Source organism: Coptis chinensis, chromosome 3 (assembly GCF_015680905.1).
Source record: "Coptis chinensis isolate HL-2020 chromosome 3, ASM1568090v1, whole genome shotgun sequence".
NCBI lineage: Eukaryota > Viridiplantae > Streptophyta > Magnoliopsida > Ranunculales > Ranunculaceae > Coptis > Coptis chinensis.
Window position 1 is genome coordinate 94,415,001 of NC_141458.1, and position 60,624 is coordinate 94,475,624.

Consider the following 60,624-nt stretch of genomic DNA (forward strand, 5'->3'; position numbering starts at 1 on the left):
CGACTAGAGCGAAGTTCCCAAAAGAACGTAACCCGGTCGCGTAATCCGGGCCCACATATAAAGAAGCGCGAAACTTCCGATGCTCAATCGGATAAATCTAGGTGCCGACGTTGGCTAGTGAAGCCGCCAAATACAAGAATACGGGAATATTGGAATTCCCTTCAATCCCCGTAAAGCCCAACAAAGCTGACTAGAGCGAAGTTTCCAAAAGAACGTAACCGAACACAAGGCGGGCCCACATACAAAGAGGCGGGAAACTTCCGAGCTCAAATCGGATAAATCTAGGTGCCGGCGTTGGCTAGTGAAAGCCGCCATAATTCGAGGCGGCGAACTCTGCTTAAAGGACAAAAGTAGTAAAACGCCAATTTAAATTGCGCCCAGCTGGACACACTAAGTGGACACACTCTGCGGGCCCAGAAGGCATGATGAGTCAGCATAGGCAGGTGGCAAATGATGGTTTCAAATTGATACCACCTGGCAAGAAAGAAGACACGTACCAATTCAAACCAGGTGGTTTGAATTGAAATTAGCTAACAGACGAAACTTTAAACAGCTAAAAGACGAAAAGATAAACATATCAAAACAAAACTTTGATTCTCAAAGTTTTGAACAAATAAACCAGCTACCGGCCAAAAGCAAATTAAAATCATTCACGGATGGTCATCCTATGATGCCTATAAATATGAAGGGGTCGCCTTCATTATGAGGTCTTCAGCATATTAATGCTTTAGCTACGTTTAGTTTTTCTTCAGTACTTACCTTCCGCCATTTTTATTTCAGCAGCTTAATACAGTAAGTTATTTTACCCTTAATAACAGTCATTTCTTTTCTTGTTAATTTCTGTCTTGCATTTATTTACTTAATGTATACAGCAAGTTTTATTATTCCTTCTATGATGATGAGCTAATCCCCACGTGGGAGGGTTATCTTTTTTCGTGTGAAAATCGGATTGACTTCGTTAATATTCTAGACTCACTACTTAGGAATTAGGCATAGAATTAACATCCGGTCCCAAAATGGCCGGCTGTACAAAGTTAGAGTCGCGATGCTCGGGGGCGTCTCCAGCGACCCAAAATGTCGCCGTAGCGACTCTGCAGTGTCGAACAATGACTCTCAATTCATCGGTGATGTGAACTTGTGCGGGAGCTGAAATAATATACCGAGATGAGGTATTATCGAAACTCCTTATGCTAGTGAAATCGACCTAGAGATGTGGGCATGCACTAGGGATCAATATCGGCGTCGTCTCGAAGCGAGGCGAATTAGAGATGTAGTGATTTGGTAATAAAAACTGTTGAAAAATGATTCTTGCATGAGCATGATTAACTCTCTCCCTGTTTCTCTACTTTTGTTTACCTATATATAATCACCGTAGTAATTTATTTTATTTGCATTACCGTTATTTTAATTAAAAGCCAACTAAAAAGAAACCTAAAAATCCTACTCACTTAAAGTTGTAATTCCAGTTGTGAACCTATCCGAGCCCTAAGGTTTGGACGATCCCTTACTCGACCTATCCTACCAATCCACGTGAGTAAGGTAACTTGACTAAAGCGTCACGACTATACGGACGTTGGACTTTGGACTTTGGACTTGGGATGTGGACCTCCGGACTTTGGACTATGGACCTCCGGACTTAAGAAATAAATGGCGAAAGCCGATAAAGCGTGTGTAAAATATGTGTTTTTATCAAATGGCGGCACAAGACGAAGGACTCTGGACTTAACGTAATAACTGGAATACATCCATAAAAACCCCTCCCTTACCTCATCATCTTTTTAATTTTCATTTCTGTTACAATACTAACTCTTTACCGTAATTTTTTTCTACTAACAAATAACTGTGAGCCAAGTTTTGTTTATTTTCATTAGCACAGTCTAAGTACTCCGTAGGAATTTGAAGTACTAAACAGACAAAAGAGTCTCGGGCGGAGACCAATTAGTAAGCACTTGCGAAACTAACACCGGAGTATCAACACTCGATTGTTCGTGTCTGAGCCACTTTCCTTTTCAGTACTCTTTTGGGCTCTTTGGTCCTGTTTTTTCTAGTAAGCATAAGCTTGGGAGTAGTCGATCGCTATACGAGGAATCGCGGGACGCCAGGTTTCAAACTCTTAAACTCCTCAAACTTTGTCGAGGATATTATTTGCTATAACCTGTTTTACCTCGTATATTTGTATGTTGGAATGAGAACTCTGTGCATGTAAAGGTGGTTAAAAAGTCATCACATATTCACGTAACACAATTAATATGATTCGTGATATATTTTGATATATCGCGTAGCACCAAACCACTTGCTTAGAATATTTTTGTATGTGTATGTTACATCAATTCACATCTGGCGGTATTCAATTGCATGAGTTAGATTCTTGACATTCCCCTAACTCATTATAACTTACACATAGTTGCACGTTATAGGTAATATAGATTTGCATGGGTAGACTTTTCTGCGTAAACTAGTATATGTTAGTTAGTTTCTATTTTGGCATCTATCGTTTTTAATTGCATATTTAAGTAATCAAGTCTCCATAATACACTAATCCGTAAATTAAAAAAAAAAAAAAAAAAAAAATTATAAAAATTAAAAAATTAAAATTAAAAAAAAAAATCATAGTAATTAAAAAAATTTCATCTAAATCATCTTAATAACACCCCCGCATAATACACCATCATAAATCATCATCCTATTCCATCGATTGCCTAGGAAACTTGAAAAAAATTGAGGTTGCCCTAATTAAAGGAACGTGCTAGCACGAACAACCTCCCTCAATTCTCTCCGGGTAACTTTGCTCTTTGGAATATTCACCGCGCTATCCTAGCTTCCTGCTTTCGAGGTTAGCAGCATTTCGAGGAAGGCGTGCTTCAACTTCCTCCTTCCTAACTTCTAAAAACTCCGGTCATTATTAGTTCCTTATGAGCACTAAATTAAAATTCATATTTGTATGAGACTACGGTTACGGTAAACATAAGGAATTAGAACTTACATATCATCGTCGAAAATACAAAAAACAAGCGTTTATGTTATCTCCTAGGCATAGTTCCTCCTCTGTAAAATCAACCTCGTCAAACATCTCCGTTTCCATTATCCCTTTAATTATGGGTGAAGAAAATCTCACGGTCGAGAAACCCTTTCGGTTTCTATCTTTGCCTTTACGGGGAGGACACCTTCTGCATTAAACTCGATCGCGATTGAAGGAGATTTTAAGTATTCCGCCAAACATTTTGGGTTTGTTACCTGTTTACCATGGTTTAGACCATGAAAAACCATACAATCATCTTAAAATCGGATGCAACAAGTAGTCACCACTTTTAGCCATCCGGCCGTTACCAACGAACAAGTCTTGCTTAGGTTGTTTCCCTTCACCTTAGCTGATAAAGCTTCCGGTTTGGCTCGCCGGACAAAGCGCCCGAATCCATTGACACATGGGCCAAACTTGTTCAAGCATTCATGATAAAGTTTTATACTCCGGAAAAACTACAGAAATGCTTCAAAAGATTCAATTCTTTTCGCCCGGTACCCGGGGAATCCTTTTGGCGTGGAGCGATTCTTGATCTACTTCTCGATGTCCCCATCATCAACTTCGACACGCTGTATTAGTCCGTTCATTCTTTAATGGTCTCTCGACCATCAAAAGGAAAACATTAGATATCATGAGCGGCGGTTGTTTCATGGACGAAGGGCCATCTTGAAGCATACACTTTTCTTGAGAAACAGGCCTCCGCGAAGCACCCATTGGGGAAACATCGATTCTTCTAGATCTTCTAAAGACACTCCTACCAAAGTTACGTCTATGTTCGAGTCAAACCCGATCCGAATTAAAAAACTTTAATCGAGTCCTTAAACAAAAAAGGTCGATGCTCTTTTTCGGTACAAGTAAATGAACAAAACCCAAACAAAGTCATGGCATAACGCTTCCCCATGCCCTCTTTGCTTAAGTCCCCGAAACGCGCCCGATTCTTATTGTCCTTTGGTATCTGAGTGTCCTCCCACTCTTTGAAGAAGGTTTGTGCTTTCAACATCCCTAATGCACCTTGGCGACAACATCCGAATTTAGCTTGGGCACCTGTCAACAACAAGCTCCTTCGTGGCAACAACGTTCCTGTACGACCACCCGCGAACTATAATTCCTATCGTCAAGGAAATCCTCCACAATTTCAGCAAGGGCAAAGTAATTTTCCCAACAACGCAAATATGAGATACCAAAACAACCGCAACCTTGTTCCCACTAACCAAGGATATGGCTACCAAAATCAACCCGTGAATAATAACCGAGAACTAGTTCCTGCTGCTCCCTTAGTACAATCCACAGCCGATAAAACGGCTGAAACTTTCCTTACATACATGAATCAACAGAATCAAATCCTAGCTTCTATCCAACAGTCTCTTCAGCTGTTAGCTCAGGATAAAAGTCAAAGAGTTCCCCTCGCCAAAGCGTTCAAACCACAAGCCTACAAACCGCCTTTAACTCAACAATGCACGGGACCTAGTAATCCAAAGCGGGGTGAGGTAAATGCCATTACCACTCTTCGTTCGGCGAACCATCGACAATAATATCATTATGCGGGGCGAGGAATCAATCGGAAGCCGAATTAACGTCCTTCCAACTCATACCTCGCAACCTATAACGGACGGTTGTACCATCAAAATCTACACCCTCGTCCCTAGGAAAGATACCATTGATCCTTGTATGCACGCGATTCCGTCCAAAAGCTCCGTTCCACAGCCCGTTTGGTAAAAGAACAAACATGACCGAACATTTTGATGAGATCCGCGGAAACCTTCAAAAATTTGACCATAAACTTACCTTTCCTAGATCGCTAAAGCATTTGCCCAAACATGCCAAGTTTTGAAGGACATGTGCACCGCCAAACGGCGATACGAATGTACCTCGACAAAGTTCCTCATTTGCGCAGTTTCCCCGATTACCACTACCAATGGTGTGGTAAAATTACAAGACCCGTGTCGACCAACCGTTTGTACCATGCCGCGTTGAGGCGACAAAATTATCGCTATCGCGGCTTTTTAGACCTAGGTGCCAGTGTTAACCTACTTCCCTACTACTTATTTAAGCGGTTAGGTCTTCATGAATTGAAACCTACCAATATGACTCTGCAACTTCGCGGATCGGCTCCATCAAGTACCAAAAGGCATAGTAGAGAGCGTTATAGTAAAGGTCAAAGATTTTTACTATCCAACATTTTGTCATTCTAGATACTGAAGTAGCTGTGACTCCATCCCTACATCATCTTGGGGCGCCCTTTCCTTGCAAATCGCCAACGCTCTTATAAATTGTCGGGACGGTTCAATGACGATTGTCTTTTGGAAACTTTAACGTTAACTCGGCGTGTTCAAATTAATGAAACGGTTTCCGATCCTATAATGGAGGCCGAGATTAGCTTGGTTGATAGTCCGGAGCATGATTATTTCGCGAACTCTTTTCCCCGCATTTCCAGATACACGATTTCTTTCTTTTGATAATCCGGAGTTTGATGGCTTCATTACATAAGGGATGTCCATGCATTATTAGAGTCGATTACCACTATTGACCCTAATGCTTCATTGCAAACTAATTCAGAAGGACCGGATTAAGCTCTTTTCCATTGAAGAGATGATCCTCACACGAATCCCCTGATCCCCAATCCTCCACTCCGGTTTAAAACCTCTACCCCCCGATTTGGAAATGCGTACATCTCGATTCCGATGGTAGTCACCCTATAATAATTTCTGCTCACTTGACCCGCATCGAAGAACCGCGTTTGATTCATGTCATTATTGAACACCGCTCCGATGGTCCTTAGATGATATCAAGGGAATAGACCCTAGCATATGCACGATCGTATACATCTTGATGGCGGACGCAAAGACATCCACGGAAACCGCCGCCTTAATCCCCCGCATTATGAAGGAAGTAGTGAGAGGAAGTTCTCGTTTACTTGATACGGGTATCATATACCCTATCTCGGATAGTGGCCGGTTAGTCCTGTCCACGCGTTGTTCCCGAAAGTCCTAGGCATTCAAGTTGTGCAAAAATGAAAGTGGTGAGTGCATCTCCACTCGTTCCTTTGAAATGGAGAATTTGCATTGACTATCGCAAACTTAATGCGAGAACCCGTGAAAGATCACTTCCCTCTCCCATTCATTGACCCGGATGCTAGAGCGTTTAGCAGGTCATTGCCTACTACTTGTTTTCTTGATGGCTATTCGGATACTTCCAAATTGTCATCGATCCGCCCGATCAAGAAAGACAACTTTTCACGTGTCCCTTTGGAACCTTTGCATCTGGGGAGAATGCCTTTTGGTCTTTTGTAATGCCCGGACACTTTCCAACGCATGCTTCACATTTTTAGTGATATGGTGGAGCGTTATATGGAAGTCTTCATGGGGCGGCTTTTCCATTCACTGGAAATTCCTTTGACGCATTTGTTTATCCAACCTTTCTAAAGTATTAGCAGCGTTCGCGAAGAAAAATCTGGTGCCTTTCGATTGGGAGAAGTGTCATAAGATAACCGCCGCTAAAGACGCGGAAGGGAGAGGGAAGAGATATAAGAGAGAGAGAGAGAGAGAGAGAGAGAGAGAGAGAGAGAGAGAGAGAGAGAGAGAGAGAGGAAAAAAAGAAAAAAGAGGAGAGCAAGAACTTGGGACTAGTAATATTATAGGTTGTAATCACGGTTTATACAAGATTTCTCCTCACTTTTGAAACATGGAAAACTGTTAATGTATTCTCTTTCTCATATATTGTTTTATTTCGTTTGGTTGTATTGATGTTGTTCTCGTGGTTTAAGTCTATTAAGATGATGTCATGGTTTTGGCATTTTGAATTACCATTGACACACTTTGTGCTACTACAAAGGCCGGATTCAAAGGAATACCGTTTGTCTCGCAGACTTTCAGCCTTTTCTCGACAAGATCCAAAACATTGTAAAGTGAAAAATAGTGGAAAGGTCCATTCCGCATTTCCTACTTATAATGATTTCTGTGTATGGTGGTTATACTTAGTGCCGAAGGCGTTGAGTTTATCTATGTAGGAAGGCACGCCCACACCCTAGTATCCCGATATTGAGTGAGTTGTTTTTATTACCGCGGAGTTCAACTGCCCATTAAAGCAGAGAAAGCCAAGTCACCTGATCATTTAATTAATTAATGTCTAGCATATTTACATTGATCAATATTCTTTTTTGACTCATCAGTTTGGTAAGTTGCAACCGCTTGCTTACACGCATTGATGTTCCCAAGTAGGGGGAATCGGTCGTAGACCCGACCGACCCGACCCGACACAATACATCGGCTTTGGGTCGCCATATCGGCTTTATGTATTGGTTGGATTCGATTCGGTATGTCGGGTTGGATATAATTTTTAGATTTTTTGAATTTTTAGTGTTATCCGATCGCGTTAGTCGGGTTCGGTTGGGTTTGAGTCTGGTTCAGATATTAAATTTCGGATATAATCGGGTTTGGATTCGAATACTGTGAAATTATTCATATTCGGATTTGGATATAGTGATATCCGACCGGAACCCGACCCGATCCCTGCCCTATTCCCAAGTCCGTAGGGGAAAGGGAATCAATAAAACATTGGAAGGTTAATTAAAGCAGAGTCTCTGTCATCACTAACCAACAAGGCCAATGTTCACCACCACTACCATCAGAATCACCATCAGAATCTCTTTATACTTATTTGGTTTTAAATTGTTTTGTTAGTTACTTTCCAAGTTGGGTTTGGGTTTGAGCTTGGTCTTGGGCTTTGTTTTGAAGACTCTGGATTGTACATGTTCTCATTTGCACATCAAATATTCTTTTCCGACCCACTTCCAAGTTTGGTCTTTCTGAATAAATCCAATTCAGATAACCAAACGAAATCCAAGTCCAACTTGGACATCAACTGATAACCCAAATTGGAAACGACATGGTTGCTATTATATATACACAATTGCACACATTACCACCTACATATTACACCATTTTCAACACCTTGCTTAGTACTGATATTCAAATTTCCAAGTAGTCAAGTAGAGCTACTAGTCTGCTAGTTCAACTTCATGTTTTCTACAAAGAAGATGGATGAATACCTTTCACCACCAAGCGTCAAAATCACTATCGTTCCTCCCCCTCATGGAACAGAACGTGATAGTGCAATAATTCATACATTCTGTAAAGGAGCTTTTTGGTTTTCCTTAGTGTTTGCGAAGGGAGAGGGAAGAGAGTTGAGCTTTTCTGGAGGGACCGAGTTCGCTTATGAGCGAAGCTGCTTTCACGATCCTTTTTAGTTTTTCTTTTTCCCGTGGGAGAGAGGAATCAGTCCGACGAAGTTCAAATAAGTGGTATTTATAGGCTCGAGGAAATGTCAATCCGGTAGACACGCGTGTGTCTCTTTGCAACGCGTGTAAAGGTGGAGATCGTGGAATGAGTGTTGGGCTGGTTATATTATAAGTCATGCGGCCGATTGGAAGTTGGCGCTGTCGCCCCTATTTTCGGTGGTGGTGGGAAGTACAAGTAAGATTTTGGTAATGATTACCCCGGTGGTGACTTTATCCGAGGTGTTCTCTCTCCGCCATGCATTCGCATCGCGAGACATCTTTGTTCGTACCACCTACCTAAAAGGAGCTGCTCCACGATCGTCTTGGAGGTTGGTGTCCCGAAGTTCGCTTATGTTGCGCATGTGTGTGTTCACAAGGAGCCGCTTCACAGTCGGTCTTGATGTCGATGTCCCGAAGTTCGCGCTTTATGCTCCACTCGTGCATGATAACTTTATGAGGATATCACTCCCCCCTGACCCCTCTCAATAGAGTGTTTATGTCACGGGAAACGCTCGCTAAGAGAAAATGGAAGAACGTGTGGAACATGAGCGAACTGTGGTGGACAATCCGATTGGGATGGCGCAACTTTTGAATCATGTGGCCCGACAATTTGGCGGAAAGTGGAAGTTGTGGCGGATTTGCTCGCGTGATGTAATCGTAGCTAGCCGAGAGGAAGAAACGCGGTCGGCGCTATAATGAATCGCTAAAAAGACAAAGATCTTGGAACACGCAGAGGCTAGAGCATAGGCTGTAATCATAACTTCTTGGTAACTGAACGGGCGGTTTATACAAAATCAAATTGGAGACAATCAAAAAAGGTATTTTGTGTTTGCTTCTTCCGCAAAAATGCAAGCTAGGGTTCCTCAGGTGAGTGCTTCTGCTGCTGTTATCTTTCCATTTTCACTTTGCATTCCTCTCTTTCAAGTGCGATTTGTTAAATACGTAGGTCATTGTAAGGTTGTAGGGTTTAAGCTTGAGTAATTGATAAAAAAGACTCGGTAGAATGTCTGATTCTGATGATACTCGATCAGAGAAAGTTCGAGAGATATCATTAAGTTGCGGAGAGTATGAGGACGAAGAAGCAGTAAGTGTTGGCGTTGAGGCTGAGTTGGATGAGGAAGCTAGGGTAGATGAGGGTAATACCCGATCTAGGTCAGAAGGTGGGCGGCCAAGACGCCGTCGAGGGGAGATGTCGCCATCAAGTGATGTGCCCTTAGAAGTGTAAACCGTCAGGCCGCAAACTTCGTCCAACCCGAGGGAAGCGTATGGGATTAATGTCCCCGACACCGAGATATCTAAAACCATGGTTGAGTGAAAATGTTCGTAGTGAGGAGTACAACCCGCCGAATGGTGGAATAATAATCTGTGAGGGCCAGCTGAGAGTGCATATGCAAATACCGTTCTCGAAACTGGTATGTGACTTCTTGGCCCATTGTTGGAAGTCTCCTTGTCAGTTCGTTGGTAACACCTGGCGATTGTTTAAGGTGTTTGACCTGTTGAATGCGAGTGGGGAATACGACATAAGAGTATCCGACATAGTTGAGCACTATGTTGTAAGGCGATCTGGGAATTTGAACTTTAGCTTGCAAACAATGACGACGCCAGCTTTTGCCGCGGATCGATGGTGTAAGCAATGAGGCATGGACAAAGAGGCCGTTGTTGCTAGTTGGCAACCACCGCGGCTTAACGGGTGTAGATTGCAAACTAGGATTTGTAACATATCCGTGGGTAGGAATATTTTTCTGTTGTTGCTTTACTTAACGAATCGATAGTTGTTCTAACAGCCTTTGTTTTGCTTTGGCTGCGAGTTTTTCGTGAAGAAGTTTAACCGATCGTGGGGAGATAGAGAGGTTCGCGCAACTGACTCGTGAAGAAAAACAAGCGAAGTTGCCTGAAGTTGCACATTTCTTTGTGGAGAAGGGTGGACCTGCGATCCGGGAAAAAAGGAAGGCGCAAAAAGATCGAGCTCGAGGTCAGACAAGGGAAGAGGTGATGGAGACGTGAACGAGTGACTTAGTAACGCGAGAAGAGAGGCAACGGGCGCATGGCGGCGCGAGGCGACCTGCTAGGGGTGGTGCCTCAGGAGCTAGAGGATCGAGCTTCCGCCCTGAAGGGGGTTCAATCGATGCTCCTGTGGAGTTGGAAACGGTGGTTTTCAACCCTCGTACAAGGAGCAGGTCGGAGAAGAGGCCGCGCGATGACTCTGAGCAAGACGCTGTCCGAGTTACGAAAGTAGCGCCGACACGCTCTTAGGGAAAGCTCCAGGGCAGGGGGGTTTTGATGGTGGCCCGGCTGGGGCTATGGTTTCGCGCCGGAGTGGGGCGTGACCTGAGCAAGTCATGGACTTGACCACTTTTGGGGCGGGGTCTAGTGCGCCTCAACGGGGGCGTGAACCCAGTCCGCTGACGAAAGCGAAAGCTCCGCGTAAGGCGAGTGGAAAGGCTGTTGTGGTTGCTGACGACCTAGAGGGACAATTTGTGTATCTGGACGAGCATGAGGCGCAACGAACTGTGAAGCGAAGTGATTGTAGCTTCAGATTGAGTAAGATATCGGGTTGCCTGTTAGAACAGATAGCTCTGGATGGCAACCGCAAGGAGCTGGATGAGAAAGGGCTGGCTGATAACCTGAGACGAATGGAAATTGCGCAATGCTTGGTACGCGTGTTTATCTTTGTTTGATGTAACTATTTACGTATACACGCTGTCATTTTGTGGCTATTGACCATGCGTGTGTTTTTGCAGCTGGTAAGTGGGTTTTAGAAATTGAAGGAGATTGCCCAGTTCGCGGAGGCAGATAGAAAAGCGGTGGTGAAGTTGTCTGATGAGCTGAAAAATGTCTAGGAGGTCTCGAAGATGGAACGCGAGGAACTGGAAGATCTGAAGAAAGCTCATCAAACCGAAGTCCGCCAAGATGCCGAAAGACGAAGCGTAAGAGTCGAGGCAAAACTACAGTGGAGTCAAGAGAACGCCCCGCAAGCGGAAAGTGAAAATTGGTAGTGAACGAAAGTATGTCTTCTTACAATCGCAAGACGCTACCAAAGCCTATGACGTTCGGATCTGGACTTCATTGAACTCGAGGCGGACTACAACGCTTTGAAGACAGATCATGCACATAATCGCATCTCACATCGGGGTAGAATAGGTGCCAGGAGGAATTAGTGGCGTTCCTGCTGCTTCAGAGGTCATGCCGGAGATTGCGATACCGCTGAACCGATCTTCGCCGCGTCGATGTGCTTATGAGTTTAGACTTGGATGGAGTATCCGTTATGGTGGACCGGGAGGGATCTTTGAGATTGATGAATCACTCATGCCCGGAGAACTAATTGTTGAGCCGAGAGATGGCGAAGTTGTAAGTTTGTGTTATGTTATGTCGACTTATGAGTTGTGAGTCAGGATAATAACAGTTGGTTTCCCGGGTAACCGGCGGTTCGTCTTTTTTATTTGTATGTGCTAGTATGCTTTGCGAGTGATCCGGTACCCGTTCGTTTTGGGCACGATGTGAGGATGAATATTGCTTAGTCGGGTTGGATTTCACGAGTAGTCTCAAAGAACCCGCTAACTTATTATGTTTCAAGCTTGGTAGGACAGGTCGTTGTTTGTTGGTATGCCACGCTTGTTGTTTGTTCCCTTATTATGTGTGAGTCGATTGCTTGATCCTAGCTATGTGTGATTATACTGCGTATAACCAAGCATGGCGAGTGCATTGCAGTGACAACTTCCCTGCACATGACTGGTAAGCTTGTATGAGCGTCTTGTGGTTAAATTGCTGTCAGCTGCGAGGTGTTGCTCATAACGAGGCCACCAGATCGCTGGACTCTGGTTCGTGAAGTAGGTCGAATCGCGTTGTGTTCAGTGCCGCTAACGGCAGTAGTCCCTCGCGTGTGTGACACGTGTAGGGAGACGAGCGGTTCAAGGAACATAATGATGGTGGGCAGATGGCGTTTGGCATCTCAAGGTAATTATGAGGCGCTTAGGAAAAGACGTTTCCTATTGAATAAAAACTGCTCATCAAATACCAAAAAGGTAGTTGCTCATCTTCTTGCCTAAGCTTAACTCTGTCTTCTCGCTCGCCTTTTGTCGCGGCACCACCGCTTGCTACTCTCCGCACGCCATTCCCATTCGCGAATGTTATTCTGTTGAGAAGAGCTTGGGATAAAACGTTAACTCATGTAACAGTACGTTTGTTTCCTAGGATTTATCATGGCAAGATGTCGTCCATACACGAGGGAGAAGAAAGCATGAGGGAAATGTCCCTCCGATAATGGAGAGGATGGAGTTTGAACCCCACGCATGGCGATCGTGGTAAAGAGGAAAGCCGCTGTGTAGAGTCGGCGGTCATAAGCGACGAGGAGGGCTAGACGCCACCGGGCGCATCATTGTGTTTAGGTCGCCCTTGTGGTGGTATTAACCGATAATCGCCACGCATTGCGGAGGGTAGCGACTGGAGGCAAAGGTCGCCCGGTCGGCTGGTGAGAGTTCGCCCCCGCAGGTGGGGATGTGGGGAGTGAATTCTACTACATGGGGAAGACGGGAAGAAGCGCGATGGTGAAACGCCGATCAGAAGCTTCCATTCGGGCGCCATAAATGGCGAAAGATTCCGAAGGGATCGTCTTTGGATGGTGACAAGGCGAGGTGAAAGATGAGGACATGGAGACAATCGCCGGGGACGATGGACATGGCCGCTTGTTTGGTGAGTTCATGACACACTAGGTGGTTATGTCGGTTTCAAGGCAATCGATTCTTTAACTTCGCTGCGGTTTCTTCTTGCGGGGATATGATAAGTTGAAAGATGTCAGACAAAACACGAGATCGATGACAACCCGCACGCCAAGCTAAAGGTGTATGCGAGCCGCGGTGGGGGTCGGATGTGAGAAAGCCGGAAGTAATGACTACCAAGTACTTAACGTTACGGTGAGAATGCTTTGGTTAGTGACCGACGGTAATGAGCTAGAAAGGGAATTAGTCAGTAGTGACCGCTTATGCTAAGAAATGTCGGCGTGGCGCCAAAGTGAAGAAGGCGATACCGGTAAGTGGTCGCCGCGCCCGACGAAGTATGACGCTTTGAAGAGATCAACTGTAAGCGATGACCAAGGGCAGGGGATGCATGTTATGCTGAGATCTGCCCGACATACTGCTTCGACCAGCGTGGCACCAGAAGATAAGCATGTCGTAACTGAGAGTTGATGATGTAACCTACCTTTGTCTCTGTCAGCCATAAATTGTAAGTGCTGTTTACATTTTCCTCTCTTATATGAGAGTTAACAATAGAGCTGTGTCTAGGGGTGTAAAATGGGCCGGGCTGGCCCAGCCCCCTATGATTTTTTATGCTATGAGGGTCGGGCCTGTGAGGGCCAACACTTGAATTATACAGCCCTTGCCCTCACCTCAGCCCCTTTTAGAAAATTGTGGGCCGGGCCTGAGGGCCGGGTCTATGGGTCGAGTTGTACAACTTGTCAATTATTCAAAACTCTTGAATACAACTTGTTTAGACTTCATTAACATATTTGGTTTTTATCAGATTTCATTAACTGATTAACATATTCATTACAAAAATTCTTGAAAACCTATCAAACTTCATTAACATATACAATAGAATATATGAATATATTCTATAGGATAGAGATATATCCATATAATACAGTTGTATCCTATAGAATATATTCACATATTTTAACAATATATTCATTACAAGAGAGAGAACCTTCATTACAAGACTTCATTATATCAACTACTATGCTTGAAATTTACATTTCTACCCTATGTAATAATAAGTAAAACTTAAAACCCTAAGGGTATTATACGTAATTTTGTTTAGAAAATCTAAATATCAATGAGGGCCTTAATAATGGGCTTTTGTGAGGGCTTTTTAGAGGGTCGGGCCGAGGGCCACCCTCATGTTTCCATATCTAGGCCCTTACCCTCCCCTCAAAACATGAGGGTCGGGCAAGCCCGGCCCTGCCCTCAAATTGCATGCGGGCTTAAATTTGAGGGCTTTTTTTGTCTATAGGCCTGGTCGGGTTGGGCGGGCCGAGGGCTTGAGGGCCGTTTTTACGCCCCTAGCTATGTCTTCAGGCTTGCCTGAGCAATTCGCCTTTGTTATTCAGAGAACTGGTTTCCACGAAAGTGGCAGTTCGATACTTTGTTAATTTTGTAATGAACACCGATCTGGATTTTTTGGGTAATCCCAGCAGATCGGTGGATGTAGTTGATGTGACGAGTGGTCATATAGTGTTATTGGTTATGCTCCGCATGCATGTTGCCGTGTACTTGTGTGTAACTAGCGTCCTGCTTATGATTCTATAAATATACGTCCTGCCGTTTAGTCGACCCTAGAAATATAGGTCCTCGACATGACAGGAATTGGAAAGGCTATGTAGCTTGTAAGCTCCAGAGAGCTGTCTGCTCGCGGAGAGCGTTCTCGTTTAGTCGATCCTAGAAATATAGGTCCTCGACGTGACAAGAATTGAAGAGGCTATGTAGCCTGTAAGCTCCAGAGAGCTGTCTGTTCGCGGAGAGCGTTCTCGTTTAGTCGATCATAGAAATATAGGTCCTCGACATGACAAGAATTGGAGAGGCTATGTAGCCTGTGAAGCTCCGAGAGAGTCGCCTCACAAGCAGAGCGTTCTCGTTTAGTCGATCCTAGAAATATAGGTCCTCGACGTGACAAAATTGGAGAGGCTATGTAGCATGTAAGCTCCAGAGTCGTCTACTCATGAGAGCGTTCTCGTTTAGTCGATCCTAGAAATATAGGTCCTCGACGTGACAAGAATTGGAGAGGCTATGTAGCTGTAAGCTCCAGGAGAGAGCGCTTTCGCCGAGGAGAGCGTTCTCGTTTAGTCGATCCTAAAAAATATAGGTCCTCGACGTGACAAGAATTGGAGAGGCTATGTAGCCTGTAAGCTCCGAGAGAGTTATCCGCTTTGAGAGCCGCGTTCTCGTTTAGTCGATCCTAGAAAATATAGGTCCTCGACGTGACAAGAATTGGAGAGGCTATGTAGCCTGTAAGCTCCAGAGAGCTGTCTGCTCGCGGAGAGCATTCTCGTTTAGTCGATCCTAGAAATATAAGTCCTCGACCTGACAAGAATTGGAGAGGCTATGTAGCCCGTAAGTTCAGAGAGAGTCGTCTTTCTCCGGCGAGAGCGTTCTCGTTTATGAGAGCGTATGGCGCGTTAAGCATGTGAGAGCGGGGAAGTAGACTGGTCGTGCATCGGATGCGAGCTGTAGGACGTTTGGATGCTAGTAAATGGAATAGCTTATACTAGGTAACATAAAAAATTAACCTTAAACGTATAGTGCTTAAAAAACAGAACATACAACAACAAAGGTTTTATTGATAAAATCTTTTCAGCAGATAAGTATTCCATGGGCGAGGTAACAATTTCCCTTCTTGAGTTTTTATCCAGTACGCTCCGTTGCCCACAACACGTTCTACGATGTACGGACCTTCCCAATTAGGGGCTAGCTTGGAGTCGTCTTGCATCTTTTTGAGCACTAGATCGCCAGACTGGAATGATCGAGGATGCACTCGTTTATTGTAGGAGTTTTTCAGGGTTTGTTGATAAGATGCGACTCTGATGGTGGCTAAGTCACGCCATTCTTCGAGCAAATCGACCTCTCGTGCTAAGACGTAATCATTGTGTCCTCGTCTCAACGAAGCTCGGACCGAAGTCGTAGGATCATTACCGTGGAAATGATGATACCGTGCCATAACACAAGGAGAATGGAGATTCACCGGCATCGGACCGGCCGCGGGTGCGATAAGCCCACAAGATGTTCTCCAACTGGTTCGGCCATTGGCTCTTGTTCTTTTCAATCTTTTTCTTCAAATTTTCTAAGATGGCCTTGTTGCTGGCTTCTGCTTGACCATTACTCTGAGCGTACTGTGGAGTAGAAAATGCATGAACTATCTTCCACTTTGCTAGGAATTCTTTAACTGTTCTGCCTTTGAATTGGGGTCCATTGTCCATTACAAGTGTATGTGGCAAACCAAATCTAGTGATGATATGAGTCTAGATGAAATTGCGAACATGCGATTCTTTGACATGTGCTAAAGGAATGGCCTCGACCCACTTAGTGAAATAGTCGGTTGCCGCTAAGACGAACCGAAAACCAGTGCTTTTCTGGGGGACGAATGGTCCCATGATATCCATGCCCCACATGTGAAATTGCCATGGGCTTGTTATATTGATCATTTCGGCGTATGGTGAATGATGTTGTTGGGTCGAATGTTTGACATTTTAAGCACTGAGGGGACGTACACCTTGGCATCCGTCTGCATACGGGGCCAAAAGTAGCCTTGGGAAATTGCCATGTGGGCTAAAGAGCGACCTCCGGCATGGTTTCCACATTCTCCCTCATGAATTTCGCAAATATCAATTGTCCCTACTCGAGTAATACATCGCAAGCGGTCCACCAAAGATTTTCTAAACAACTGACGATTGTGCAATACTGTAAATAACGATGCGGTTTGATATGGATTTGTCTAGCTTTGGCACGCTCTATAAGGAGCGTGCCCTGATGAATGTAGTCCATGATGGGCTGCATCCAGGTCTGGCTCAACTGATCTTCGGAGAGAGGGATCAGATCGGCTATAACGAGGGCATGCTCGACCTGGTATGCAGGTCGGTCGACTATCTCAATGAGGAGTTGTCGTGGAACGCAACTCGGTGTTTGAGTGGCTAGGTAAGCTAGGCTGTCTGCGTGACGGTTCTCATCACACAAAAAATGGTGTATAGTAGATCGCTTAAAAGAAGGCAACAAATGATGAACGTCCTGAAGATACTTCGAAAGGTTACCTTCCTGAGTAGTATACTCTTTAGCAATCTGGTGAACCACCAGCCATGAAGTCACTAAAGACTTGAAGTTCTTCAGACACCGAAGTCAGAAGCCATACACGAAGGCCCATGATCGACTCTTTGTATTACGCCTCGTTATGGAAGACGCGAGAAGTCAAGTCGAACTGATTTTTCAACCATAAGTCGCCGGGGAGACACTAAGACGACTCCGATGCCACTCCCTCCGGGGTTGCTAGATCCATCCACAAAGAGAGACCAGATTGATTTGACACGCTCTTTGTTAACAGCAAGCTCCATCTCTGGTTCCCAGTGTGGGTCCTTAACAGGGAAATCGGCAATGACTTGACCTTTCTGAGAGGTGCGAGGTACATACTCCATGTGGTGTTCACCGAACTCCTCGGCCCATACGGCCATACGAGTAGTCTTGTTTTCTTTGTGGAGAAGTTTCTTCAATGGGAGGTCGGTCAGTACATTGATCGAATGTGCTTGAAAGTACGGCCTGAATTTTCTTGCCGAATACACCAAAGCAAGTACGGCTCGTTCAAGGAAAGAATAATTCTTCTCACCGGGCGCGGAGCGCCTTTACCGTAAAGTAGATCGGCTTTTTCCGAGTTGTTCTCCTCTTTGAAGAGAACCGAAATGACAGAAACTGATATCGCCGTGTATAGCCCCAAGTTGTCTCTCCATCTACTTTGGGGTGGCTAAGACGGAGGCGTGGTGAGGTATTCTTTGAGAGTGGCTTAATGCTTGGTGGCATTGATCGCCCATGAGAACCGCCTTTTTGAGGAGTTGTAGGAACGGACGACATTTGTCCGACGCCTCGATATGAATCGATTAAGTGCAAATGACCATGCCTGACAACTTCGGTATATGCTTCTTTGTCTGTGGATCGCATGTCTAAAGAACGCCGGATTTGATATGGATTTGCTTCGATCCCGCGCTGTGACACCTGATATCCGAGAAATTTACCAGAGGACGCTCCAAAGAGGCATTTCTCCGGGTTCAACTTCATTCGAAAGGCCGCTAACTGAGAACGCTTTGCTCAAGGTGAGTAATATGGTCGATCGCTTTGCTTTTGACGACCATGTCGCCGATGTAAACCTCCATGGTCTCTCCTAACATGTCCCGAACATGTCGGGTTACCTACCGGCCGATATGTTGCTCCCGCATTCTTAAGGCGAATCCGGGAGGACGTTATAACAATAAATACCTTGTTCGGTAATGAACCAGGTCTTCTCTTGATCTTCCTCGCAAAGTGGGATTTGATTGTATCCGCCAGACGATCCATAAAGGAAAGAAGTTCATGTCCGCGAAGTCCGGGTCGACAAGTCGGTCAATGCGTGGGGGAAAACTATCTTCGGTGTTTCTTGATTGACATTCGTGAAGTCGACGATAGCTTAACTGTTCCATTCTTTTGGGGACCGCCACAATGTTAGCGACGTAATCTAATCGGGTATTCCACCTTCCCCGATGAAACCGACTTGCTTGAGTTTGTCGACTTCGCCATTAATGGCTTTCAAAACGCAGAGATAACCGCGCGAACGGCTTAACCGGGTTTAGCATTAGGATTTACATTTAATCGATGACATGCTACACTAGGGTCTATACCGGGCACATCGATATACGACCAGGCGAAAACATCTTTATTCATAGCCAGAAAGTTTAAAAGTTGGGCCTTGAGTGTAGGGTTAAGGTTAGCCCCTACATATACAAACTTGGGGTCATTATCAGTTCCTAAGTTCACCCGCTCTCTGGTCGACCATTGCGGGGCTCCGGGTGGCTTACACTTCTTCGTGTGGTGGCATTGTAGCAACTTGAGGGAGAATGTATTGATGCACCCGAACTGGATCGGTATTTGTGGTGACGAGGACAGGAGCAAGGGATGGAGTGATTGGCGGCATGGAAACTTGTTGTGCAACACATGGCTGGGAATCTATTGGGATGCCAACTGGTGGGATAACAATAGTAGAGAGGTCTTCTGAGGGCATGACTGCGGTATTAACACCAACTGACGCGTCTTTGGGAATCCGTTCTGATGGGGCTGCAACGGCTGAATTGACTTCTAGAGTGTAAGTGGACGACTTCCTCTTCTTATTGGAGCCCCCAGCGTGCTGCTTTGATGTGTTGGCTCGGACCTCTGCAACCAGGTCTTTGGCCATGGTATAACTGGTGGGTTCGCTACTTGTGTGGAGTGGTTCATCGTCGATCTTTTCCGGCCGACAAGATTTGGTTACAATGATATGCTTCCAGGTTGATTGCTTTCACTCCATGGATCCTCGGGGCTCTCGGAAACGGAGAACTTGATGCAATGTCGAAGGTATATTTTGCATTTGGTGGATCCATCGTCGCCCTAATATGGCATTATAGACGATCGATGTCCAGACGCCGCGCGTATTGCAGCTGACTTTGTCCTCTTTAGATCCCACTAATACTGGAAGGATGATATCACCGACAGGGTCGGCTCTGAAACCATTGAAACCATAAAGGGGGGCAATCGGATCTATCAGAACTGACTTGGGTAAACTCATTTCTTGGAGAGTGTGGTAAAATAAAATGTCGCAGGAACTCCCCGGGTCGATCAAGACACGCTTCACTGTCCAGTCGCTGATCTTGATGTGGACGACTAGTGCATCATTGTGAGGAAGGCAGACCTTGTTGAGGTCGGCCCCTATGAAAATGATATATCCTGAATGGCGGCCTGAGCGACGCGGAGCATGTTCTGCTTGGGAAGTAAAGTGATACACTTCTTGAAGAGCGCCAAGACGACGTCTTTTCTCTCTAGATGAGGTAACTGAATCATCGGGGAAAGTAATCATGTGAATTGTTCGAGCATTGTCACGATCTGAGGAGTGGTGTCTTCACTCGCGGACGAACGCTCTTGGGACGCCCCTCGGTGGGGCGAAGCTTGAAAGTCTTGATGGTGACGGGCGAGGTGGAGATCGATCACAAGACTCGGCGAGGTGGAGATCGGCTATGACTCGGGCGAGCCATGAGCTTATGACGCAAATCACCGCCGGGGAATGTTGGTGTAATCGTTTAATGTGACAAGCCCGACGACAAGGTCTTGAAGATAGTGCTTAAGCCCCCATCACGCATTCGTTTCATGACATTTGGCTTTGTGGAATGCGCAATATGGCTTGTCAGGTCGATCTACTGGTTGCTTCACATCTGGGCGGAAGTACGAGGCTCGCCGGATCTTGTTTAGGATGTAACTAGGAGAGCGTGTCAAGACAGCGAATTCTCTGTTGTTATCCTGTCGGGTTCCTGTCTTTGGGGCCAGCGACCTGGATCGCTTTTTGGCACGCGGGGTATGATCAAAGATCGCTGCAACCTCTTGGTTCTCGGCTAAACCACTGGACTGCAAACTTTCTTGCAACTTGATATACTTGTCAACCCGGGCGTACAGTTCGGATAATGTTTCTAGGCGTTCCTTCATCAGTGATCTGGAGAGGTCGGTATTACGCACTTGACAGGCGTTAGAAAATGCCAGTGTGGCAAAAGATTCTTTCAGTCCGCTTTCCATACACAACGCTTCAAAATTGAAACCGCCTAAGAATCGCAAATGGTCTCATCTTCTCTGAATGATAACCTGGAACAAATAATCAAGATCGCCTTCTTTCAAATTGCATTTGTCGCACGATTGCCAGCAAACAGTCGGTAAAAGCCGCTCAAAAGTTTTGATAGAATCGGGTTCGAGAGAAGAACCAATCAAGTCGCCATCCTCGGAGATCGGGCCGGAAATAGTCGACAGTGAAGATGATCAAACTCGGAAGAACTGTAAAGGGCCAAACTTTGAATGTATTGAGCCACATGCTAACCGGGGCAGGTGCTACCATCATACATGGGGAAGCGTGGCTGGATAAAATCTTGAGGAGAGGGTTTACTGAGAACGTCAACACTGAACGGGGACGCGCGATATGTCTTGAGCATCTTTTGAACAATTTGGGTTGCATCCTTTCTGACTGCACTTTGGCCTATTCTATGTGACAATTCGTTAATCTGCTGATTAACCTCATTGATGCCGTTTTCCGCAACATTACCGACTGGTTGCTGTTGATAAGCGTCAACTTGGGCTTGTAAAGTAGCATTTTCTTGCCTGAGCAAGGAAATGCTTTCATTTGTTACACCTAGTTGTTCTGCAAGGTTTTGAACCTGAGCTTCGAGGCTGACCATGCTTCGTGGGCTTGAGAATTGCAGATTTTTGAGTTAGGATAACGTGATTTCTCAAGTAATCGAAACCCACATCTTGGCCAATGTAAAGGAGCTTTTGGTTTTCCTTAGTGTTTCATGGGCGGAGAGGGAAGAGAGTTGAGATTTTCTCGAGGGACCGAAGTTCGCTTATATGGCGAAGCCGCCACACGATCCTCTTTTGGTTTTTTTCTTTTTCCGGGGAGAGGAATCAGTCCGACGAAGTTCAAATAGGTGGTATTTATAGGTTTGAGGAAATGTCAATCCGGTAGACACGCGGTGTCTCTTGCACACGCGATGTAAAGGTGGAGATCGTGAATGAGTGTTGGGGGTTATATTATAAGTCATGTGTCGATTGGAAGTTGGCGCGGTCGCCCCTATTTCCTGGTGGGAAGTACAAGTAAGATTTTGGTAATGATTTACCCGGTGGTGACCTTATCCGGGCGCTCGTCTTTGGCCATGCGTTCGCGAGAGACATCTTTGTTCGCACCACCCACCCCGAAAAGGAGCTGCGCCACGATCGGTCTTGGAGGTCGGTGTCCTGAGTTCGCTTATGCTGTGCACATGTGTGTTCACAAGGGAGCTGCTCACAGGTCGGTCTTGGAGGTCGATGTCCTGAGTTCACTTATGCTCCACGCGTGCATGATAACTTTATGAGGATATCACTCCCCTACACATTCTATCCTGTTTTTACAAAGAAAATACACGTTCTATATTCTCACAGCAAAGAGAAGTCCAAAGACATAATATTCCTTGTGGAGGTTCACATTATTGAGGATATAAGATGGATGACGGCGACCAAAGATCATTCTTGGGTGACACTTGGTTCACAAAAAAGTGAAAAAACCGATGAGTTTGTAATTAGACACGACATCCGTGAGAAGGATTGGGATGATTCTCGTGATTATATAACAGGGCGCTCTCACAGGATTGCAGTAAAGGCATTGGAAGACAAGTTTAAGCCTGACAAGATCAAATTGATTTTAGAGTTGAAAGCTCTAAAGAGAGTGGCAGTACGATATGATGGTAAACGGGAAGCATCAAGACCGCTGCATAAATCTATGGGGATAAAATTCGAAAAAGAAGAGTTGGTGGAAGTCAAGTGTCCATTATGCTATAATGGACTGTTGAAGGAGAAACGCATTGAACGCATGCCTTGCAAACATCTTTTCCACAGAAGATGTTTAGGAAAGAGTAAGACCTGTCCGTTATGTCCCGACGTACAGCTAGATGCAGTCATGCAGCAAGTTGAATAAATAAAGTTATGAATCTGTATGTGTGTTATTCTGCTTATCAATAAGATCTCTGTTTTTTTTCCCAAGAGTGTATGCCCCCTTGGCCCCTTTTCAACAATATCCATGTATCTACTTTATTAATCTTATATATTTGCTTTCTATTTTTTCCAGCATAAGTCTTATTTTGTTATCTGTGACTGTGTGTGTGTGTGTTTTCTGTCCACAAATTAACTTTCAATACAAGAAGCGCTAGAATAGATATTTCTTTGAATCAATATTATTCAAGCTGACCGAAATTAAGAAAGCATGAAATATTATTTCGATGTTGCTGGTCCATTGAGCCACCTGCTAATAATGCCATGGCCAAACAGTAGATTATTGAAGGTAAGCTGAGTCCAATCTTAGATTACTGTAAATTGAATCGGTATATAGCATGCCGCCAACACTGGACACTCAAATTACCAGAAAAACAGCACCCTCTTATGCAAATTACCAATATTACCCTCCACCCCCCATCAACCATTACATCCTCATCATGTAATCTATCAAACATCAAATTCCTCTTCAACTCTCCTTGCTCCACCTGGTATTAATTCTTCATATACAACACCTTTAAATTCATATTACACTCATGCCCATGTTGGTTTTGAAGCCCAAGCTACTTTTTCTTATGACACTAATCAGTCTTCTCAAGTTGGTGCATTGCCCACTTCAAATTATTATCAGGACCCCAGCATATCGTCAAGCTGGGTGGCCAAAGAGGCAGTTCAACATTCCTGAGCCTGGTTATTCAACTGTAAGATTTTTTTTTTGTTAATTGGTAGTTTAATTTTGTGCCCATGTTTTAAACAGTTGTACATTGTTCGTTTTTAGAGTTACATTATTGGTTTTGGGTCTTTTCAGTTGAGTGTGTTGGTTATTTTGTTTGATTGTATGTTACTTAATGTCGACACGTGTAAGCGGAATGATCTTCGGGTTATACTCATTGCTGCATTAGTTATCTTTACCGAGTTGAAATACTCATTGCTGCATTAGAATGTGATTTTGTGGTATAGGGAAAGGAGATAATTATTGATTTTAGCATGTTGTAAAAGTGTGATGCACATACACTCATGACTCTTACACTCTTGGAGCTTGGAACTAGCATAACAGAAAACGGATTATAATCTTCACTAGTATATTTTTAAAATGTATATTCTTACTAATATATTGTCACTGGAATATTGTCACTAATTGTAAAATCCTTATGTATATTCGTACTAATACATTGTCTCTAATAGATTTGTTAAATCTGAAAAGGCTAAGGTGTTTTCGAGATAGTTTACTTGTTAAGAAGGATTTTCCCCTGATCATTTAAGAACATTGTCATTGCTGATCCAATTAGCAATGGAACACTCAAGAAGTGAAGAAAGTAAAACTATGATGTTGGTCTCACAGTTATGAACTTATAATTAGTTGGTAGGGAAAAGTTATAGTCAAAATGACTGAAACGTCTCTTATGATTGCATTCTTTCAATTTTTCACAGGTAACTTGCAGGATCAACTAAACTTGAGGAACATTGAAGCAAACTGGTTAGGTGACCATGTACACAGCCTTGAGCTAAAGCTAACAGAGATTGGTAGATTACAGGAGAAGGTAAACCAGTTGAGGGAGGAATTGCTAAAATCCAATTCTGAGCGGTTGTTCTTGATGCGAGAATTAGAAAACAAGGAAATGGAAGTGCAAAGTTCATTACTGTGCATAGAGAAATTGGAAGAGGCGATAGCATCTATTGCATTAGACTTTGAGTGTGAAATAGAGACTCTGAAGCTTGACCTCATAAACTTGTAACAGGTGTCTTCTGAAGCTAAAAAATTTCAGGAAAAAGCTGCCGAGGAAAAAACAAGAATGAATGCATTTATTGAAGAGTTTGTTGGGCTGTGGAACCGTCGAGCGTATGAAGCTCCGGTATCTCACCAGCAAGCTTTAGAGTTCTGAAACTTTTCGGAATTTCGACGATTTGTCGATATTTCGGCCCCAAACCTTTTCTCCCCTTTTTTTCTATGTACACCTATATAAAGGAAATAGATTAGGGTTTTGAGATAACTTTTTGAGAGATTAATTTCTTGGGTATTGTGGGAGCTCTATTGAGCTAGGGTTTGAGTGAGGCCTCTTGTTCTTGATTCTTGATATCTCTTGTAAACTCTCCAATCTTTGCTATAAAGGAAACTTGGCTCTTGTGTGGATGTAAGTAACATTTACCGAACCACCTAAATCTTTGTGTCTCTTTGCATATTTACTTCCTTATTTATTGTTTGATTGCTATGGGTGATGATAAATTAGTGGCTTTGCTTGTTTGAGTTTGTTGTGATAACTACCAAAGTCTTGGGTAAGTGATTTCCTTGGTGTGAGCTCTAAGTTGAAATCATTTGGGATAGAAAGTAACTAGATTGAGGTGTGACTTTCTAGTGAAATCTCCCAACAAATGGTATCAGAGCCGATGGTTCGGCTGGGATAAACGGCACAGATCATGTAGAATTTGAAGACGAAGTCATTCAAGGTGGAGCCGCCAACGATGGCGCAACTCAGATGGAGTTGCTTCCCTGTACACTATGGCGCTCTTGGAAGTCGTGGATGCTCGAGAGAGTGTACCCCGAGTGGAATCCAACGACATGTCGTGGATGCTCGAGAGAGTGTACCCCGAGTGGAATCCAACGACATGGAGTGATCTTCGAGGTGGAGCTTGTCCTCTCGACACCTACAAAGTCTGGCATGATATCGTGCAATGGTGATGAACAACATGAGAGAAGAAATGAGTTCATCATGGGTTGATAAAGTGGGAAGCTCACTAACTAGTACCGAGGCCTTTTCGGATAAAACCCCACACCTATGGCCAAGATGTGGCCCAAGCCCAATGGGTGGTTAAGTGGGGGACAATATCGGTACTAAGTTATCTCATGGGCATGAAGGCCCGAGGTTAGGCTGTGTGCCAGGCCCTATCAGAGTTTGCATCAGAGGTACAGGATTCACAAAAGATGAACGAATTTTTGGAGGAGGAGAACCGAAATTTGAAAGAAAAATTGGAAACATCTGAAAATCTTTCAAGGACCCTTGTTAAAAGGATTGAAGAGCACTTGAAGGAGTCATTTGGAGAGTAGGGATAGATCAGAACTTGACATTTGGTGTTGTAATAAGCCAGAGAACGAGCTTTATCTATCAAACGAAACTAGGTATGCTGAAATACCTTTATTTTTCACTGTTCAACTACAAGTATATGAAATTGTTGAATCAATGCTTGTATATTGATTCGATACTAGAAAGTGTTTCTATTATTGCTTTTGCATAATTGCATGCATGACATACATGTTGTACTGCCCATATAAAAGAAGAGCTATATCTTCATTTAAGTGTGTAAAGTATCAAAACAGAATTATAGGCTTTCCATTGTTCTCTGCTTCAAATATATGATAAATATCTGAGTTCTATCATGCATATTTTGTCATCAATCACGTGTGCTGTGCATGTGCTTTTATATAGGTGTTTATACGTACTTCAGGCTAGCGGATGCTGCACTTTAGGCAAGATGTAATGTCTATATGTTTTATTTGATCATGCATTTATTTCTTTTCTTTCAAGGCAAGAGTTTTCGATTCTATTTGGCTGACAATTAATGCTTTAAGCTCTGTTTTTCGTATTTTCAAGATGATCATATATGTTAATATCTATGTATTGAAATTCACCATAGGATATTAATCTGTGTGTCCTAAGTAATATTTGGTATTATTTATGAAGCACTTGTGAGGAAGTTTTGGGCTCACTTCTTTCGAAACTTGCAGTTATGGCAGCATCTGATGAATATTTGAAGGATGATTTAGAGAAAATGTTTGAGAAGATCAATGAATATGAACGTCTAGTGGAGCAACTAAAGGTAAAAACTCGTATAGTCACATGCTTATTTTGATTGGAAACAGTATGTGTATTGCTGATGGCAAAGGAGCTAGGAGTTCCAAGCGTTATAGTATGTATCATACTCCATAGTCCATACATGTATAGTATGTAACATAAAGTAAAGTGTGGTATTTAAGAAGATGTTAGTATTTTTTAGCAACTTAGTACAACCAGAAAGGAGATACATTTTGTCTTTCGTTTAGGTTCAGGAATAGCTCCAATAGTGCTTGAAACAGATTCCAGTTTCCTATGTTATCTTCTTAATCGTCAAAGTAGTTAGGTTCCATGGGAAATTAAGGAAATTGTGGAAGATATATGGGATTTGATAAGTGGGATTCCACAAACTTTGATCCAACATTGTTATCGTGAGTGCAACTCTGGGCAGATTATCTTGCAAGAATGGGATTGACACTCGTTCAACAAATAAATTGGTCATCCTCTCATCAATTTCACAATGAAGACTATATATCCCTTTCTCCCTGTTAATACTGAACTTTGGTTGTACACACCTCTATCTTTTCTATGTAATATACTTCGTATGGACACTACTAGTGTTTGTAGATACCGTTTGGTGTAATTAATAATATTAGTTTGGTTACCAAAACAAACACAATATTTAGTAACTTTGCAAGTTTGTAAGCCTTTACCATTATCAACACGCGACCAAGTACATTAAGTTGCTAGTCTTGATACTCTGATCTTATAAAAAAAAAGTTGCTAGTCTGCTAGTTCAATTTCATCCTTTATTTACCAAGTCAGAACATGGATGAATTACCCTCACGACCAAGCTGGAATATCCCTTATACCGCAAGACCTAGTTTTCGCAGATAGATACGCGTTCTATACTCTCACAACAAAGATAAGTCCAAGGACATAACGTTCATCATGAAGGTTCACTTTGTTGCGACAAATAATTAAATGGATGACAATAAAAAACAAACGGTTCTCCGATCCGATGCCAATTGCTTCCCAAAAAATTTTATAAGTCAAAGAATTTTCTTTGGACTTGAACAAAATGTTGAATCCTGATGATTGTCAACTTGAAATCCAAGAAAAACTCGGTGAGTTTGTAACTACATGCGGCCATGGTATCTATAGCAAAGCTTGGGAACTATTCACGGAGAGTTACCAACTTCCTCTAACCTGATTGCAGCAATTGCATTAAAAGATAAGTTCAAGCCTGAGAAGATAATATTGATGCTGATGACCGTCCTTGAATAATCCACTGCTCAACTTCGTATGCATCATCATACTTTACGTCTATTTTCACAACAACCCCTAAGAATAAAATCAATATCAACAAATCATGTCTAGAAAAAGGAAATTTGAAACAATAGATATGTTGAGAGTTGAGTGTCCAATATGTTATAATGAATTGTTGATGGAGATGGGATGTGAACGTATGCCCTGCAAACATGTGTTTCATAGAAGATGCAATTTACACATGGTTCCAAAAGAACTCAAAGAACACCTACCCGATGTGTCGCTATGAGATGCAAAGTTCATAGGTGAAGATATTTGAAGAAATTATATGATTATATCTCTTTGTTCTTCTGTTTAATCAGATCATTTAAAAACCTGGGGTTTAGATTACATTTAAACCCCAGCAACTATACATACCTAGGTATGTATATGTATATAAGGCTGGCCCTCGGCCAATGTTGTCTAAAGCCTTGCATAGGACTCCAATATAAATCGAAACAAAAGGCCTCATTAAATTTGAAATAACCCACTATAGTTTTTAAAATCAACACAACAAGTTCATTCACTGAAAAAGAAAATGAAATAAAAACCTCATTTTACAGACCTTGTATTGGGCCCATTCAAACACAAGGCTGGCCTTGTATGCATATATTTTGAGAGGCAGTGACAGAGCCAGAAATTTGAGTGAGGGCAAGCCACCTAGCTAACCCAAACACAAATATGCCCAACTATAGCTAAGTAAATATAGTTATCACCCACCCAGTCATATATATATGACTGGGTGGGTGATAACTATACGTGATAACTAGCTTTTAAACCCGTCCTACGAACGGGTGCCGTTATATTAAATTATTGTAAAAAATATTAGTAACTATACATAGCTATGAGATATGAAAATTATATTAATCAGTCATTCAAATTTCTTGCACCACTATCTATAAAAATGAAGCATCAAACCTTGATAAAACTCATCGATTTCTTTTTGTTGTTAGGTTTAATAATAGAAGTTTGATTGAAATTTTGTAAGAATGTCTAATGTGACAAAGACAATATTGAAGTTACTTGAATAGCATGACATTCTTAATCATAATAAAAAAATTATGATAAACACTACTTAAAATGAAAAACTATATTTGTCGAGACATTTATTCTCTCTACTTATAATACAAACATGTTTTAGGGTTATTAGTTTAATGCATTTGCATTAAGTTTATGATTTTCCATTAATTATTCTTTGAAGTTAGTTCAATGTAATACATTGCATGCAGTTTCCAATTTCCCATTAATTATTCTTTGAGGTTAGTTCAATGCAGTTGCATCAAGTTTTCGATTTCCCGTTAATTATTATTTGAGGTTAGTTCAGTGTAATTGCATCCACTTTATAATTTCCCGTTAGTTATTCATTAAGGTTAATTTAGTACAGTTGCATCCAATTTTTTATGTTTAATTAATTAGTCTTTGAGATTAGTTCAATGCATTTGCATCAAGGTTCCAATCTCCCGTTAATTACTCTTTGAGATTAGTTCAATACATCTGCATCCAGTTTTTTATTTTCCATTATTTATATTTTGAGGTTAGTTGAATCTGATTTGCATCCAATTTTTCGATTCCGTTATTTATTTTTTTGAGGTTAGTTCAATGCAGTTGCATCAAGTTTCTGATTTCTCATTAATTATTATTTGTGGTTAGTTCAATACATCTGCATCCAATTTTCAATTTCATGTTAATTGTTCTTTGAGGTCAGTTCAATGCATTTGCATCAAGTTTCTGATTTTCGGTTAATTATTCTGTGAGATTAGTTTAATGTATTTGCATCCAGTTTTCGATTTCTCGTTTATTATTTGATAAGATTGCATTTGCATATAGTTCCCGATTTCCAGTTAATTATTGTTTGAGGTTAGTTCAATGAATTTGCATCTAATTTCTGATTTTCCATTAATTATTTCTTGAGGTTAGTTTAATGCATTTGCATCCAATTTATTATTTATTTTTTAAGGTTAGTTCAATGTAATTATATCCGGTTTCTGATTTCTCGTTAACTATTCTTTGAGGTTATTTCAGTGCATATTTGCAATTAGTTTTTTATTTTCCACCAATTATTCTATGAGGTTAGTTCAATGCAGTTACATTTGGTTTTTGATTTTATGTTAATTATTTTTTGATTTTAGTTCAATGCATTTGCATCCAGTTTCTGGTTTCCTATTAATTATTATTTGAAGTTTGTTTAATGTTTAATGCATACCGTTTACGATTTCCCATTAAATATTTTTCAAGAATTTGCATCTATTTTCTAATTTTCCGTTAGTTGTTCTCTGGCGTTAGTTTAATGTAATTGCATCCAGTTTTCGATTTCTAATTAATTACTTTTTGAGTTTAGTTTATTGCATTTGTATAAAATTTTTGATTTCCTGTTAATTACTCTTTGAGCTTAGTTATGTATTTGAATCTAGTTTTCGATTTTCTTTTAATTATCCAATGTAGTGTGTAATACCAACTTCTACTGATCTATCTATAGTGTCCTTCCAAACATGACATAAAAAATAAATTATGTTTGATTTATTATGTTGGATCATCAAAGATTATCTAGTTCCCAATTTCCCGTTAATTATTCTTTAAATTATGCATGACTCACTATGTGGAATCTACAAAGATTATCTACGAACGGGTGTTGTTATATTAATTATTCTAAAAAATATTTGCAAATATGCAGAACTATTATATATTAATATTATATTTGTAACTCATCCAAATTTCTTATAACGTGAAAACCTCATCCTCCATTAAAAAAAAACTCACATTTGATAAAACCCTTCAATTTCATTTTGTTGTTTAATAATAGAAGTTTAATTGAAGTTTTGTGAGATTGCCTAATAAGGCGAAGTTCATATATATTGAAGCTACTTGAATAGCAAGAAGTTACCAATCATACGGAAAGAGATAAGATAAACACAATTTTAAATGTAAAACTATACTTATCGAGACATTCTCACAACATATAATCCAACTATGTTTTGAGGTTAGTTCAATGCATTTGCATCCAGTTTCTGATTTTCCGTTATTTATATTTTGAGGTTAGTTCAATGCAGTTGAATCTAACTTCTGATATATTGAAGCTACTTGAATAGCAAGAAGTTACCAATCATACGGAAAGAGATAAGATAAACACAATTTTAAATGCAAAACTATACTTATCGAGACATTCTTACAACATATAATCCAACTATGTTTTGAGGTTAGTTCAATGCATTTGCATCCAGTTTCTGATTTTCCATTATTTATATTTTGAAGTTAGTTCAATGCAGTTGAATCTAATTTCTGATTCTTGTTATTTTTTTTTAAGGTTAGTTCAATGCGGTTGCATATAGTTTCCGATTTCTCGTTAATTATTCTTTACAGTTAGTTCAATACATTTGCATCCAATTTCTAATTCCTTGTTAATTGTTCTTTGAGGTCAGCTCAATGCATTTGCATCCAGTTTCTGATTTCTAGTTAATTATTCTATGAGATTAGTTTAATGCATTTGCATACAGTTTTTGATTTCTCGTTTATTATTTGATAAGGTTGCATTTGCATTTAGTTTCTGATTTTCTGTTAATTATTGTTTGATATTAATTTAATGAATTTGCATCAAGTTTCCAATTTATTGTTAATTATTTATTGAGGTTAGTTCAATGCATTTGTATCTAGTTTATTTTTTAAGATTAGTTCAATGCAGTTGCAGCCAGTTTCCGATTTCCCATTAATTATTCTTTAAGATTAGTTCCACACATTTGCATCATGTTTCCAATTTATAATTAATTTTTCTTTGAGGTTAGTTCAATGCAGTTGCATCCAGTTTTTGATTTTCCATTAATTTAATCTTTGAGGGTTAGTTCAATGCATTTGCATCCAGATCCGATTTCTCGACAATTATTTTTTTATATTAGTTTGATGTATTTGCATCCAAGTTTTAATTTCTCGTTAATTATTATTTGAGGTTAGTTTAATGCAGTTGTATCCATATTCCGATTTTCTATTAATTATTTTTTTAAGATTAGTTTAATGCTTGCATTTGCATCCAGTTTCCGATTTTCCGTTAATTATTTTTTAAGGTTAGTTCAATGCAGTTACATCAATATATATATATATATATATATATATATATATATATATATATATATATATATATATATATATATATATATATAGTGTTGAAAATTTATAAATTTATAAATTTAATTGGAATATGTCGTAATTATTGTGGCTAGAATTGTGATTTTTGGAATCCTTAACTATGAATAAATATTTAAATCTCATTGTAAATGGCGTATCAAATCGAAAGGGTTTTAGGAAAATCATTTTCCGTGGAAACTATTGTTTTTAGCAATTTAGTTTTTTGTCTCATATTTTTTTTTTCGTAATTAGCTATATTGTTTAGGAAAAGTTGGAGACTGTGTGACACTCTAGATGGGATTATTTTTTCATAATTAATTATAGTGTTTAGGAAAAGTTAGAGACTCTCTAAAACTTTATATGGGATTGTTTTCTTATTTATATCATATTTTTTTTATAAATAGTAATAGAGTTTAGAAAAAACTGGAGTTGTTGCGAGTGTTCCAAAAAAATAGATTGGCAAGGGTATAACTATAATATATATCTAAAAGAATTAGAATATGTCATAATTATTGTGGCCGTAATTGTGATTTTTTGAATCTTTAACTGAATAAATGTCTAAATCACATAGTGGATGGCACATCAAATCAAAAGTGTTTTAGGAAAATCGTTTTCGGTGGAAATTATTGTTTTTAGCAATTTAGTTTTTTGTCATTTTTTTTTTTTTTTTTTTTTTTTTTAATTAGCTATATTGTTTAGGAAAAGTTGGAGATTCTGTGAAACTCTAGATGAGATTGTTTTTTTTTCGTAATTAGCTATAGTGTTTAGGAAAAGTTAGAGAGTCTATGAAACTCTATATGAGATTGTTTCCTTATTTATATCATTTTTTTTTATATTTAGTAATAGAGTTTAGGAAAAATTGGAGTCTCTATGAGGGTAATCTAAGAATAAAGATAAATATTTGTTTTATATTTTATCTCATACTTTTTCTTAATTAGCCATGATACGTGGACACTCTAGAAACGCTTTCTCAATTGAAGAGGGTAGAGCTATAATATATATATAAATATTATATTTACTTAGCTATAGTTGGGCTTGTTGTCTATCTATGGATTTCGAATTCTCGAATTCGACAAAGGGACATTAAATTTTGTTGTTGTAGAATTTGATAAGAATTAGGTATTTCCGAATTCGTTTTTCCATAATCGGAGTTCCCACGAACTATGGAAGGTATTTCCACTTCCATAAATAGGAACAAAATTTTCACATTTCTAGATTGGCAGCAAAGATTTCATTGAATTTGCATCCGTTAGTGGTGGAAACATCCATCACCAACTTAAACTGAATTTTGTTATAATTCTTAATTAATCTCCAAAATTCAACTAGATCAACTTAATATTTGACAATATATCATGATACTGTAGATGAATACAACCTCGATCTTCTCCTGAGCAATTTCACACTTTCAACTCTCCAAGCCCATTGCAATTTTTGGTGACAATATTACATATATAAGTTCTTGAATCATCTCCTCACCCTTTTTAAGTTTTTGCATTGCTTCATTTTCAATAAACAAGCAGAAAAAAAGATATCTCCCCCCCCCCCCTGAATTAACCAGTTTTATTTCTCTGGAGGGAGGATTGAGTATTAGGCCAAATGCTGACCCTCTCTTTTCTCAAACTTGACAAACACACACGAGACTGCAGCTATGACATACAGCTGAATAAAAACTATTGATGGGGAGTGATCAGATGCTAGTTCCACCAGAAGCAGCGCAACTAACCCGAGACCAGCTAGCCGCCCGTTGAGCTGCTCAGTGTACCTACCGAACCCCATTATCTCAACCTTGACACCACACGAAACCGGTTCAATGACACAGGTGGAAGAAGCAATGCCTTCCCATTTGCGCCATTGCCTGATGACCCTTTCTTCGGCTGTTTTTTTGTATCTTAGTTGAACTTTGGCAAGCCGGTTCTCAAAACTTTTAGTGTCTTCGGAGTCTTAATGTGTTTCGGTTTTAGTTGTTTTGGCTTCCGTTTCGGAGTATGTGGCTCTTGTTGTGAAGGAAAGAGAAAGCCTATTATGTTGTTGTGGTTTTATTGATGATGATGAGAAAGAAGAGGATGGATGAAATGGGGTAGCGACGATGCAATCATGATTGTCCAATTCAATTCTTGTTTTAAGTTATTTCTAGTTCTATATTCTTGTTTTGGTAAATGGTAACCTTCTCTAGTTCTATACTCAGTTTAAGTGATAATTAACATTGTTTTTTGAGAAACTTTTTTTTTTTGGAGAAAGTTAAGGACCCCCCCCTATTGACCTAGAATACGTATTTACGGACGTGTATGCATACCCAAGTAATTTTAGGGTGTACGTATGTATAAGATGAGGAGTATCTAGTGAGAAAAAACGGCAACTGTTGATCTTTTATGTTGCATATCATTTTAAAGCCCATTGGGCTTTACTTTACTTGGGCTTAATGAAATATATCTTGAAATATCAGTCTGTCAAATTTGTGATATTTCAGTCTCAAAACAGCACTTCCAGTTCCCTCATAACAACAAACCTGAAACATCAAAAAAACAAAAATGAGACGGCAGCAATTGTACAACAGAATAAGCAAACGAAATTTCGCAACAAAATACAGCGGAAAAGTAATAACAAAATCCGAAAACGAAAAAATATTCTCCGTACAAGTAGAAACACCAGATATCCCACGTGACATAAAAGGCTACACAGTCCCACGTAAACACCTGATTTGCAAAATCACTCAAATCCTCGACTCCACGGCATCATCACTTGACCCATATCTAGACCTTACCGATTATCTAGAGAGCTTGACAATAACACTAACACCCTCTGAAGTTAGTGAAATACTTAAGTCACTTCACACTCCATATAAAGCACTAGAGTTTTTCAAATTCTGTTACACTATACCCAACTTTCGACATGATTGTTTTACTTATAATAGAATTTTAAGTATTTTATCGAAATGTGAGGGACTGGAGATTGTTAGGAAGGTTTTGGATGAAATGGAGAAGAATGGTGTTAGGGGGAGTATTAGTACTGTTAATATATTGATTGGGATATTTGGGTGTGGTGGGAAAGAGGGTGTTGTGGGGTTGGAAAAGTGTTTGGGGTTGGTTAAGAAATGGGATTTGAAGTTTAATTGTTATACTTATAAGTGTGTTTTGCAAGCTTATTTGAGGCTCAATGAGTCGGGGAAGGCGTTTGAGGTTTATAGGGAGATGAGGAGAAAGGGGTATGTGTTGGATATTTTTGCGTTTAATATGCTTTTGGATGCGCTGGCGAAAGATGAAAAGGTTCGGTTTCTGAATTATCATTTTAGTTACTTTATTGGTATGTCCAGTTTGAGAATTTATTATGCATTTGTATGTGTAATGTATTAGCAATGCTTTTTATAGACAAATTTGTGTGATAATGCTACAAGTACCCACATTAGTTGAAAGTTGAAACATAGAAATTTTTTGGATGAGGTGAAATAGTTTGAAAGCCAACTTCTTTAGAATAGACATTTAGATGTGAAGTGGGCATATTTAGACATATTTATGGGAAAATAAAGGTTGAAAGACTACCCCTCTTGGAATCAGTCCATTGAGCGTATGTTGGTGCCCAAACATAACTTCTTGAGAAGCATCTCTACTGGGTGGAAGTTTGGTGATTATGTTTTGGGGGGTATAATGACAATCCCTCAGCGATTAGATTTCTTGGGTCTTTGTTTTCCAAGTGAAGGAACGCTTCCATATATATTGAATCTTAGTTTGAACATAGTTTTAGTGATTGTGACGTTATCACGTTATCTTTCTCTTTCAACCTTGGCTTGGTCTTGCTACTAGTAGTCTCATTCCCTGCCATCGGTAGTAGCATCAGTCTCTATCCCTTCTCCTCGGCACTCTACTATGCATTGTTGGTATGCAGCCCCACCCACCCCTTTGACGGAACTACATGAAACCTAAGAGGATCGCCGAAGCGAGTCTCGACTGGGCCAACCAAAATTCTTGACTTATCCCATCGCATAATTCACCGGTGTAGGATTAAAGATCAGGTCCAGGATTCGAGTCAAAAAGCATTTTTTCAACGCTTTGCCGTATTGGTTCATGAAAACAGATTCCACTCATAAGAGGTCAATCTGAACGAGAATTGTAAAACCCCTTTGGCTTCCAATTCGCTCTCTAGCCAATCCTCAAATTCTAAGCTTATGCTTATCGTAGCATTTGATCCATCATTCTCTGCTGGTGGTCAAAACGGGGATCGAACCCCCTCTGCTGCTGGCAGGCGGATGGAAAATTTCCTTCTTCGATCCATACCCGCCGGGCCAGGTGTAATGAATAGAGATCTCCCGCCAGCAGTCTTCTTTTCCTATCACTTCATTCGAGAGATCAGATCTCTTCGGACCTCACCGGGCCAGGCAAAGGGGAAGGAAGGGGTGGGTGGTCCGGAAACAGGTACATAAAATATTAGAAAGAGTCGCCAAGGGATGAAAATTTCCCCTCGAACTGTGACATTAAACCCATACCCCTAAACATTGGCAAGTGATCGATAATGATTCCTACTGATTTCTTTATCCCTTACTTGCCATCCTGAGAGATCAATCCAAAGGTGGGATAACTACTAATGCTCTTCTTGGCTGGACCTTCAGCTTGGCAGGAGGGAACCAAGAAAAGGGGTGTGTATGATGAGGTTCACCCCAACACTCAGTGGCCTCTACTCAATCCTTTTTAAGCTTGTTTAAATTCTTTTAAGATCCAGGATGAGACAGTTTTTGGTCATCCTTCTGGGTGAGTTTCTTTTATACTTGATAAGCTAAAGAACATGTCTGGAGTTTTCCCGTTTTTCCATCCTTATTATCTGATGACTATGTAAGCACACTTAAATTTTCTAGTCCGAGGGTCATTAAGTTAATCACACCTTGCTTGAGGACGGTCAATTAGCTGGCAAAGCTTTCTTTTGTATAGCTTGGGGTTGGTCTATGCACAACCCTGCAAGTAATCTGGGGGCCTCATGGTTTGCTGACCCTGTCACTTCATACAACTACTGGTCGGTTTTACTCAGGGTCGGACTTGATTGAGTTAAAAAGTCCGTGCCAATCTGTTGTAGGTATGAGCTGGTTCATAACTTGGTTTGCTCCTACTAACTGTTAGTTGAGTATTTGAATCGTTCACTCAGGCTGGTTTGTACGGAGTTTCCTTCATGGAAATCCTTGTTTTGATTTGACCCCCTTCAGTACTTTGTCAATGGTGTAAATCCGAATCATCTTCACGCATTTTAACCAAAGAGATGTTAACATAAATTGCAACAAAGTTTACTGAGATCTTTGGCTATTATGCAAATTTGGCTTACAAGATCATGTTTGTATGAAGATGTAGATTGGGTTCTGTTCTCAAGATAGAAGAAAATCTTAGCAAGTTTGAACTGTGAGATGTTGGTTTGAGAGAACAATGCAGATTATTTCAAAATTAACGTTGAAAAGGAGGGAAGAAGTGGATTGAAAGAAAATTCAAGTTTGAAGTTATCAGAAATCTTCTTTCCATTTTTCTATTTGAATGAAAAGATGAATTTGATACCCCAGTTTATAAAGTGGTTATTACATGCCAGACTTGGACGGTTCCTAGTAGAACAGGTGTTGTCAACCAAATTTGATTTGAAGAACCAGTATTCTAAACCATCGTGTGACTAATATTTGCATGGAGAGAAAAGCCAGCATTGATATTGGGTGAAAGAGACATAGGAAGGAACGGATTGGTAAATGCAATATAAAGTACTAATAGGTGGTTGTAAATTTGCTATTGCGCAGGTAATCGTGGTGTTGCGTTACTGTGTACTAAAAGTTTCATTCCTATGATATTTTTCTTCTTCTGGCAAAAAAAACGTAAAAAGTTGAAACAGTATTCAATGATAGTGTGATGCTATAAAAATTTCATTCAACTGAACCCAGCTTTTAGTTAACTGCGCAGGTGATGCAAAACTTTTGATATTAGAACCATATTCTGTTTTACCAAGCCAAAAAAGCACACAGAACCATATTCATAATTTAAACTTTCTGGGAAGGCACACTATACTAGTATATGCATTAGCTATACACGACAAACTCTTTGAAATTTACTTTATAATGAAGAAGACGGTAAGATTGACTTTTAGTCTTTCAGTATTCAGGAGGGGAGGAGTGGGACGTGGAATTGGTATGGTGGAAAGTGGAAACGAAACGATGGTGGGAGGAGGGGCTGGTACTGGGGGACTGTGGCAAAGCAGAGAACTGTTTTTTTTTTGGTAGTACCACCCTGGTGGTGGTACTTGGGCTTCAGCCTATTTTTTTGGGTGGACCATAGTTCAGGATTTCGGAATTGTTGGAATTCTGATAATTACAAAAACTGAAATTCCGACATATTTTGATGAAGTTTTGGAATTTACTTTTTTCGACTCTATATTGTCATTTTGATACCATTTCAGATTATTTTCAAAATCTGAAATATTCGGCGGAATTCCGAGATTCCCTTCAAAATCACGAACTATGGGGTGGACACAGCAAGGTGCAGTTGAAACTGTTGGATAATATATGAGTCCAAACACATGCTCTAGTTAGTTAAACAAGGATGTTTTAATTATTTTGTTGAGGCTATATTTTAACTGATACTCTTCAGTTAATTTCCGTTCCATTTCAACTGACTTAAAGCATTTTGACAGGTCGAGCAGGCTTATAAGGTTTTCGCGGACATGAAACGGAAGCATTGTGAGCCTGATGAGTACACATACACAATTATGATTAGAATGATTGGGAAGACTGGAAAAGCGGACGAATGCTTAGCTCTCTTTCAAGAGATGCTAACCAAGGGTTGTGCTCCTAACCAGATTGCATATAACACTATGATCCAGGCACTTGCCAAAAATAGGATGGTGGACAAAGTGATCTTTCTTTTCTCTAAAATGATTGAGAATGGGTGCCAGCCAAATGAGTTTACGTATAGCGTGATTCTGAATGTTTTGGTCGTGGAAGGGCAGCTTGGAAAACTAGATGAGGTTATAGACGTATCAAAGAAATACATAAACAAGTCAATCTATGCTTATCTAGTAAAGACCCTGAGTAAATTAGGCCATGCAAATGAAGCGCACAGGCTATTCTGTAATATGTGGTCCTTCCATGACAAGGGAGATAGGGATGCTTACATGTCCATGTTGGAGAGTTTGTGTGAGGCTGGCAGAACAGCAGAGGCTCTGGACCTGCTGAGCAAGATTCATGAGAAAGGAATAAGTACCAATACTGTAATGTATAACATGGTATTTTCCGCTCTTGGGAAACAAAAGGCGGTATCCCATTTACACGACCTTTACGAAAAGATGAAGTGCAATGGCCCTTTGCCCGATATATTCACCTATAATATTCTTATCTCCAGCTATGGAAGAGCTGGCAATGTTGTTGAGGCTGTCAAACTCTTTGAAGAAATGGAGAACAGTAATTGTAAACCTGATATTATTTCTTACAACTCGTTGATTAATTGTCTTGGTAAGAATGGTGACCTCGACGAAGCTCACATGCGCTTTAAGGAGATGCAAGAGGTGGGTTTGAATCCTGATGTCATAACATACAGTACGCTCATAGAGTGCTTTGGGAAGACTAGTAGGGTTGAGATGGCCTGTACCTTGTTTGATGAAATGCTGGCTGAGGGGTGCTTCCCTAACATTGTTACATACAATATTTTACTTGATTGTCTCGAGAGATGTGGAAAATCTACTGAAGCATTGGAGCTGTATGCCAAACTGAAGCAGCAAGGCCTAACTCCTGACAAGATCACCTATACAGTCCTGGAGCGACTGCAAAGTGGATCACAGAGAAAAGTGAGAATACGCAGGCAGAATCCCATTACAGGTTGGGTTGTTAGCCCTCTTAGGTGATGAAGGTCAGGGTGCAGTGAAGTAAATGCATACTGCATGTGATTGAAGTGTACTGATAGCTGGAATAGGAAAGAACTTGGGATGTCTTTCGAGAGGTATGAATTATCTTCACTTGCGTGATATATTAATAAGGTTACAGCGGTTATTTAGGTGCTAACACCTTGAGCCATCATAACTAATGCTTCTGTTTTGTGGGGGGTTGATATCACAGGACTAAATCTACGAGAATCATTTTGGATGGAGAACATGGTTTATACCTCTGACAGTTATCAGGCCAAGGCCCACATGTAAAGTTGGTGAGAAAGGAAGTTATTGAGCATTTGGTTTTTTGAAGGTAGTGTAGGTAACTAGAGAGGAGATACATGTCCCAACTGGAGAAGTAGTTTCTGTTTATGCATGGATGATGAGTGCCTTTGAGAACAAATGGGACTCCTAATGTGACCATTGGTTTCTATGCGAACACATTGTTTTCCACTTTAATGAGGTAATTTCTTTACTGAATTTGGAGATGACCTGAGTTAGCTTAAAGACTTAAAAACAGTGTTGACATTAATAATCAATTGTAGCTACAGTGATGTAAGTGTGATTATAACTTGGAGGAGACCTCAACTTGGAGATGTTGCTCAATTCCGAGGAGATAGAGGAGAGGAAAACTGGGGGAAAAGGGAAACAATAAGTTTTTCTTGCACTTTCAAATTTTCCTTAACTGACCAAAAACTTTTCCTTCAATAGAATTCATGTGAGTCTGAAATCGTTGAGTGTACATGTTTGTAAACTTGTTTAGATAGATTATTGTGCTCATTGTGTGCCCAAATTTTGTAGTAGACCTATATGATAGTACACATTGAATAAATGTATTTCAAATTCATCTGTTGTATACTTGTATGCGTGTATGTTACTTCTTGAATAATTTCTGCAGTTCTCAAAACAACTTCCTCTTATTGAGGGGACTGAGGCAACTTCAAATTTACAGTGGTTGGCAAAGATAGAGTAATCATAGCAAAGTGTTTTACGTTTATAACAGTATGAAACATCAAACATGTACAGAACCCCAATTCTTCCTGTAAGGAAAAGACAATGGACAAACTTAAGAAAGAAGGGATACCATAACTTAGTTTTTTTATCATTGTTTTAATGTAGCGATCTCTTTAAATGGAAGGAACATTTGTCTACCCCGATTCAAATGGTGAAAGATAAATTACTATGTTCTTAAGAACTCGGGACGAAGCTTTACTGACTGTCTCTAGTCTCTACTTAAAATTTCGAGTGATAACATATATCCGACATTTTCTTCAATGCGCCAAATGTCAAATGCACTCAATATGCACCAATTCACACCCTTCATCCACTCAACCACTCAAACCAAGGGTTGAGGATGTATTGAACAAAAGACAATTTTTTGAGTGAAAATTTTCACAAAAATCTAAATCTCAATGAACAAGATGCCAAATCAAAAGCAACAAATTGTGCTCATTGAGTCTACTCAATATGATGCATATTGAAGAAGAAGCACTCGAAATACTCCATATATCCCCTTAAAACAAACTTTAGCATGGGCACCCACTCAAAAACCTGTTTATGGCCCATATACATTACCTACTGAATACCAAAATAACAAGGACTCGCAGGGTAAGGCCACTGATGTTAAATATACGCGTTTTTGTTTTAAAGAATTGAAAAGGGCAAAAAATGACTGACGGCAGTTCAATTTAATCATTAAAAAGATAAATAAAAATAGAACATTTTCGCTGAATCTCAGAAAGGGTTGGGAATTTGGAATACAACTGAAAATATCAACATTCCTAGTTGAGAATGTTGTTTATCGTCAGTGTCTGTCCTTTGATGATGATGATAACAAAGAGCATCCCAAGTACGAGCTATGGCGTGTGGGTTCTTATCATGGAATTTGACTATTATGTCATACCATCCTAGCCACTCAACAGGTTGGATACAAGAAGCACGTTGGTTGCACCTAAGGATGTTGTTTCATATCAGTGAGTCAGTGACCAATTCTTTCATTTACTTGACTTGTGATGTTAAAGACCTCGTGATGTTATTATGAGCAACTTAACTTCATCGAAAACGAGATCACCTATTAATCTACTATTAACGCTGTAGTATAATAATAATTTAATAGTTAATAGTTAATACCAGTAGTATACGATCTATGTCTAGGCTAGAAACGAACTTTGTAGGCTTTGATCCCTCATTCCTATATTTCAAGTTTCAAGACCTGAACAGTTACTGTTTTCTGTTTCTTGAATGATAGATAGTATTTCACAAATTGGGAGGTTTGTAATAAAATAGCTGAATTGATTTGATAAAGTAATAAGATTGAGATAGAGTATTTTGAGTATGGTAGAAGGAATGAGAAAACAATAGACAAAGTAACATGATCCATATCAGCAAAGATAGTCATATGGTCATACCCAACTCAATTCACTCAATTTTATCTAAAATAAAATTCCCTCAATTTTAAGACACAATTCTCTTCTTGCACTCTTCCTTCTCCATCCCGTATTCCTTTGAATCCCTTCCAAAGCTTTCCAACTTTGGTCCCACCAACCAATTATTCTCTCTTCCAAATTTGTCCTTTTTCTATTTTTGTCTTTTTTTCATATGTTTTTTTTTTATTTTTTCAATCCTTCTTTAGCTTTATACTTTAACAAATATCGAATTGTTTTTGTTTTATTTTTAACTAATAATGAAAAAAATAAAAATAAAATAAACAAATGTGTTTCTAATGTCTAAAGACTCGGTGGTCCCATGTCTAAAAATGCTTGGTGTATGGTCCCACACCTGATGGTACTTGCTGGTTCCATAATTTGGTTTTCACATTGTCGTTTAGTGTTAAGAAGCAATTTTGTCCCTATTTTCAGTTATTGCCTAATATGCCTATAAACAAAATGTGGATACAGTGGGGGACCCTAGAAGAAGATGGATGCAACTAATTAAGGACCCCCTAAAAATCAATCTATCTAATGAATATGATTATATAATAAGGTTGAGCAAAATAAAAATCTTTGGTAGGACATATTGCTCTCTGAGCCCACCACCCTTCCTCACAGATTTTTTGATCTTCTATGCTGGAAAAAAGATGATGAAATTAAACTTGAATGGACTTAGGCATCGGTCCTGTAATCTTTTTTAAGCCCACTTGTAATAAGTTTCATGGACTAAAATGATAAAACTTCAAGGTGGAGCCAATGTAGACTAGGCTAGCTGTTGCAAATTACCTTTTTATTATAGAAACACAGGCACAAAAAGGAAATTTTAGTATAATTGATTTACTTTCACACTGTTTACTTAGTATTTGTTGGTTTTTAAGTTTGATATTATATGTGGTGCTTCTTGTTGAAGTTTGGTGATTTTGTTATTTATTCATATTTTATATATAATCTAATTGAAAGGTGTGGTGGTGGTCCATCAAGTGTGTACTGCTCATTTTGCCTTGCATATCAAGCAACCTTACCATTCACCCTTTCACTTCCTTCTCTCTCTCTACCCCCCTCCTTCTGCAACTCTCTCATGGCCAAAAGAATCATGATTTCAGCACTCCAGCTCAATACCCATGTGAGTTCTTATCACCTTTTTTTTTTTTTTTTTTTTTTTTCATTTTTAGCCAAATCCATCTTTTTTTTTCTCTCTCTCTCAACCCCCATATATAATAAGTTCATCTATATATCATCTTTTTCAAGATATATATGTTTCTTCTAATGAACATATAGAAATTAAACATGTGTTTTTCCACCATATTTTTACAGAAGTTACAATTAAAATGGATTTAGAAAAAAAAAAAAAAAAAGTAATTTTTTATGTGCTAGTAGTGAGTTTGAGTACATTTGAAATGAATAAGAGTTCTTTTGAAGAATTGTCTCACAGTAACAGCTGTTATTGAAGGGCGTTTCAAGCTTTTGCTTTAGTAGTCAAGGTTAAAAACAAAGGTGGTAGAGCTTTATATAGCTTTAGAAAACAAAATCGCCTACACCTCTCTCTCTCTATTGTAATCTCTCCCTTTTCCTTTTTTCACATTGGCTTCAGTTAAAGTAGAAGCAATTCTGTTGTTTTTCATGGTTAAAGCTAGTTTATATCTCAAATCTGCATAACAGTTTCCTCTTTTCCTCTCTTTCTTATCTCCCCTCTTCCATTCCTTCCTCTCTTCTCTTCTCTTTCTCATATCTCATGCTCTTTTCTTTCTTGTTATTATTGAACCTTTTCCATAACTTGGCTGTCTTGAATCTCCTTTTTTAACACCATTCTTATGCTCATACAAGTTTGATGCTGCAATAATATCTTGTTACTGCATATACCTTTGTAGGGTTCTTCTCCTTATTTTCATCTTTCATATAGTTTCCTAGCTAGCTGCACTTGAATGATCATTTAGCTCTTAAAGCTGACCTTTATGTTTTCTTATATATAGTAATCAGAATCAGCAGATCTCCATTGGACTAGCTAGGCTGATACCGAGTAGATCAAGATATGGAAGATATTCACTTGACTTGAGAGGGAGGAGAATATTAATATTTGTGTGTGAATAACCATGAACAAGAATCAGGTAGGTTCATTCAGCAGTTCAAATCTTATTGATGCAAAGCTTGAAGAGCATCAACTGTGTGGATCCAAGCAGTGCCCTGGTTGTGGACACAAGCTCGAACGAAAGCCGGTACAATAATATTATTCTTTGCTTCAACTCTAAGATTGCATGTTAAAAATCAAACACGATAGATAAGAATCGCGCTTTCGTTGACTGTTTTTGATAACAATCTATTAATAGCTTTTTATCAAGGCTAAAAAGAAAATTCTTCGAATGTGATTTTTGCAGGATTGGTTAGGTCTTCCAGCAGGAGTGAAATTTGATCCAACAGATCAAGAACTAATAGAGCATCTCGAAGCTAAGGTTGAAGCGCAAGACGCAAAATCTCACCCTTTAATAGATGAGTTCATCCCTACAATTGAAGGAGAGGATGGTATTTGCTATACACATCCAGAAAGACTTCCAGGTATTTTTCGAATTTGATAATCGATTATCTGAGTTTATTTATTAGGTAAGACTAATGAAGTTGATATATTCTTCAGCAGTTTCTTAATCTACTTTCTTACTGCACGTTTGTTACACCTAAGTTAACCTAACTTTGATTAATAACAATGCTTCAATTTTCCTCTAGGGGTGACAAGAGATGGTCTAAGCAAACACTTCTTCCACAGACCCTCAAAGGCCTACACAACCGGAACAAGAAAGAGAAGGAAAATCCAAACAGAATGTGATCTACAAGGCGGTGAGACCCGATGGCATAAAACTGGCAAAACAAGGCCTGTTATGGTTAATGGCAAGCAAAAAGGATGCAAGAAGATCTTAGTCCTATACACTAACTTTGGCAAGAACAGAAAACCTGAAAAAACTAATTGGGTCATGCACCAATACCACTTGGGTCAGCTAGAAGAAGAAAAAGAAGGAGAGCTTGTTGTATCGAAAATCTTCTATCAGACACAACCGAGACAATGTAACTGGTCGGAGCGAAGTGTAAGTACTGGTGAAGGAAGTGCTGATAGGGTTGGTAGTAGAAGAGATAGTGGTAGTGGTAGCTGTTCTTCTTCTAAAGATGTTGGCACGCTTAAAGATGAGTTATCTGGTTCTGGCGCTGGTGCCGCTGGCATGGGTATTTCAAGTTACAGTGCCATGGATATTCAGCAACTGAAATCTGATCACTTCAGCTTTGTCCCATTTAGGAAAAGTTTTGATGAGGTACATAAGCCAATAATTTTATGTGTTTTTTATCCCCTAGTCTTTTATTTAGATATGCACAAGTACCCTCACCGAACGCCTCCGATCCTTTCTTCTATAAAGATGGTGAAGCAGCAGTATTCTACTTGAATCAATTAAAAATGGACCTCCTAGTTAGTTACCCATGTCAAGCTTCTGCTTCATTTCTTTCATGAAAAAGCCTCTCCAAGGACTACGTCGCCTCAACTCCCACTTTCCCAGCATACCTAATCTGCTGCTATATTTTTATTTAGAGAATATTATTACATTCAGAGAGAAACAAAAAAGAAGATATTGACAAACAGTTGAATTTTGTTGTTTTGGGAATATATGTTGACAGGTGAGAGTGGAAGAAACTACAAAGGGAAGAGATGCCTCTCCTCACACGTGCCAGGAACATGAAGAGCATGAACATCAAATGCAGCACCACGTGAGCCATGAACAACAAACACAACAACATCATCACCATCAACATCAGGTTACAACAGCCGCATATCATGTCAGCAGACCTTCCAATCCCATCTCTACCATTATTCCCCCTCCTCCTCTTCATCACACCTCCGTTGTTCCTTATGAAGATTCCTTCCATATGTCCAGAATAATCCTTCAGGTAAAAATTTAAAGCAACTAACTAACACACTATCTTTTTCCTAGCTTCTTCTTAAGTGCTAGTTATGCTAGAATATATAATCTAGCTAGTGTGGCGAATAATCAAAATGTTGAAATGTGGTTTTGGTGGAAGTGGTCTGGGATTTATTTGTGCACAGATATGTCCAAATATGCTAGTAAATGTAATAATATCTGATTTACTCCTCATTTACACTCTTGATATTAATTATTCCCTTTGTTTTTCATTTATACACTTGTTATATAGAATTATGTGCCATGTTTTTGCTTTGTTGGAAATTGTAATTGAACAAATATTATCCACAGCAACAACAGCAACATCAACATCAACAACAACAACAACTTAAATTGGGAGGACGGTCTGGTTCAGGTTTGGAGGAACTGTTGATGGGTTGCACTTCAACTGACATCAAAGGGGTAAGTTTAAGCTTTTGACACTGAAACCCATAGTCATATGTGTCAGTTAACCAACTAAATTAGCAGAAAATCAAGAAGGATTAAGAAGGGGCCGGGAAAGGCAAAGAGGAACTCTACTTCTTTTTTATATTATAATGGAAAGTGAAAAACTAGAAACATTCTTCTTTTCTCTTTTCTCTTTTCCCTTTCCTTCTTTGTTTCATTTTCTAGAAAATATTTTGCTGCAAGGTGCTCAATTTCATGTAGGTTTGTCCATAAATTAAAATACACCACCTGGCACTCTCCTTTTGGTCCACATAGTAGTCACCTGATGAACCTACATTCTTCATATGATCGATGATCATCATGCTCAGTGTGATTAATTGGAAGAAAAATACTAGGAGATTAAGAAGCTTTTGATTTTTTATTTATTTATTGTATCTATATGATATTCAAGTTTTTTTTTTTTTTATGTGAGCATATTCAAGTTGCTGTCATAGATTAACAGCATTTTTAAACGAACCTTACAACTTACCCTATTGAATCCATCTTTGCATTGGCAGGAGTCATCCATCACCAACCCACAAGAGGCAGAATGGCTAAAGTATTCCTTCTGGCATGACCCTGACAACCCGGATCATCATGGGTAGGAGCAAAAACCTATAAGTAAAATAGACCCCTAACAGACAACATCACTGCCATAGTGTCATCATCAACAGTACTTGAAGGTGATGCAGCTCTTTTTGAATAGAAGCCAAGAAACTCCTTCTATGGTTTCGTCTTTTTTCTCTCTGCATCATGAGGTTGGGACATGTTCTGAATCCTCATGGTTCAACTAAACTAACTGTACAATAGTCCAAGTGGCCCGTGGGAACTAAAGAAAGTAAAAATGAAAAGAAAAAAATCGAAAAGGAAAAGAAGTAAGGAAAAAAGAAAGGCTGCTCTTGCTGACAGTAGAAGAAGAAAAAACACAAAGACCCAAAGCAAAACAATGATGCATGAAAATCATCACCATCATGATTACAGTATCATCTCTATTACTATTCTTATTTTTTTATTTTTTTTTTCTTTCTTTCTTTGTACCATTTTAGCTAAACTTCTAAACACAGAAACCAAAGGGTTTGTTCCACAGCAAACAATATAATTAGTTTAGTTTATTACGTTTTCTCTTTTCTTTTCTATTCTGTTTTGGTTGAAGCAAACCTTTGTTAGTTGTGATCTCGTGTTGTCATCTTTCATTGATATAGCTAGCTCTTTATAAACTTTTCTTGTCTAAAGTACGAATTGGTTTACCAGGTTTCGGATTTGGAAGATCCCTCTACCATCAACTTGCTTGTCCACATCCAAAAAACACACACACATGACACATCCAACGCATTTTAATACGTTTCTGAATAATTTAGTATAATCATAATACACTTTATACATACACATACATTTGTATTTGTGTGGGATTCTATATTTTTATGTGCATGTATGATGTATGTAAATAGAACTTGGTTTTCATCTGAACTTTGGCCATTTATTTGACTTGGAATTCAGACCATTATATATCTATGCCTTTAAAAAGAGGACTTGGCTAACAGTCGGGATGATGATTACGTACGGGTATGATCGTAGAACCTATTCTTAATTTCGAAGGGTTTAGTGAATGGAACATGAATCTTGTTTCATTTCATATAAACCTTGGGAACCGATCGGAATCTGCCTTATGTTTGTATTATATATTTCATCCTTGTGCAGCATTTGTACTCCATATCCTAGAATAAGTCTTAATTGCTGATTCATCTATTTACCTTATGAATATTATGATTATTGCGTCCCTTCAACTCTTCATGTCGATCGATCTAGCATCAGTCCTTATTTTTGTGATCCTACATGTTAGGGATGTCTGATGAACTTAAACAACAGGCCCAAAGCCAATCTTGGGAGGTCAAATATCATAAATTTTCTGCTAAAGCTTTTTTTTTTTCTGCTAAAGAAGTATCGCTAATTATGGAGAGTGCTAAACCAATACATATTGATCATTACGGCAACTTTTCAGGGTATTTTGAACTTTCTACACGAAGTTGTGCAATCTTTTAGACATAAGAAAGGGATACTTTGGTTATTTTGGTTGAAACTCTGAAACTTTATAACAGGCGCATCGCTACGTTTTCAACTTGGAGCAATCACCTTTGCACAGAGATTCTCAGTACACAGTCTATATTGCACTGGAAATGGGAGCTGAAGCAATTTTTTAACCTCTTTATATATAGAGGCTGTTGTTGACAACGAAATCTTGCTCTCCCTCTGGTCCACCAAAGCAGCCAAGAGGTTACAGTGTACCTATCCCGAAGGTTACCATCACTAGCCTTGACGAGTAATTAACTATGGCACTATGGAGTCAGAACCAGCTCTGAAGGAACCAAGCCCAAAATCACAGCCCTGTAGACTTCAAATAATTTCAACTTTTACAACAGTCAAACTCCCCCAGGGGACCCTGGTGAGTTTCTAAACTGCAACATTGGACTGCATAGCCATTAAGCTATTGGCTCTTCAGCAAATTTCGTTGGTCGACCACTCCTAATTGGAAATAACATGTGCTATGAATGATGGAATTTGCGAAGATTTATCAGGAAATGGGAATCAGGTTATTATAGGGATAACAGAACTCACATTTTAGGTGCCTCTCTATGTTTTCTGTTACTTGGGAAAGAGTCTCGACCTCTCTTTATTGCTTTATTCTATTCTAGATGCTAATTCTTTTCAGTATAGCTAGAAGATATGAGCTTGAGTGAAAGATAGACGAATAGATGAACGAACGTGCATGTAGCATGTTTAACTTTTGTTTCCATGAAAAAAAAAGGTAGAGCAACATGGTAGAGTGGCACCTTCATGGTAGTTTCTCACAGAATAAAGAACACAAACGAAGGAACCGACAAGAATAATCTTTATATAGGCTTCAGGTGACCAATATCACCTGTCTGCTGTCTCATCAATAAATCAAAGATCATCGCGACCACTGATAAGAAATTTTATGTATTTTGATTATAGTTCTAACAATGTGAATATGTGATACCCCTTGTATTTTAATTTCTTTCGATTGTTTGACGTATACATTCTACCCTAAGTAATAACCAGTTGAAATTTTCAGACCAACGTAACCTCAGCAACATTTCAAAAAAAAAAAAAAAAACGCAAGTAGTTGCTACCTACATTGAAGTTCAGAACTATTAGCTTGTGATTACGGTAGTATATCTGTTTAGAATTTGGCTGAAATTTTTCATGAACTAATATGGAATAGCGAATAGAATTGCTAACAGAGGCAGAGTAACAGGTACATCAAAAAAATAAATGACACCATAATTAGTACTTTTAAGTGAAGGCAACCAACAATTCTAACATTGGAATATAATCGTTTCTTATAAAATTACGTACGTAAAGAAGCTCTAAAAATCCTAAAGATGAGAGGCAGATTTAATTTTACACTGTGATGGAGAATCCTAACATAAACATGCATGTGCTATGACCATGCACAGATTCTATAGTTTCAAGCAAATCATTATTGGATTCAGATTTCGAATTTAGGACATGCATATTCAACGAAATCATTATTTATCGGCTCTCTGGCCATTTGCAGCCCAAATTGCAACAAACGGGTAATTAAATAACTGGATGCCCAAATTGGCACTAACAAATAAGTGCCCGCACATAAACTGTAGTTTCAGTGTGGACATGAAAAGGAAGGAAATACTTAAATCTTTGACAAGAACGTGGGGAGAATAGAATGTATGGAAGAGTATTGTCTCTTTCCACATGCAATAGGAAAAGGGTGATATGTCTTGTTCACCTTAAAAAGTTGATATTCGTTTTCTTTCACTTTATAGAGATTTTGGATGCTCTTTTTAGTTAACAGGGGATTGTTGCCACTGGTAGGGTTTCCAAGGTACTCAGATTTGGTCCCTAAAGAAATTGCAGTACATATTTTGTAGTGGGAGGGGGAATATCACAACATGACCCTCTTTAATTTATATTCTCCAACAAGTGCTTTATTCTTCTAACCTTGATTAATGTTAATTATACATATATGTATCAGCTTAATTTGAAATTGAAGGCTAATGGAGATTGTTAAGCTTGAATCTAATGACTGAGTGAAGTTTTTTTAAGCTAAGCCGTAAATTAAATCATAGAGATGATTGCATGGCAGCTTCAAATGCAGGAAATAACTCTGAAGTATATCGTGACCACGTTAGAATAAGTCCTGTAGGGCTGTAATGAGTTTTAGTCTATGAAGAAACATGAAACAATGGTACTGAATCAACTAAGCTTTTCTAAAGGGAGTATTCTCTGGAATAATCTTCTTTTATCAGAAGTCAGAAGTAGAAAGAGATCTCTTTCATTAGAGGAAATTGTTCGTTTGAGATTTAAGATGTTTACTCACACATTTGATATGTTGTTTGTTCATGATATTATTGGCATGTATATTAGCTATAATTCTCATGTATGTCAGCTATAATATCAGCTTAAATCTGTAAAACAAATTACTTCATTGTTAAAATGAATATTCTTCACAACTCTTCTAGAGATTTTAAGCTCTTGAGATAAAGGTGGGACTAGGAGAAGTGAGGGGTGGGTATTTTGACATGAGTACTAGCTCCTAAGTCAACTCCTAATTAAGTACACAGTAAGAGAAATACAAAAGATTTGGATCCCTAGAGTTTCGTGGTGGATGAATGATGCACACTATTGAGTGACGCTCCCGACATATATTCGAGGGTCTGTGCCAAATGCACCCTTGAATTGATTTTAGCAGAAAATAAATGGGAAGTGGAATCGAAACATGTGGAATATCCTTAATCCTCATCAATAATCATCTAAGCTTTTTGAAAGAGTATTCTCTAGGATAAACTCTGCCTTTATCAGAATTAGCAAAATACGAGATATCTTGCACTATAGGTCCTCTACTTGTAAACACTGATAACCGCGGAACTATAATTCTGCAGGGATCCACAATAATAGAAGGTATATATGTCTTGTAAAATTTTGACAAGTAATTTGTAAGAGAATAAAACAAGTTCTATGGAAGCCTCAATACAACGAATTGAAGGGACAAAGAATAATCGAACCTTTCATTCCATGGTGTCTACAAAATATATCAATAAAACAAGTTCGTTGTGTCTCTTTCTGCTTAGATTGACAGAGTGAAGCCGATGAAACTGAAATACATACAGGCAGTTAAAATATGTAACTCTATTTCAAAATGTAATATCTCTACACTATATGATAGCCGGGTATTTAGGAACTCCTCTAAACTATCGAGGAGGCAATTTGTAATCTCCATAGTTGCACAATTTCAAAACACCTCCCTCACAAAAATTAGAACAAACCCCTATTTATTAATAATTTAGAAAAACCTCTCTAATATCACTTAAATTATATAATTATCCCCAATTTCTCTAGCTAATATTAGAACAAGTTCTTTTTTATTAATAATTTAGAAAAATCTTTCTAATGTCACTTAAATAACATAATTATCTCCTATTAAAAAAATAGATGAGCCTTTCCTATATAATTATAATTAGAATCCAAAAAAATCATGTTAACTATCGAACTCGAGGAACGGGTTTTAAGACTTTAAGACTTTAGAAGAAAAAAAAACCAATGTACAGCATGGTTTTCATACTTGTTTATCTAAGTAATGCTAGCAGACAACAACGTCCCTAGTGGCTTGTGAGTTGTGACTCGTGAGTCATCCAGGGATTACATGCTACTCCCTGAAAGACACTTATACGCATATTCTAAGCAATTCTTTTAGTTTAACGAAAAAAGAAAAGAAAAAGGCAATTCTTTTAGATTCCAAATAAGGTAGAGAGGCGGAAGCTCAAAACCAGTGAATTTTGCTTGATAAGCCGTCACTGGCAACGCCACTGATATAGAACACATTATAAGCACAGCTTCCTCGAAAACCAGAATTAGCTGTTGATGGATCCATCAATGTGAATTTGAAGCATGCCTGGCAGTAAAGAGAGCCACTAGCACTCCATAGTCCTTTTTATTTGAATGTAGCATACCATGGGTAGATGCTCTTAGGTAGCGGCGCCTCAATATTTTCTTTGATTCTCGAGTTTGCAAATCCGCATGATGTGTGTTCACAGAAAGGTTCGAGGATTAGCTATAAATTGACACATTGTTTACCTTAAATCTCAAAATTTACCCGAAAAATGAACCATACATCTGTATTTACTGCTAAGTGCCAACACTATCACTTTCACAATACAATGACTTGAAACTATGTACACTGTTTGGCTGATTCACAACTTAAGACGTGTGCTTACATTAAGAGTGGCTACTTGAAAGCGCCTATCCCATTCAGGTTTCAACGAATTTGAGAAACGTACAATCATTCAGCCACTTGTAATTCTAAGAATACACCTTTCCATGAGGTTCGGTGGTGCTCTAGCTCTCCGATTAAACCACATGTTTAACCATTATTTGCTCACTACATCTGCATTTCTATATGTTGGATCACTCAATATAAGTCGCTAGTCATTCTAAAAGAAACTTGAAGTTGACTTTCATTCATCTTAGAGAAAAAATGGTGCAATTCATTGTTAAAGGATGAACGGCCATGATTATGTAGAGCTATACATGTAAAACTGCAACAGTAAATCTTCTCTGTCAATACAGGGATATAGACAACAGAGGCTATTGTATTTTTCTCACTATTGCAGCTTATCTTGAACAGTTTCAAGGTTGTCTGATCTATGTACAGGATATATAACAGAGGACTGGCTAGCAAACCTGAGTTTCAACAAGCACGTATCTGGGGTAGCCTGCTAGCAACGGGAGAGTTGCTACCAGATACTTTCAGGGCTGCAAAGAGGCAAGACAACCTGGCTATCATTGGCTTCACTTTCACTGCCTTTGCAACAATGTTCAACTTCTTTGTAGCATCAGAAATGTTATGATAACCTTCAAGATCAGCTTTTGTTATCAGAACTTCATCTCCTGAGAAAGAACTTGCCGTTAGACTTGGCCGACACTTCCCAAACTCTTGAACAGCCTGTGTAACACGTGCACAAACATAAGGAGGGGCTGGCAGATCAAATCCATAAAAAGTTCCAAACAACGAAAGCCTAAATAAGGAAACATTGTGATTGTCAAATCTAGATAAGCCAGATACGTCTGTGTCATCATTAACCAGAACACTGAACCCGAATGCCTTAGTTTACCCTTTCCTATAGTAGATTTGGATAAAGCCAATCTCTAACAACTTCAATAAACCAAGTAGGATAAACATTTAAGAAAAAGGCGTATACTTTGAGTATATAAACACTGAGCCTCGTTGGTAAGAAAAGACAGGAGCAAAACTAGCAAGTATATGTAGAATTATTAAAGGCGACAAAAAAAAACAAGAACTAAAAAGAAGAAAATTTAGAGGTTAAGAAAATTTGAGTATATGACGACAAACGCAAACACGCACCACATAACGCCATAAGCTTAAGCACTGAATGTTCCTTCACTAGTTTCCATTGTTGGCGATTGAGCATTATCACTCATTTCTAAAAGGAAAAGGGTATACTCCTCTTTACCAAAAATTCAAACTTATCAACTTGGGCTTTTCATCACACACTTATGATCTCACATGATTTTTCAATCAATAAAATCACTAGATTTATTTACACGATCCTGGGTGAGAAATGCACCAAAGAGGTTGAAGGGGTTCTATTACTGTTGATCGAATCCAGCTTGTTTTGACCAAAGTGCAACTTCTACTTTGCTTCTTGCTCATGTAAACCATAAGCTATATCATAGTCATATAGTGTTTGCCATATCTTAAATGGTTCACACCATGATCCACCATTTCTCAGAACAGACCCTAATGAATTATAGCTACTATCATTTCCCACAAAATCGCCGTGACCACAGTCCAAATAATAAAACTAAGATGATGAACTATGGTTATATTTCCCGCGGAAACCACAAGTTTAGTGTTGTTTTGGGGAAATTGTTCCATGTCACACACACACACACACATATATATAAAAGAATGTTGGGTTTGGTGTTTTGAGGGGAAACATTTGTGTTTGTGTGTTTAAGCAAAAAGAAGAACACATTAGTGTATGGTTGAATGGAAAGAAGAAGAAACACATGTGGTTTAGTGGGGTTATTTTTATTTTTTTCATTTGGTACTCTGAGTTTGGGTCGCCCTTAGTAACTTTTAACCATGGTTTAGTGAAGTTGAGGTTAATTGTTGGATCGCCCTTGAGAAAATTAGTGGTGTTAATAAAAGTTCGATATTGAAACTAAGGTATGTTCACGTAACTTCAAGCATACCAAATAATTAGATCCAATTGACATCTCTAAGCTTCCCCAAGAAATGAAGAATTAATATTTGAACAACAGAAATCAAATTTGGCATAATATGTTACAAACACAAGTACACAACAACAAGACTTTATTATATCTATTCTAGGGAAAGAATTCCTGCATACCTTCCACTGAGAAGGAGCTAAGAGCACTCGTGGTCTTATGGACCTTACATATTCCAAAGCAGCAGCCGGTGTCATGTGTTTATACTCCACCTGTAGTAATTGAAGACAATGTTAGGTTGGAAGAATTTCAAAAGAAAGAAAACGTAACCTCTTCGGCAGAATAGGCTAGAGCGGAAGTTGTAAGAAGGCATCAGCTGAACAATGAGCAATAAAAAGTGTATGTGAATGCCCTAGAGAGAATATATAAGCTAAAAGATACAGATCTAGCCACAGAAAGGCACACACGCACACGGGCTCCCACAAATATATTATATAAAGGGTAGGTTGGTGAACCTACAAGATGACTCAAGTGCTGTTCTTTGGTAGATATGATCTTTCCACCTTAGAGATCATCCTCACACAAAACTTCAGTTCGATTATACATATCTAGCCTAGTCAAAAAAGGATCTTAAATGGAAGAAATCTGGTAGCGTAGAAAATTTCAAAAGTTTAAATAAATACTTTTAGAGGGCGTTTGGCAACACATCGAAAAGCCACTTTGTGGCTTTCTAGGAGGATATAAGCCAAAAGCTCATTTGGTATTCTCCTAAAGTCAAGAAACCATAAAGACAAAAAATAACTTTTTAAGAAGATTATAAATGGCTTTTTATGTAGCCTATTTTTCTAGCTTTTTCCTTCGGGCTTTGGGCTTTGTATTTCTCTTGGGCAATTGGTGTTATTAATTTACTTGTCCATGGATCCGGACTGAAGTGTTGTTGTCCACCCGGACCAAACCAGCCGTTCCGCCACATCCAGGTCGCGGGTTTGATTCCATCCCCCAACCATATTTGGTTAATTTTTTCCCCATTAATGTTATGTATACGAAAAATAAATTTTTCCTGCCAAGAGTTTCGAACCTGGGTTCCAACGTATAACTTGGTAGTTGCTTAACCACTACGCTCCAACAGTTAACTGTTAGTGCTAAGATACTATAATATTTATAACGTATGGACTGGGCTATTAAATCGTTGAGTACTCCCCGAGCAATCGGTGAGTACTCGCTACTCGCTGCTTAGCCGACCCGACTAACAATTTAATCCCCAATTACAATCGGGCTCAAAAACTCCCCGAGTACTCGGCCGATTGTGTTCACTATTTCAATGTTAAACATTGAACTCGACATTTCGCCGATTCGACCAACCCTCGATTTTGTAAAGTTCTACACTTTAATCATATTTATTTTAGTTGATTGAGTGTTTTAATTGTTTATTGATTGATTGGGTTCTTAATTGGCTTCATTATATTGGTATTTCAAAGTTAAATATATTTAATAATTATTTGTAAAGAAATATAATGTTATGAAAAATCGTCCGATTAATCCCCGGCCGATTACACCTACTCACTCTTCAAGCGAGTAGCGATTTAACTGCATAGCGTATAGTTTTAAAAGTGTTAATTAGGAAGCACTTTTGAAATGTATATACAAACTAACTTTTAACTTCTTGGCATTTTAATTTCTAGCTTGTTGGCTTTTAAAATTATAATATGCCAACCGTGCTTATTCTTTACGTGAAGTTACAAATAAAAAAAGGGATTTATAGCTTCAGTGTTGTAGAATCGTAACTCGTATCTTAAACCGTAGAGGTTAAGAGTCAGATTAAATCTTAAACCGTATCGTAAATCGTAAGATTTTTTTCTCCAAGTATTTTAGACTTCAAAAAATATATGTATGATTAGAAACCCATACATGAATGAAATTTTAAAACCATGTTACTTATAAACCTTTAAAGTAGGCCCAATAAAAAAGGCCCGGTTTGTAATTGTTGCATAGTTTAAAACAATATTCCAAGTTTTTTAGCCCAAATTGTTTATAAAAGGTCTGTCCAAAATAAAAAGAAATATAAAGGCCCAATTAAACATTTAAGTTACAAGCCCAAATACCAATTAAAAAAGCCCACTAGGGCTTAAAAATAAAACAATTGGGAGTCTTCTTCTCCAACAATTCTGCCTCACTCTCTGGTCCAATCTGCTCTCGCCTCTCTCTCTCTCAGTTCAAGCACTCCGACCACTCGATCTCTATGCCTCTCTCTTCTCCACTTCTACTCTCTCAAGTGCCTCATGTTCTTATATTTTTTGAAAGTGTTGGTGTTGTAAATAAGTACTGATTACTCACTTCTTTCTCATTTTTACTTCTTCCTCATCTTTTATTTAGATTTTAAACCGTAAGATTTAAGAGTTAACTTGCGATTTGCCATTTTGAGACAAATCGCATGCGATTTATTCCGGTTTTCATAATTTCTGGTTTTTCCAATGAGTCAACTCGATTTCTATGCGGTTTGGGTCAACTCGCAGTTTTTACCGGTTTCTAGTGTTATCAAAGTCGTACGATTCTCGACTTGAATCGTACGACTCAAGTCGAGTCGTAATTCAAAAGATCAGAATCGTACCAATAAATCGTTAATGACAAGAATCGGTCAAAAATCGGGATTCGAATCGCAAAATCGTAGGAATCGGAAATAATAATGATTCCTTCGATTCAAAAAACAGCAACAGGTACAGATCAAGAAAAGAAAAAAAATGAGAAGATAGAAAGAAATCAGAGAACTTACCAGGTACGTTTTTATACACCTTCTTCTTCTTCTACTTCTAATTCTTCTTCTTCTATTCTCTTTTCTTTTCTTTTCTTTCGGTCTGGTCTCCTCCTTCTCAATTTTTTTTTCTTAAGAACTAAGGGTTATATACTTATATGGACCTGGGTTAGGTCCAACCCAACCTAATAAGACTTGGGTCAGGTCTATATAACTTAAGCCCATAGAATATTTCGAAAATTAGACAAATTTCACCCATTTTCAACGAAATTTCAGTATTTTTTCATAAATTTCGATCATGGAATGGAGATTTGGGGATTTCTCTTAAGGTTTCTACTTTCTTATACTCCAAACTCCAAGTGATTAGTAGTTTTCTTATGGTATATTCATATATGTAAAAAATTTACAACCCCTATATATATTATGGCTTGAATCTTACGATTTACGACTCGATACGATTTACGATTCGGTAAAAATGGAAAACGATTCCCGTTTCGATTCAGGAGTTGACAACATTGCCGGTTTCTACAACACTGAGCTTCACAACTTTTGACTTTTGTTTAGTTGCCAAACGCCCCCTTAGCAAGGTTAGGAATGTCCAAACGATCTGATTTTGTAATGATTGTCAACACAGAAAATCAGCCCTGAATTCATCTAGTAGATTCACACTGTATACATATTTGTGTAGAAATGGGCATGCCCATGAAAACTCACCAAATAGCATAGAACAATTGTAGTGCTCCTGCCTCTTCCAGCTTTACAGTGGACGTATGTAGTTCTTCCACAACACGCATTCCCTAGATAAGGATGAAATTGATATTTTAAATAAGAATGTTAGACTCCAACCCACACCTAAGGAAACATTATACATAAAAGAACTGCAACTTCTAAACAAAAGAGGTCAGAGTTTACTCACTGTGAATAAAGTCTACAGCTCGGTTAATATCAGAAGCTGAAGGAGCAAAAAGGTAATCTCTCGTGGGAATCACCAGGTGTTCAATCCCATGAGCCTGAAAGACCATATAAAAAATAAATAACAAATGAACGGAAAGGTCAAACCGAAAGGCTGATATACCACACGTTAAAGAAAACAAAGTATTTAGTTAGCCACTAATTATCTCTCTACATACATATATCAACAGAACCATTCGAGAGTTGAGAACTCCTGTTTTGCTTCCTCATAAAGCACAAGTACATTTGAACATATTTTATAGGCATAACTATATTGTGATTGCTTAGTACCTCAACCAGTCTTTTGAGTCTCTCTAGAATTGTCCAAGATGGATTGATATATCAATAACCCATAAAGTTATGATGAAAATTAAGTGGGAAAAATAATGCAGATTACTCAAATTAGAATGTTCAATCATTTCAAGTTAATTAAACACAAAATTTTATAGCAGGTATACTGGGGGAGGGCCGAAGGGGTAAAGGATCAATGGAGAAAGACCAGGGGCTTTGAGTTAACAAGCATAAATTCACTCTGAATAATGAATAACTCATTGAGACTCTAACAGAGAATGCACTTAATGCTTGTGTGAACTCCTACAAGAACCACAATGGCACATCTTTCAAGTATAGCACCAGTTAAAATCAGGACCATGTTTTAATGAAGTCATGACTTCAGTTGGCAGCTGAACGTTCCAGTTAAAACCTTTAAAAGATAATCCAGGTTAACAAGTAGCACAATCACAGGCCAAAACCACGTAATCATTCCTGTTATTATTAACTACAATGCAGATGTTACTCACGCGATATAACGATGTCGGAACCAAAGTCTCATACGGTTCATTTAGTGTTATGACTCCGCCTACACCAAGCTGCTTTAATCGTGGAACATCCTTGGGAAACGGAACAGCTCCTAACAACAGAAACTGAAAATAACAATGGTACCAGATTGATTCAAATTCTACCTTATCGACTAAATATCCAAAGTAACAGTAAACTAGACTGAAAATGTGAAGTTTGAGTGAAAAAACAAAAAGGTGAATAAGTATTAACCATAAGACAATGCAAGATATGAAACCAGAACTAATGAATAACATAAAAAAGAAAATTTAAAAGTTGGGAAAAAAAAATTATATTTTTGTGAGTTTGAAAATTGAAGTTAATATATTTAAGTATGAAGCTAAAATCTGTATGTTGATCCTAATAATAAAGAATTGTGAAAAGAAAAAATGAAACCTGATCGACAGCGTCCCACCAACGAAACTCAGATTCAAGTTTGTTTCTAAAAACATTATAAAGAAGTGTTGGATAAAAAAGTAATCTGGCTCCAGCCCCGACTAATACTCGACCAACAATTATCTCTTTTTTATTATTATCATCCGATTCCTTAATCTTCATCCCCCCCAAATTTTCCACAATTTTGGAAACTGGAAAGTCAAAATGGATTTTTGGTGTGAGAGAGAGAGAGATTTTTATGGACGGCATTGCCCTGTAGTTTTATTATTATTACATGTTTTGAGTGTGAGGCCCAATGGGAACAAATTCATTTATTTATACTTGAAATCGAGTGATATCATTTGGACGGTTTGGACTCTTCATCAAGATGGTCACTGCTGTGTGAAGTGGATAGGACTTAGGTGGGAACGGAGATGATTTAAGGGAATAAAAGTACAAAACTATATGTTTAATTGCTTGGTTTAAAAGAATAAACAATATCCTTGAATGATATATGATAGTATTAAAGACAATTTAAATTCCAAACAACAAAATCACTGAGTTTTGAAGAAAAAAGAAATTGGATATGGGAGAAAATAAGAAGCTTGCTTGTGTACCGGGTACAATCATGTGATCTGGCTTTCTACTTTGAGGAGTGGGAGACACCATGAATATCCACCAACATCACTGTAGCAGAGAAGCACTCATAATAGAAATGTTAATGGGTCGGCACCAACAAATATATCAATTTTATCTGTTCAGCAATCAGCGCCAGTGACAGAATTGTTATAGGTGTTGTACGAAACTTATAAGTGCACTAATTCTTCTTTTTTTTTCGATAATATCAGTGCACTAATTCAAATCGACTGTTTTTCCATATGTAATCTGTACTTTGATAAAAAAATAAATAAATGATCTTCAATAATTGTGGTCTTGGTCTACAATTGTGACTACAGAGCATGAGCTCCACCCATAGTGTGGCACTTGAACT

The 60,624-nt window shown here is 39.0% G+C and overlaps 3 protein-coding genes and 1 pseudogene across 6 annotated transcripts; 3 read left to right on the forward strand and 1 right to left on the reverse strand.

Annotated features, from left to right (window-relative positions):
• The first annotated feature begins 23,838 nt into the window (after positions 1-23,838).
• LOC147511780 (uncharacterized) lies at positions 23,839-27,712 on the forward strand (annotated as a pseudogene).
• Positions 27,713-34,279: 6,567 nt separating this feature from the next.
• On the forward strand, positions 34,280-40,508 carry ABO5 (ABA Overly-Sensitive 5). Its single transcript, XM_086603435.1, has 3 exons — positions 34,280-35,057; positions 38,437-39,737; positions 39,854-40,508. The coding sequence occupies exons 1-2, from the start codon at positions 34,323-34,325 to the stop codon at positions 39,640-39,642; spliced, it is 1,941 nt and encodes a 646-aa protein (XP_086459561.1). The 5' UTR covers positions 34,280-34,322; the 3' UTR covers positions 39,643-39,737; positions 39,854-40,508.
• A 2,573-nt stretch (positions 40,509-43,081) lies between these two features.
• LOC147511782 (NAC domain-containing protein 75-like) lies at positions 43,082-49,514 on the forward strand. 4 transcript variants are annotated; one of them, XR_015219497.1, is made up of 8 exons: positions 43,082-43,215; positions 44,063-44,305; positions 44,465-44,642; positions 44,808-45,385; positions 45,744-46,013; positions 46,337-46,447; positions 46,990-47,154; positions 48,568-48,702. XR_015219497.1 is itself a non-coding variant. In XM_086603436.1 (8 exons), the coding sequence occupies exons 2-8, from the start codon at positions 44,183-44,185 to the stop codon at positions 48,695-48,697; spliced, it is 1,473 nt and encodes a 490-aa protein (XP_086459562.1). In that variant the 5' UTR covers positions 43,082-43,215; positions 44,063-44,182; the 3' UTR covers positions 48,698-49,514. The 4 variants fall into 4 exon arrangements, 3 of the variants coding, with proteins under 3 accessions (XP_086459562.1, XP_086459564.1, XP_086459563.1); XM_086603436.1 differs by having other exon boundaries at positions 46,990-47,072; positions 48,568-49,514; XM_086603437.1 differs by lacking the exon at positions 43,082-43,215 and adding an exon at positions 43,503-43,956 and having other exon boundaries at positions 46,990-47,072; positions 48,568-49,514.
• Positions 49,515-52,957: 3,443 nt separating this feature from the next.
• LOC147511783 (phosphatidylglycerophosphate phosphatase PTPMT2-like) lies at positions 52,958-59,983 on the reverse strand. Its single transcript, XM_086603439.1, has 6 exons — positions 59,655-59,983; positions 59,222-59,344; positions 58,387-58,480; positions 58,185-58,267; positions 54,904-54,993; positions 52,958-53,471 (listed from the first exon to the last, which is right to left on the reverse strand). Exons 1-6 carry the CDS (start codon positions 59,901-59,903, stop codon positions 53,217-53,219), a joined length of 894 nt encoding a protein of 297 aa, XP_086459565.1. The 5' UTR covers positions 59,904-59,983; the 3' UTR covers positions 52,958-53,216.
• Between the last annotated feature and the right edge of the window lie 641 nt (positions 59,984-60,624).

Bases quoted from the DNA above. Each gene is read 5' to 3' on its own strand.
- LOC147511783 (XM_086603439.1), bottom strand. From the start codon at position 59,903: ATGCCGTCCATAAAAATCTCTCTCTCTCTCACACCAAAAATCCATTTT. The intron at 58,481-59,221 runs GTGAGTAACATC...ATGGTCTTTCAG, and splicing joins TTCCGACATCGTTATATCGC to GCTCATGGGATTGAACACCT. The intron at 58,268-58,386 runs GTGAGTAAACTC...ATCCTTATCTAG, and splicing joins AGCTGTAGACTTTATTCACA to GGAATGCGTGTTGTGGAAGA.
- LOC147511782 (XM_086603436.1), top strand. From the start codon at position 44,183: ATGAACAAGAATCAGGTAGGTTCATTCAGCAGTTCAAATCTTATTGAT. The intron at 44,306-44,464 runs GTACAATAATAT...TGATTTTTGCAG, and splicing joins ACAAGCTCGAACGAAAGCCG to GATTGGTTAGGTCTTCCAGC. The intron at 47,073-48,567 runs GTAGGAGCAAAA...ACTTTATAACAG, and splicing joins GACAACCCGGATCATCATGG to GCGCATCGCTACGTTTTCAA.
- ABO5 (XM_086603435.1), top strand. From the start codon at position 34,323: ATGAGACGGCAGCAATTGTACAACAGAATAAGCAAACGAAATTTCGCA. The intron at 35,058-38,436 runs GTTCGGTTTCTG...GCATTTTGACAG, and splicing joins CGCTGGCGAAAGATGAAAAG to GTCGAGCAGGCTTATAAGGT.